This window comes from Macaca mulatta, chromosome 17 (genome assembly GCF_049350105.2).
Source record: "Macaca mulatta isolate MMU2019108-1 chromosome 17, T2T-MMU8v2.0, whole genome shotgun sequence".
Taxonomy (NCBI): Eukaryota; Metazoa; Chordata; class Mammalia; order Primates; family Cercopithecidae; genus Macaca; species Macaca mulatta.
The window spans coordinates 27,393,994-27,466,082 of record NC_133422.1 but is presented as its reverse complement, the minus strand read 5'-3'; the positions used below and the strand labels follow the sequence as shown (position 1 = coordinate 27,466,082).

The following is a 72,089-nucleotide window of genomic DNA, read 5'->3' as shown; positions in this document are numbered from 1 at the left end:
TCTAAATAAAGACCTAGTATTAAACATCAAAATAAACGTGAGCTACATATTCATGTAAGAAAGATTAATTCAAACATTCCAGTTTAAGGTGGCTGGAACTTATTCTGGCAGCTCAAGGCGCAAGGCGGGAGCCAGTGCTGGACAGGACACCATACCATTGCAGAGCGCACTCTCACACACACCCACACTCACTCGCACTGAGACAATTTATACTCACCAGTTAACCTAACATGCACCACTTTGGGATGTGGGAGGAAACTGGAGTACCCAGAGAAGACCTACGCAGACAAGGGGAGAACATGCAAACTCCACCCAATGACCCTGGCCAGGACTCCCTTTTTTTTTTTCCGCTCATCAACATTATAAAGAACAATGTCGAATGAACCAACATTATTCAAGGACATGCTGTACATCTAGAAACGGCTGGGTAGGTCAGTAACATTGGAAATTGTGTTTCAAAGTCATTGCTAGGAGATTCAAAATTTTTAACAGTCATTCCAGGAAGCCCGAGGATTTTGGGTAATGTATGACTCATGGAAGAAAGGGCCTTCCATTTTTTAGCTAAGGTTTGATTCTTTGAGAGATAACAAGTTAATTGGTAGCAACTCATCTTAAGAACATCATTTTAAGGGGACTGCACCGACAATCGTCATCAGCACTGAGTCTAGGAAGTTTCTGCCTGTTACCTTGTGTTTTCATGTGGAGTTGATTGTTTTCTGTTGATCTGAACCTTTTTTTTTTTTTTTGAGACGGAGTTTCGCTCTAGTTGCACAAGCTGGAGTGCAGTGGTGCAATCTCGGCTCACTGCAACCTCCGCCTTCTGGGATTCTCCTGCCGCAGCCTCGCAAGTAGCTGGGATTACAGGCACATGGCACCATGCCCAGCTAATGTTTTGTATTTTTAGTAGAAATGGGGTTTCACCGTGTTAGCCAGGCTGGTCTCAAACTCCTGACCTCAGATGATCCGCCTGCCCGGGCCTCCCAAAAAGCTGGGATTACAGGCGTGAGCCACTGCGCCCAGCCGGTCTGAATTCTTATCTGTGACTTTTCCATTCTGGTTTAAATTTTCCTTGTCTGCAATGCCCTGTGTTTGTAGATCTGTGATCAACCAGAGCCAGCCCGCCCTATCCTTCGCCAAACTCCTTGTGCCTAGAGTTGATCTATACCAGACTTTAATTGAGCAAAGGATTCACATGCATTTTTTACTTTGCAGATACAGACTTTGTGTATACTCTGATACTTAAAAAGTGGGTTACTCTCTTGTCTCTATTTATTAATTCTGATTAGAAGTTGGTGGGTAGAATGCCCTTGTGCTTGCAAGACCATAATAACCATCTTCCTGACCATGTTCTTTAAGTATCTGGGGAGGATGAGCTACATATTCAAGAATCACAACCCTCTCAGGCCTGAGCCTCATGCCTGCCTCCAAAATGAGCAGACATTATATCAAATCTGATATGTCAATATCTTTTCTTCCACTGGAAGCAATAGATTACAGAGAAAGGAATTTGAATCATAATCCCAAAAGACAAAGTCCTGAATGCCATAATCCTGAATGCTGAAATTCCTTAAAATAAAAAAATCCCTAAAATCTAAAATCCCCAAAATCACAATCACGGGGTAGGTATATCATGTTGGGTGGAACTATTACCTTACTATTATCTTTATTTGGAAATTAAATATGGTTGAAGGAGAGGCATATGGGTGCCAAGTTGACAAGGGGTAGACTGTGGACCTAATTTAGGTGTTAACTTGATAACTTGACTGGATTAAGAAATACCAAGAGACCGAGAGCTGGTAAAACATTATTTTGAGTGTGTCTGTGAGGGTGTTTCCAGGGGAGCTTAGTGTGTGAATCTGAGTGGATTTAGTGGTGAAGATGTGCCCTCAACATTGGCAAGCAGCATCCAATTGCCTGGGGCCCAGAGAGAACAAATATAGAAGGCAAACTGGTCTCCCTCTTGAGAGCGGGGATGGATTTTTCTTGTTGCCTTGGACATCAGAATGGCAGGTTTGCTGACTTTTGGACTCCACGACTTACACCAATGGCCCACCAGGTTCTGGGGCTTTCAGCCTTAGACTGAGAATTAACCATCAGCTTCCCTGGTCCTGAGGCCTTTGGACTTGGACTGACCATGCTGCTGGCATTCCAGGGTCTCCATCTTGCAGACAGCCTGTTGTGGGACTTCTCAGCCACCATAATTGTGTGAGCCAATTCCTCTAATACATCCTCTCTCATATAGCCATATACATATCTTATTGGTTGTGTCTCCCTGGAGAACGCTGACTACTACAGATTTGGTACTGGGGAGCCGAATATCATCCTTTCTAACTGTATTCCTTACAACACAACGGAAGAGATCTGTGAAATTGTCCCCTCACAAAAATGCTGTGATACGTGTACTTACCAATGGTAAAGATGAAAGTTTAAAAGCTAAGCATTATTGGTACTGCAAAAGCAGAAAATCACTTAATTGCAATGTCCAGGCAGGAACTAGACTTTAAATGGATATCATATACCTACAAAATTCGTGAACCATAACCACTCTCCAAATACAAGTGCGGTAACTGTTTCGCAGATCACAGAAGTTAAAATGCAGGAGAAAACACAAGGAATCTCTCCTGCCAAATTATCCAATCTTGTACAACTTTTGCACCTTCACACAAAGCACCATGCTTACCTTAAACAATGCCCTTCATCAGCAAATAAAAAGAATTTGACAAGCTCAGTGACTTTCAGAATTAAAGACACTTGCTGATATTGAGGTTCTTCCAGTGTTAAAAATCACATTAAATGTTGAACTATTGATTAGGGATTTGACTGCCAAATAAAATAGATTTATATTTACCATTAAATCTAACATAGAAAAACTAGCACATGCTTCACTTTGGCTAATGGACCGCACTTTCAAAACTGTTTCTTATTAACTACATACAACTCATGCCCCTGTGGAATCTGAAAATTCTAGAACTTGTTTGCTCATTTATGTATTAATGACTGGAAAAAGTGAAACACTTCATAAATACTTATTTGAAGATTTAGTGTAGAAGAAAATAGATTTTAATTGAATGCCCAAACCATAATGACAGATTTGGAATTAGGTAAAACCAAGGTTTCTAAAAGCAAATTTTGAGGTGTGGCCAACAAAGTTTCTTTCTTACATTCAACCCAATGTGTTTGCGTTTGAAAAATTCAGATGAGTGGATTGGTCATGCAATACAGCAATGACGAAAACTTCAGTTTAAAAATGTGTCACTTGCCTGCATTGGCATTCCCTCTAGCTGATGACATGCCAGGAGCTTTCAATAAATTAAAGCAGTGTGTGCCTGAAAAAGTCGTCAAAGTTACTGACTGGTCCAAAAATAATTATGTGCATGGTAGAATAAGAAGACACTTACACGACGGTGTTGCTGTTCAAGCACTAATATTATTTCTCCTGAATTTGTGGTATGTATATGTGTGCATGTGAAATGGATTTCCATGTGCGCAAAACAACAAAGAAGCATGGCACAGAAAATGCAAAAATTTTATAGGGAATGTTTATGTCCACGTATACTGAATCCTAGCAGAATTTCAAAAACAGTAGCGCCAAATAGAAAATCAATGTGAAAGAGAGCCATGCTTTAAAAGAAAAAAAAAAAGCAGCTATTCATAGAGACCCAAGATTTCAAAATGATCATGAAAGTTGGCCAGCTCTTAGAAATTAGCTCTGGTGCAATTGCTCATACTCTATCCCTGTAATAAACTTTTTCATATGTTGAGTTTTCTTATTATTTGTGTTTTGGGATTTTTTTTTTAATTTGTTCCCACTATTTTAAATTGTCAGCATTGGTTTTGACAACTTGCTATGCTTTGAATCATTTCCAATACCTGAGATATGAACTGTGTAAAGACTTTTAGAGAGTTCTAATTCATTTAATGCATTTTTTTTTTTTTTTTTTGCAAATTTGACTCCACAAGTGTTCTCACAACATTGACTTTGTGTGCAAACATTGTACTTTGTATGTACATTTTTGTGTATGTAAAGATACTGAAACTTCCTCAATAAGGGAAAAGATGTCCTTTTGGTACATCTGCATTTGTGAAAGGTAAAATCTCTTGAGATTTTGGTTCTTTGGACGACTGCCTATGTGGTGATGACCCATCATGGATTTCGATTATCTCCTCAAAAGACTTAGGTTGTCTATCATGGTATTTCAGGTGACCACAGTTATATTAGCTATTTCTTTGTGAATATGGTGCATCTGCTCATAATTGTCAGACCTGTGCAACTGTCATTGGTATGCCTGTTTATGCTTGCAAAAATATGTTACTATTACTTATTTTAACGTGTAGAGTGGCCTATGAAGTATTCTGTCATGTTTTTATGTTTCTCAAATAAATCCCCTTTGAAAAATGTAAACAAACAACTTTTAAATAATTTTAAAGTTATTTTTTCCAGAATTATATTTTTGGGATTTTGCTCTTTCAGGATTTCAACATTTGGGATTATGGACTCCATAATCCCAGGATTGTTATTTTTGGGGATTATGATCAACTCCCCCAGAGAAAGATAGCCAAGTTTATGATTCCCCTTTCAACCAATACTCCCAGGCAGATAAGACTTGCAACTTCCTTTAGGGCAGAGTTTAGTGTTGTAATCTGCACACATGGGTGCTCACTATGTTACTAATCAACTACTAGGAAATTTGATTTTCTGGGTCATGTTGTAGAAAGCATTTCACTATAATGAAAATGTTGACTTCCAAAAAATAGAATTACACTAGATACTTGACAAAATTATTTGTTGGGCTGGTTATAGTGGCTCATGCCTGTAATCCAAGCACTTTGGGAGGCTGAGGTGGGAGATCTCTTGAGACTAGGAGTTTGAAACCAGCCTGGGCAACATAATGTAGGCAAGACCTCATTGTTACAAAAAATAAAAACATATTTTTTTAAAAAATTTAAATATTTGGCCAGGCACAGTGGCTCACACCTGTAATCCCAGCACTTTGGGAGGTCGAGGCGAGTGGATCACAAGATCAGGGGTTCGAGACCAGCCTGGCCAATATGGTGAAACCTCATCTCTACTAAAAATACAAAAATTAGCCAGGCGTGGTGGCAGGCACCTGTAGTCCCAGCTACTTGGGAGGCTGAGGCAGGATAATTGCTTGAACCTGGGAGGCGGAGGTTGCGGTGAGCCAAGATCATGCCACTGCACTCCATCCTGGGTGACAGAGAGACTCTGTCTCAAAAAAAAAAATTTAAAATTTAAAAATTATGTTAGAATGAATCAATGAGAAGCAGCTACCGTTTCTATTTTGCGTCTCTACTATTCCAACCCATTCAGACCCCAAAACATGCAGATTTTTTTAAAAGGCAGTCCCTTTCTCATAGTGTTGTCTCCAAGAGGCCTTTTACTTGTAAATCAGTCTGTATTTCAATATACTCTTTGCCATTTTTTCCTCCATTGTGATTCAGCCCTATCACATTTAAGGGATCCCTACATTAGGTAATTTGAACTTTGAATATTAAAATAAGGTAATAAATTTTGATTCTGTCTACTGAAGGCACAAGGCCCAGCTCACTTTCTTAACATGGCAACATCACTAGCACCAAATCTGAGGTGTACATTACTTGCTTTCTTGTGGCCATTCCCACTCCCAGATGAAATTCTGAAACTACAATTAAAGGGAAAAAAAAAAAAAAAAAGGCAAGTTTGATTTTGTTTATCAGTTGCCCCTGAAGTCTATATAACAGAGCCAATTTTTAAAAAGGAGGCTACATAGAACCATGTTAAATTTACTGAACAAAATTCATTCAGTAAATATTTGGTACCTAATACGTGCCAGGTGCTTTACTAGGTGCTGAGGATGTAACATGAACAAAAATAACAAAGTCTCTTGTTTTTAAGGAATTTACGTTTTGAGAGACAAATAAACAAATACAAACATAAATATATAATATATCAGATGGTGATAAGTACTATGGAGAAAAATAAGGCAGTGTGGTCATGGCCAGGAAGGCCCCTAAGAGGGCAGAATGGAAAAGTCTTAGAGCACAGGCACAGATAAGGAGCAATGCTCACAGCCACAAGGATACCCAGGCAAAAGCCTTCTTGACCGGCTCATTGGGCAGCAAAATTATGGGGTTAAAGGAAGGGAAGCGGTGCCCACGGTTCTGTGTTTCTCTGCCCTAGTGGACATCTCACTCCACATGGGCTATGGAAACGACCACCTTCTGGAGGAGCCTCTGTGAGAAAGGAAAGGAAGACAAGGGAAAGCTTGTCTCCAATTACTCTCTCATTTATTCTTTGCATTGCTTATTAGCTGTTTTAGGAATCTTGAGCCAAGTCCTAGTCATTATTTTTGCCCATCCTCGAACTTGAAGCAGTCTTCATGGTCTGGCCTGCATTGTGCTAACTTGTATTGTTAAGAATACACTAAACAGACATTGCCAGCATTGAAGGTGGAGGTGGGACTCACTATAGAAAAGGTGATCAGGCAAGACCTATCTAACGAAGTGACATTCCAGCAGACTTCACAGGAGGAAGGCAGTGAGCCTTGGGATACATGTGAGGGAAGGAGGGTGTGGAATTCCTGGCCCAGAAACAGCAAGTGCAAAGGCTCTGAAGCAGAATTGCCCCTGGTCCATTCAAAGGAAAGTGAGGCAGCTGTGTGGCTGTAGAGTGAGAAAGGGGGAGAGTTATAGGAGGCGATGTAAGGAGAGCTTTGGAGGCCTAGATTACCTACAGGTAGGGCATTGTTCGGCTTTTATTCTGAATAAAATGTTGGGATTTGAGCAGGGGAGTGACATGATGTGGCTTAGATTTAGAAAAGATCGCTCTAGCTACTGTTTAGAAGAGGCTCTAGGGGCCAAGTATGGAAGCAGGAAGATCAGTTGTGAGGCCATTGCACCAATCCAAGCAAGAGATGATAGCAGCTTTGATTAGTATGTTAGCAGTAGAGACAGTGAGAAGTGGCTGAATTTTGGATAATCTGTATCTTGAAGGTAGAGCACACCAGATTTGCTGATGGATTTGATGTGAGGTTTATGAAAAAGAGAGGAATCAAGAATGACTTCATATTTTTAGCCTGTGCAACTGGAAAGAAAAGGAGCTGAGGAAACCATGGGAGGAAAATCAAGTTTGCCTTTGAACACAGTGTATCTGATAATGCCTACTGGACAAGCAAAATGGGAATTTGGAAAAGACAGTAACGTATGCCTTAAGGGGAATTTATATGAGAAGGTACCCAAGTTACACTAGTTTACTTGAAGGGATACATTACATATTTGGTTAGACCTTCCATTCTAAAACAATGAGAAACTGAAATTTATAAATGGTTCTTAGTGTTTGTTATGACTGTAACGCTAATACTTGGACTCCTGCATTGTCATGTATTTATTATTTATATTTTACCAATCTACCCTCAAAAAGATACGTTTACAATAAAGATGATTTTGCAATGAAATCATTAAATACTTTTTAAAACATGAGCTGTCTACAAAGACTTGTACATGCATGTTCATAGCAACTTTATTCATATTTCCCAACTTGGAAACAATCAAAATACTTACACTGAAAAAAATGATAAATTGTGGTATATACAAAAAATGGAATACTGGCAGGGGACAGTGGCTCACACTTGTAATCCTAGCACTTTGGGAGGCCGAGGAGGGTGGATTGCTTTGAGCCCAGGAGTTCAAGACCAGCCTGGACAACATGGCAAAACCCTGTCTCTACTAAAAAAAATACAAAAACTAGCTAGGTATGGTGGCATACGCCTGTAGAGTCTTAGCTACTTGGGAGGCTGAGGTTAGAGGATGGCTTGAGCCCGGGAGACAGAAATTGCAGTGAGCCGAGACGATGCCACTGCACTCCAGCCTGAGTTGACAGAGTCAGACTCTGTCTCAAAAAAAATAAAAAATAAATTTGAAAAGCACGCGCACACATACACACACACACACAGAAAAGAAATGACTACACAGCAACTGAAAATAAACAACTGCTGAGTCATGCAACATGGACAAATGTCAAAACATTATATTGAGTTTTAAAAGCCAAACAAAAAGATTATATATGTACGATTCCATTCAAATAAAGTTCAAGAATAGCCAAAAACTAAACTATGGTCATAGAAATGAAAAAGTAGTTTTAGCAGAGGGAAGAAATACTTGCTGGAAAGGGGCACAATGGTATTTTCTGGGGCAGTGAAAACGTTTTGATGATCGTTAACATGGACATACAAAAGTGTCAAAACTCGCTGAGTTGAACACTTAAGATACATGCATTTCGTTGCATGTAAACGATCTATAAAACTCACAACAAAATATGAGCAAACTGAAGGGTTACTTCAAGCCCTACCAAAGGCTGATACACAGAAAAACCTAGGCTGAAAGTAATTAACCTAAGCAATGAGCTTGGCTCTGAGTTTCCCAGTAACGAAGGCAAAAGGGAAGCAAATAAATTATTTCGATGTCCTACCTAATATTAACATGTATCGTAAGTGAAAAAAACTTTCCTAACACAATTTTTAAATACTGAGATAAGAAGTACTAGATATTACATAATGCTTTTTATAGGACTTTTACAAAAGCTGAAGAAACATTTCTGGCTCATTTTTATTTCTATCAATCCTCAACAAAAGTCAAGAGAATAATATTATGCCATGGTTCTACAAAGACATTTCTATCGGGAGCTGAAGGAAGGCATTCATAGTAGTTTTTTAGAGTATCAACTAGCTGCAGGGCTAGAATCTAGGGACTCATTCCAGAGACATGAAGGATTCTCACATTTCACAGGCTCATCTTCCTGAATGCCTCAGCAGTGTTTTTGACAGAACTTGGGTATCAGATAATTAGGGGTTAAATAAAGTGTAATGTTCCCTGGAGTTGATTAAAACTAGGTAAGTTTTAGCTGTTAAACTAGTATTTGGCTAATTATGTGTTTTAAGAAATGTTCTAAGAAGTTGCCGTATTCATACTCAAATGGAAAACTATTCCTGCATCTTAGTCTGAAGGCTTAATGGATATATTTATCCCTGGCATTCTGAAAGCTCTTCTCTCTCCTTTCATGCTTCACAGCAGGGGCATAATTGGCAAATCAGGAAGGGCAGTAATTTGTTGTGCAGGACTCCTGGACTTGTAAGACATTTAGCAACCTGCCTGGCTTCACCTACTAAATACAAATGGCATCCTCTAGTTCTGTGACAATCAAAAATTGCCCTTACATTTTAAAATGTAGTGCCAATCCCTTTTGATAATCACTGGGCCTTAAAAGAATGTTGGTATGTTTTAAATGTGGAAAACCATCTGGCCTAAAATACTATCCTGGAAGAAGGTGGCATTATGGAAGAAGACATAATCTTGGCTTGAAACATTTGTGGATATATATATAATTCTGTCATATAAAAATCTTAATATGGCCCCCACAGAACATTTTACTTAAAATGAGGCTCTAACTTTGAACAACAAGCCTGCCAAGATGAAATAGCCTCTAAGTATAACCCTTACCAGCTGAACGAGTTAATCCATGAAATGTAGCTCATTCATTCAACAAACATTGTCCATCTGAATAATGAAGATTGTCTGCCCCCGCAAAAAACCCCTTTGGTTTTAGTGAAGTAGATACCGTATTTTCTTTTTTTCTAGCTATAGTTACCAAGATGTTTATTCCTTCCTTCAATGTCAAGAATATCTATTATGTGCCAAATACTGAGGACACAGTATTAGCATTTTGCTAATAGGCGAGAGGAGGACTGCATGAAGACAGGTGATAAAGTATCATGACAGGTATGAGAAACAGAGCTATGGTGGCATCTCAGGAAACTTTTAATCTGACGATCTGAAAGATGAGGAGGAGTTAACTTTTCTTTGTGGAGGGCAGGGGGTGGAGTAGGGACAGAGACAACTGTTTCAGGCAGGGCTGTAAGCTTATATGAGGCCAAAACTGAAAGATTAGGATGCAAATAGAGAAATGGTGCGAGAAGTCTAGTGAGGGCAGGATTTTAGGGCTTGAAAAAAGGATTTTCTCTTAAGTGCAGCAGGACACCATCACTGAATCTTACAGAAGACATAATTAGATTTATATTCAAGGCAACTCACTCAGATCCATGGGGATGAGATCTGAGGAGAAAGCCAGACAACTGGTTGGGAAATATAGTACCCAGAATAAAAATGACAGTGGGCAAGACTAGAGTGGTACAGGAAGGAATCATTCATTCATTCATTCAATAAATAAGAGCTCCAACTACATGTCAGGTGCCCTACTAAGGTATTGAGCAGTCTAGTGGGGGAAATACATTAACCAAACAAGCAACAATGACAAAACATAAAATATTATATTCAAGTCACAAAAAAGAGACAGATGATGCTATGAGACTGAGAAACAAGAAAAGCCTTTCCTAATGGTTCAGGAAAGGTTTCTCTTGAGGAAGGGTCACTTGAACTAAATTCTGAAGGTTGAGAGGAAGCTAACTGAAGGGTGTGGGAGGAACAGATGGAAATAATCTTCAGGAAGTAAGAATAGCATTTACTAAGAAACAGTAAGGCAGGCAATGTGGTAGGACACTAGGAGCAAAGAGGGGTGTGATTAAGATGAAGCTGGAGAGTGGGTTGGGACTGGACTGTACAGCATTAAGTATTTTGGTCTTTATCCTAAGAACCAGGGGAAGCCAGGAAAGTGTTTTAAGCTGGGGTGTGAAACCATCAAATTCGTGTTTTGGAAAGACTGTTGTGGCTCACGGGTGGGTGTGGGGAAGCAGGGAGAACCACTAGAGCAGAAGAACAGCAGGAAGCTATTGGGAGGTGGAGGACATGGTGACTGTGAAGACTTGGGGTTTCTGGCTTGGGTTTCTTAAATACACTCCATTTGTGATGGGGGTAAGACCACATCATTTGAAAAGAAGGTGTCTGCATCTTCTTAGTCACTAGGGCAAGAACTAGGTCATTGTGTATCACACATTATTGTATTGCACATTAAACTGTTGGGGAATGGGACTGAGGAAGGAGGATGGTAGAATGGGGGGAACATTTACATTTTACCTTCAACATTTCTATATTATTTGATTTTTTTACAATGAAAATATAAACTAAAATGCAAGCTTAAAAATCAGATATAGAAGTCCCATCAAATTATTGTAAGTGGGAGAAAGCTAGATTATCTTGTTTTATACCACTTAGGTCTCAATTTTGACCCCTAAAGAACCCACTCCCACTCATCCTGCTTCTCAGAACCAATCTGCAATAGGTGGCTGGAAGATTAAGTGTGGAATCTACAATCCATACCTGTGTGCTAACAGGAAATAATTTATGGCCTCAAAATTCACTAAATAGTTCAAAAAAAATATTAAATTGTTCTTAAGTTTTTCAGTAAAAGCCTAAAATGATCAATAGATAGCTGAGACTAAATCATGCTTCTTCCTCAAAAAAGCACTAGCCACAAAGACTCAGAAAGCAGCAAGCTAGCAATAACTTTGGACAAGATATTCAACAAACTGATGGCTGTATAGCTTTGTGGAGATGAAGAAATGTTCTTTTTCTAAATAGATACACATGAAGTCCTTAGTCTCGAAGAGTTAAACCTAAGTCTCAAAGAGTTAAACATGCAAAGATTAGTGTCCAATAGAGTAAGATTTATATAACTCTGGGCAACAAACTCTTTGCTAGGTGGAAGAGAAGATGTCTAGTAAACTATTAAATGTGCACTTAGCAGAATCTTAGAGATTCTGCCAACATTAATTCATAACCACATTCAAACATAGAATCTAGACCTTTTCCATTCAATAATCCATGTCTTTTCATTTGCATTATTAATCAGCCTTTAAGTTTTACACTCCTCCTTCTACTATTCAAGATAAACAACATTTAGAACACTGTGTACGTTTTTTTTTCTTGCTTCTAATATGGATGTGGAGTCTAAAAAGGGATATAGGAAAAGCAGAAATGAAAAATTACACATTACAAAACAAGATCAGTGTTTGCTTGCTAACATACAGCAGTGATAGGTTTCAAAAAAGGCATTGTCAACAACTGTAAAGAGCTGTACGAAGCACTTTCATGCCTATTATTTTAATTCTCAGCCACCTTTCGAGCCAGACTCTCACTCCTGCGTCACAGATGAGCAATCACGGCCAGAATCCTAACAACTTGTCAAGATTTACATAGTCTCATCTTGACTTCTGTACTGTTTTTTTAAACCAATGCAATAGGGGCAGAATGTGTTGCAAAGCAGCAAACTAGAGCTATCTTAGATAAATAAATAAATAAATACACGCACGCACACACACACACACACACACACACACACACACACGCACGATGGGCTGCATTATGGAACTTGCTATGGTCTGAATGTTTGTGTCCCCCCAAATTCATGTTGAAATCCTTACCCCCCGGCCGGGCGCGGTGGCTCAAGCCTGTAATCCCAGCACTTTGGGAAGCCGGGGCGGGTGGATCACGAGGTCAGGAGATCGAGACTATCCTGGCTAACATGGTGAAACCCCGTCTCTACTAAAAATACAAAAAACTAGCCGGGCGTGGTGGCGGGCGCCTGTAGTCTCAGCTACTTGGGAGGCTGGGGCGGGAGAATGGCGTGAACCCGGGAGGCGGAGCTTGCAGTGAGCCGAGATCACGCCACTGCACTCCAGCCTGGGAGACACAGCGAGACTCCGTCTCAAAAAAAAAAAAAAAAAAAAAGAAATCCTTACCCCCAAGGTGATAGTATTAGGAAATGGGGCCTTTGAGAGGTGTTAGGTCATCAGAGTGGAACCCCCATGAATGGGATCAGTGTCTTTATATGAGGAACCCAGAGAAATCTGTGATATAAGGTCACAGAGAGAAGACAGCTGTCTGTGAGGAAGGAGGACCTCATCAGACACTGAATCTGCAGGTGACTTGATCTTGAACTTGCCAGCTTCCAGAACTGAGAGAAATAAGCTTTTGTTGTTTGAAGTCACTCAGTCTATGGTATTTTCTTATAGGAGCCCAAATGGACTAGACAGAACTCAAGAACAGGGAAGGATAGCCAAGTCTCCCTGGAACCCACTGAGAGACCAGGCAGTCCTCTCTGCATATCTGATTTTCTTTGTCATCTTCTCATCCACATCCTTTGCCCTGTTTTTTCCATGCCACACCAAGACCACAGTTTCCAGCATGGCACAAGAGTTCAAACGGCACATTATCCATTCAGCCCTAGAATGAATAATGAACCTGAAACCTCAGTTGGAGTTCCAAAATTCCTGGGACATGACTAAGCTTGGGTGAGAGGGGTACTCTACTCAATTGACTCTAAAGGAACTTATCAGAATACTAATGGAAATGAAGTAAAATCATGGGTATCATGTTAGATCAATGTGGCCAAATCAATGATTGCAAATGTTGTGAAGAATTATCAAAGGTTTTACTAAGATGATTATACAAAAACCTTTAAAAATTCAAATGAAACAATTATATTTAGTAAAGTATAAGTCTGGGTCCCTGGGAGTCTGGAGGCTGCCTGCCACACTGGACTGTGATGAAGGCATATTCCTACTGCATGAAGCCAGTGAGATGTTGGGATTATTATTGCAGTTCAGCTACCCTAATACCGCATTACTACTATAATCACAGGGAAAACAAACTAATAAGCTCCTTCCAAAATGTAAAGCTTCAATAGTGGCCCATGGTCTACTGAATGAAGTCCTTAAGATGACATATACGGTCTTCCATGACCTAATCCCATGCACTTCACATTCTGAAAGTCTCACTGACTCTCCTAAATGTTTTCCAAAGAACCTACACCTGTTCTCCTTCATACTACTGATCCCAATGTATTGTAACTAGTTGGTTGCTGTCCGTCTCTTTTCCTAGATTGTGAGTCTCCACGATGGCAGTGGCTTTTTTTCTTCTTTGCAGATGTATCTTCAACATAATATCGTATGTTGGGCATATAAAAGATGCTCAATGAGCAATGTGCTCCTAAATGTTCACAGCTACCTGAAAATTCATGTAATTTTAGAGCCTGGAAAGTAGGAAAAACCAATTCTCATTTTATTGAAACATATTATCTTCTAAAATTGTTAATTCCTGAATATCCAACTCACTGGCTTAAAGCTCTGACAATATTACTGAAATGAAACGAAGAGCCATGAGTAAATAATATCCTTTTGAATTAGAATAGGTTTCTAGACCAAATCCTTTAAGAGTCTGAAGCTTTAAAAACTCTGACCTCCTAAAGTCAGAATTGACATTTTTTGTCTTAGGAATTTGAGGTGAAATGAATCATAGATATTTTAAATGGGGGTGGATTCTGAATTATTTCAGAGAGGAAGCAAACTTAGAAGTATAAGAATCATCATTATTAACTCAAAATGTTCCATTTCTGAGGCAGGCACTCTCAGAGAAGCACAAGTTCTTTTATGTTCCTTGGAAACGTTAGGCTTTGATAGCCCTTCCATGAAAAATAAAAGCATTTTATATTAAACAACATCATTCAAGGTTGAGGCTTAAATGTTATTTTAATAGTATCCACAAAGAATCTGGTTTAGTTATTAAAAGGACTTATTTTTATTTAAAGAAAAATCTATGATTTTACTCATTGTATATATATATATAAGTGAATTTTTAAAAAATAGTTTCTTCCTTTATGTGGATTCTCTTAAGATATGAAGAACCAAACTATTCTTTGGTTTTATTATATGGGAAAAACAACACGCAGTCTAGTTAAACAACTTTGTGATATTTATATTCCATTGCACAGATATGGGTTATACAAATTAGTAACACAAGTTATTTCTTAAATTCCAAACATTTTCTAAAATATTATTACAGCAGATGCCTAGGATATTAAAACATAAAGGTGGAAATCATTCTCTAAATAGTTAAATATGATACTGAAAATACTGCACATTTTAATTAGAGGAAAATTAAAATGTGTGCTCAAATGCTCTAACAAACTAGGTAGCAGGGCAACTAACAACTACAAATAAGTCACTGTGGTCCATTTTTACGTATGCATATATATGATTATTCTCTAGATAATCCGTCTTCTTGAAAATGCTAATAAAACATAAAAATCCAGATAAATGATTTAAAGAAATTGTAATTCTTCCTACTACCTAAGGTGACATGTACTATTATCTATGACTTCATACAGTTACTAATTCAAATATAGAAGACACCACACTTGGAAAGAAAAAAATTTTAAGGTAATGGTTTTAATTGAATTAATGAGATGAAAAGATAGTAAAGCCCTGTTTGCTACTTACATGAAAGAAGATTTTAAAAAATAATCACTGCACAAAATGTAAAGGGTGGGATTATGCTGTGGTATTAATTTTCCTCAATAATGTTTTTCTCAACTGTTCAAGAACAAATTAAAGTTTCCACGGCAAATTTGTTTTCAAAATGCCGAATTGCGAAACAATTGCTGGCTTCACGTTTCTGAATACCTGTTGGAGAGGGAAAAAGTTTTTTAAAATTTTGATTCTTTAGTCATAAACATTCACATATTTTTTATAGTTATTATTTAGATGTATAGAAGTATTTCACTCTATACTCTACAAAAACTTCTACAGTTTGAATCTGTTTATGCTGAAGAAAAATAATTTTTCTCCCTTTTCTGAACTATTAATATATTGACAGATCACAGCAACATTAATAATGCTACACAGATTGCTTACAAATTCATGAACTTGAAGGTATTAAAAATGTTCCGTATCTTGACTATGGTGGTGCTTGCAAGACCATGTGTATCTTTGTGGAAACTCAGAATTGCACACTAAAAAGGGTAAATTTCATGGCATGTGTAAGGCTGACTTAAAAAAAAATTATGAACCAAGAGCATTTTTAAATGTAAGAAATCAACACAGCAGTAAAAAAGAATGAAATCATGTCCTTTGCAGCAATATGGATGCAGCTGGAGACCATTATCATAAATGAATTAACCCAGAAACAGAAAGCCAAATACCTACCTTACACTGCTCTCACTTATTAGTAGGAGGTAAACACTGGGTACTCACTGACATAAAGATGGGAACAATACATACAGGGGACTATAAGGAAGGGAGGGAGGGAGGGAGGAGGTAAGGGTTGAAAAACTACCTATTGGGGAATGCTTTTACACTGTTGGTGGGAGTGTAAATTAGTTCAACCATTGTGGAAGACAGTGTGGCGATTCCTCAAGGATCTAGAACTAGAAATACCATTTGACCTAACAATCCCGTTACTGGGCATATACCCAAAGGATTATAAATCATGCTATGATAAAGACACATACACATGTATGTTTACTGCAGCACTATTCATAGCAAAGACTTGGAACCAACCCAAATGTCCATCAATGATAGACTGGATTAAGAAAATGTGGCACCTATACTCCATGGAATTCTATGCAGCCATAAAAAAGGATGAGTTCATGTCCTTTGCAGGGACATGGATGAAGCTGGAAATCATTATTCTCAGCAAACTATCACAAGATCAGAAAACCAAACACCGCATGTTCTCACTCATAAGTGGGAGGTGAACAATAAGAATACATGGACACAGGGAGGGGAACATCACACACTGGGGCCTGTCGGGAGGTGGGGGCCTTGGGGAGGGATAACATTAGGAGAAATACCTAATTTGGTGACAGGTTGATGGGTGCGGCAAACCAACATGGCACCTGAATACCTATGCAACAAACCTGCATATTGTACACATGTAACCCAGAACTTGATAATAATAAAAAAAAAAAAAAAAAAGAGAAACTACCTATTGGGTACTATGCTCACTACCTGAGTGATGGGATCATTTGTACCCCAAACCACCCATCAGATAATATAATACACCCTTTGAAACAAACCTGCACATGTACCCCCTGAATCTAAAATAAAAGTTGGGGGAAAAAAAAAAAAACATGCAATCAAGCTGGTTTCAGATGACTCAACAGCCAGAGATGAGAGAACAGTATTATTTAAAATGCTAGCAAAAAGCCAGGAAAGCACTTTTACTGGGTGACACAATTCCAAAGAAATCACACCACAGTGTATCTGAATGGCACTTCTTACTTTACACAGCTGCCACATGTACTTTATTTTCACAATGAGCTTAAAAGGAAATGGGGAGATACTGTAATCCTTATATTTCAGGTGAGAAAATAAAGGTTAAATGATTTGGCAAAGCTACAACATTAGTTGTATCAATGCTCTTAATTCTTCACCCAAATTCCTTTCCAACTACCCTGACAGTGATTATTCCCAATATGATCCAAAAGGCAAACGGCCTGCTTAGAATCCAGATCTCTGAAAACACAGCTGAAGACCTGGTCCCAAGAGACCCTCTGGATAATAAAAACCCTTTCAGTATGGCTGAACCACAGTGGTTAGGATGTGAAGTTGGATAGGGTGACTAACGAGATGGAAAATGAGGTACCAGCATCTCAAGGCAATGACATTTCACATTGACCTTTTCTCTCCATCTGAAAAGGGCGGACTTATAAATAGAATTAAGATAATTCTATAGAAACCTGGGACTATTATATAACGACACAATATTATCTCACTCATGGCAAGTATATTGGTAACAATGACTAGGCTTCACCTAAATCTAGTTTAACGCAATGAACTTTTCTGCCCAACACTTCAACATTTAAAAAGTATTACCTTTAATAGTTTCTCTGCGTTGCAGTTTGTAAGTTTCCTTGTCATGACACAGTCGATAAATAAAGAAACCCAGGTGATCAATGTTTTCAATGCGATCAGTAATAACCATGTGCTCATGAATCAGATACGACTGAGGCAAATAGGTTCCAGCCTACATTCAGAAAAGAATACATGACATGACTATCTCAGAACATCTACTGAGTAGACTAGAGTAACAAGACAAAATTCTTACACATTATGGTATGGAACAGGTTGCCAAACTACTACCCACCATCTGTTTGTTTGTTTTATGTTCTATGTTGTCCAGGCTGGTCTCAAATTCCTGGCCTCAAGCGAATCTCCCACCTAGGCCTCCCGAAGTCCTGGGATTACAGGCATGAGCCTCCACCCCCGGCTTATTTTTATAAGTAGAGTTTTTTTTGGAATATAGTCATGTTCATTTGTTTTACATATTGTCTATGGCAACAGAATTAAGTAGTTGGCCAGTATTTACTCTCTGGCTCTTTAGGAAAACTTAAAACATTATTTGAGAAATTGTATTTCAATTTCAAGATATAAAACATTAAAAACAAAAACCATGAGTATTCGTTCATCCTTGTAAAATTCTTAACTACAGTCTGATAAAATGAGCTCCTACAGGGCTAATTTCTCAACAGGGTATTCCAAAACACTATAAGGGCATCATTCATCAAAAATAGTCAACATTCTTATACCTTGATGTTAATAAGTAACTCCAGTAGGTTTCTGGGTGGCATAACAATGGAAGTGTTCAGAGGGATCACATAGCACTTATCCAGGTTAAGATCTAAATAGGCTGTAAGTTTCTGGGAAGAAAAAGATACAGTGTAGTCACAGTAATAGCAAAACAGGCAGCAACTGGATTTTTAAGAATAATTTGTATCATTAAAATGAATTGGCTTTAGAATGTATAAATCACTTGCATTTCAACAAATTCAGAATTTGGCTGGATAAAGTTGGAAGTGGGAATGGGAGAGGAAAAAATATTGCTACCAGTAAATAAAATGCTCATCAAGAGTGTATTTCTATAATAAATAATACATATTCAAATTAACTGCAAATACTTATATAATTAAGCAATTTAACTTTCTCACTTATAAGCTCAAATGCCCTCTAAGGCTATCTGTCCATTGTGCATAAAGATTAAGTTTTCTTGTATGTATCTTCAATACTACTACCATCGTTAGAACATCGGAGAAACAGTCATTTAAATGATTTTGTGTTCTATGGTTCAAATGAGAAATGCTGGTTGAGAAAGACTGTCTCATAGGATGGTTTTTAAGAATAAGTTAAACCAAACAATGTCAACATTTTGATTCCTAAGAGCTCGGTGTTAGCTATTATTATTTACTATTTGCTTTGGATGTTTATTTCCTTGAAATAAGTAAATTTTCAAACTGGTTTCTAAACATCCATCAGACGTATCAGGCACGAAATGTTTGCAAAGCTAACTTCAGTAATATATTGGAGTGTTCAAAATGGCAAGCTTATACAGAGAGACACAAAAATCACAGGTGATACATGAACTTCTGAATCTCTGAATCCTGATTTGAAAAAACAAAAAATTATTGGGACAAAAATTGGGGAAATTTAAACACAAATATAAATTGTAAACATATTAAATACAGTAGTCTCTCTTATCTGAGGTTGTGCTTCCTGAGTTTCAGTTACCTTCAGTTAACTACAGTCCACAAATACCTAGGTAAGTACAGTATAGTAAAATATTTTGAGAAACCACCTTCACATACCTTTTATTATAGTATTTTAACTGTTTTATTAATTATTGTTAATCTATTACTGTGGCTAATTTGTAAATAAAATTTTAACATATGTATATATGTACACTAATACGGAAAAACATAGTATATATACGGTTTGGTACTATCTGCGGTTTCAGACATCCACTGGGGGGTCTTAGCTTGTATCCCCCACAGATAAGGCGGGACTACTGTCCTACAAGATCATGTTAATTTTCTTAGATGTGATAATGATGTGGTTATGTAGGAGGACATCTCATTCTTGAGAGATAACAGCATAGGTACTTACATCAAATGACAGAAAAAGAGATGAAGCAAATATGACAATATCTGGAACAAAGTGGAGGATTTTGGATATTCAACTTTTCTGCATTACATAAAAATGCTCAAAAGCTGGGGGGAAATGTAGAACGAGAACTTAAAAACAGATTAACAAAATTATTGATTTTGAAAATGCTACCAAAAAACAGGGACATAAATTACCTCTTATCTAAGAAAATGTGGGAACATATAAAAAATATTAGTTTGTAGCAAAGGAGGAACAGTCATGAGGTGGGCTTTAAGGGAAAGGAAAGACAAGATATGAGAAGGCTGGGTCACCAGGGTCTGCTTCAGACAAAGCAGAGCCCACCAAATGTTGACAGTTTATTAAACTGAACTCTAAATATAATAAACTAGCAAATATTGAAATTAAAACTACAAAAAGCATAAACTACAGAACCTGCACTCTTTCTACAATTCTGGACACTTGGCTCACCTTGTTAAAGTCATGAACAATGTTGGCAGGATCACTATCTGCAAACTCTGGAACAGGCACACTGATAAATTCAACTTCTTCTTCTTCAAAGATTTTAATATTCTCTTCAATTGTCTGGTAGAGAGCAGCTGGGGCATCTGCAGAGGGCTCATTTAAGATGACATCATCTTTGATGTACTTTATTCCACAGTAGTACACGTCATCTGGCTATAGAGTTTAAAGACTCATTTCAGCAATTCAGCATGAGACAGGTTTTTAAATAAGCATTACTTAAGCTGCCACCTCTATCTAAATAGCATTTTGCTTGCAAACTCTTGCTTTTAGATGACAAGTCAGACAGTTTAATTACAGAGTTAGCATATTCTTTAAGATCAGGTTTTGAAGCACTGTAAAAGAACAGCTTCAAAAGAAGAAAGGCAGCTGGTTTTCCCTTTACTTTTCGTGGTAGGTGAAAATAGAACATAAAAATAATCAGCTATCCAGTAACAAATAAATATAAAGAAACAACAGACCTAACTCTACTTGTAAGCAGTTTTTATAAAAGAATATATTCCAAAACTAGTTAAGTTTTTCTGAAAGAATATATTAAAAAGTTTTGATATGGTCTACTAATTAAATGACTTTTTTCTTATTAGCCAAAAAAGGGATAACTTTTCTGAAATTTCTATATGCATATAAGTAGTTCTAATTTTCCCTTTACATCACAATTCAGGGGAAAATACTGGATTACAGCAAATCTTTATACTACTGTCTCCCTTTTACAAAAAGAAAAAACAGTATATGAGGTCGGGTGCAGTAACTCATGCCTGTAATCCTAATACTTTGGGGGTGGAGGCCTGAGACAGATGAACTGCTTGAGCCCAGGAGTTCAAAACCAGCCTAGGCAACATGGTGAGACCGTGTCTCCACAAAAAATGAAAAAATTAGCTGGGCATGGGACCACACACCTGTAGTCCTAGCTACTACTGGGGAGGCTGAGGCAGGAGAATTGCTTGAGCCCAAGAGGTTGAGGCTGCAGTGAGCTGTGATTGCACCACCGCACTCCAGCCCGGGTGACAGAGTGAGATCCCATCTCAAAAAAAACCAAACACACAGTACATGTACACACACACACACACACACACACACACACACACACACACGCTACACACACAATAAAGACTAAGGGTATATAAAATGTGAATGCACCGGGCCAGGCGTAGTGGCTTACGCCTGTAATCCTAGCACTTTGGGAGGCCAAGGTGGGTGGATCACCTGAGGTCAGGAGTTCGAGACCAGCCCGGCCAACATAGTGAAACCCTGTCTTTACTAAAAGTACAAAAATTAGCCAGGTGTGGTGGCAGGCACTTGTAATCTCAGCTACTTGGGAGGCTGAGGCAGGAGAACTACTTGAACCCGGGAGGTGGAGGGTGCAGTGAGCCGAGATCACGCCATTGCACTCCAGCCTGGGCAACAAGAGCGAAACTCCGTTAAAAACAAAAACAAACAAACAAACAAAAAAAAACAGTTAATGCACCAAATGTTATCTCCGGAAAATGGAATTGCAATGATTTTTTCTATACTATATGTATTTCTTGTAAAAAAAAACGGTATTAAAAAAGATGACTAGTATTTTGGTAATGTCTATCAATATGTGATTGATCATCTTGAACAACACAGAAAATGAGCATGAAATTGAGAATGTTTCAAAATTAGTTATTTAAATTATTTTAATAAGTCTCGTCAGCTTTCTCCAAATTTTGAAACAGCTGAAGTAGTCATAAAACCTTGAAAGTAATTTCCTCTTCAAAACTCCTAAAAAAACTTCTGAATTATTGCCAAGAGAAATATATCACAAAATAGACTGTAAATTATAATTAATCAGAAGGAAAACCTTTGTCTTAACCCACTGGGATTACTATTAATCCTATGTTATTTCAATATCACCGCTGAAGTCACCCAGTTCTTTAGTGAAACCAGTGACTGGAAAAGAAGCAGAGACATGGTCTTACTGTACTCTGGGCCCAAGGGTACAGTAGGACCAAGGGGAGTCCAAGCTGACTATCAAGTTATGGCCTATCAATATGACAACATTTGTGGCTGATGTATTTATTCAACTGGCAATTCATAATACTATTCCTCTCAACCCTTATTTATAGTAGGAAAATAAAGGTTAGTAAAATCACCCAATGACCTAAATAAATCCTTTAGTCAGCAACATTTCAAGTTACTCTGCTTTTAGTGACTGTGTGTGATGGGCTCAGCAAACATATCATGGAGAGATGTTTAAACACAGCTTTAAAATAGAACTACCACTCTGGCTGAAGGTCACAGATAAAAAGTACAAGCTTACAGCAAGTTGTAAACAATTTTGTAACGCACATCAGGAGAGGCAAAAAAAAAAAATCAGAGACACAAAATAATTTTTCCACTTACTTGAAGTGCAAAATATTTGTACAAGTATGCTCCTCCTAGAATAACACCTGCAAGCATAAATGCCAGTCCAAAGCACATGCACCAACACCAGGCTCTTCTTTGGCCAACTGGTACCACATCATCTGGGTCCTAAAATATGAAAAAGACAGTTAAGTATCTTATCTCCAGACAGAACAACAGAAGGCTCAGGATCGGAAAAACCTCATGGATTATCATTTTAATAAATGAAGACATAAAGACCAAAGGAGTTGTGCCTCTCATCAAAATCAACCCAGGAATGATTAAATGGTAGCTCCAGGGCTCATCTTAATGGTTCTTGGACTGGGACATTGGTCTCTAGGAGAGTTGTCTACTTCTAATCTCAACACCCCACCTGCTAACCCTGACTCAAGCAATGATACACTCCATAATTTTTATTTTGCATGCACAACTTTTGGTGATATCTTCTAAAATTTAATAATTTAGAAGAGGTTATGCTACAACTTAGTCATATAATATGATGATGAGCCTTGTAAATTATAAATCCAGGGCATCTCTCTATCTGATCGTTTATGAAATTATGTGTTAGGCCTGCTACAGATGGTTTATATTTCATACCAGGTATAAAACTATTCTAAACCATCCACAAGAAAAAATTACAGGAAAATAAGGAACAGAACAAACAATGATACTAAAATTATTTAAACAATTAGAATTTCAAAAAATAGGATAAAATTCTATACATAAAAATACATAATCCTATTATCCCACTGCTCTACTCTAAACCATGGTCTGATAAAATTCTTCACTTTCTTTTAAAGATAGAAGCAGTAGAAAAAAATGAGAAAATATTCAATGATAAAAACTTACTTATAAATTCAAGAAACAAAACCAGCACAAGATTTTATAGAATTTTCATTTTTATCCACTTAAAACAATTTAGTATTAGAACATTATTTGGGGTCATGACATTCATAATTCCTAGATACTCCTCCCTCCCTGTGCCCTTATAACCTGATCCCTCTATTCTGTCACTTTAGAATTATAGCAAATTTCTGATTTGTACCCAAGTTCACGTGCAAAGAGCTAAGAAAACAAAGATACCTAAATAAGTAGTCACTCAATAAATAGTAAAGACTGCAAAAATTCATAGTATACATGAACAGCCTCTTGAAGTACATGACTCTGTCCTTTACTTGGAAAACCCAATATGGGGTAGGCTTAAGGGAGAAAGTAGACTTCACCTAAACCTATCTAATAGGATAAAAAATTAGGAAGAAAAACTATGAATGATGCACAAGAACAGGATGGGTTACTGGAACAGCCCTCCACAACCCTTTTTGGCACCAGGGACCAGTTTCGTAGAAGACAATTTTTCCACAGACAGATTGAGGGGGGTTGGGATATGGTTTTGGGGTGAAGCTGTTCCACCTCAGAAGATCATCAGGCATTAGATTCTCATAAGAAGCGCACAACCTAGATCCCTAACACGTACAGTTTACAATAGGGTTCGCACTCCTAAGAGAATCTAACGTCCCCGCTGATCTGAGAGGAGGTGGAGCTCAGGCAGCAATGCTAACTGTGCAGCCAAGTTCCTAGCCAAGACCAGTTCCGGTACTGGTCTGTGGCCTGGTGGTTGGGGACCCCTGTATTAGAACACAGATTTGGTTGAAGCAAGAATTCAGTTAGGAATGAAACCTAACATTATATGTTTTTAATTCTAAGATGAAGAACTTTAACATGATACCGCTGAGAAAGGTCTAATCCCAGATGCTGAAGCAACCAACAACAATGTGATGTGATATAGTGTGTTCTTAGGTTGAGATTTCAAACATAGAATTTAACAGCGAACAACAAATACTGTTTATTCTAAGAATCAGTCCATTGCTATGAGAATGTCATGGTTTCTGTAGCACATGTCAATATACTATGTGTGTAAGACAATGAGTGTATTGCAAGGAATTAAAGTATGTAATAAGTCTGAAGAATTTATCAAGCCATGTAAGATATCCCAGCTGTGAAAAGAAAGTTACAAGAATTCCATGGAGTCATAAGGTATTACAAAACTTTAATGATAAAGTATACATCTTTTGCTTGAGCCCTTGTCTGACATAAGTATCTAAGGAGGTAAGAAATTGTTCCTAACATAATTAATTTTAGGGTGGAGGGAGAGTGGGGGGAATGAAAATGACAGATGGAAATAGTTATTCCAACATTTGGTATCAGCTGCTGAGACAGCCAAATGTGCGCACACACCCACCCCATTTGGCAGGCTTTCTCTTCCAACAGTACATAAATGAATAGCCAAACAGCACAGGCAGACATCTGTAAAAGAATATGCAGCCCCAACTGGCAAATTGATGACAAATTTCAAGGCATTGTAATATATCATTTTTAACTGTTCAACAATCATTTTGAGAATAAATTATAAATGTCTACTATGTGCCAAGAGCTGTGCTAGGCACTGGAAATAGATGCTCTGCCAAGAAAGAGACCAGTTGGATCAGTCTGGAAAATAGACAAATATACAAAAAGAAATAAATATGATACGAGCTCTAATAGGAAAATGCACAGAGAGCACGTAAGAGGGGATGAGTTTCAGGAAGACTTCCCAAGGGAGAAAATACTTCAGTGGAATGTTAAAGGACAAATACTCATTACCTCAGCAGAAGACAGAGTTAAAGGAAATTATATATATGGCAGAGATTTTTCAAAAATTATGGAGCTAAAATGCATGACATTTCCAAGAGCCACACGTGCTTTGGCTGGACTGCCCAATATGGTGGAAAGGGGTATGAGAAATGATGGACAAGAAACTGGGGCAGGTCACAAAAGACCTTTATAAACCATGCTAGAGTTGACTTCTCGTGTTCATTCGAAACTCACTTCTCAGCACTATTACAGTTTTTTAAAAATTCAATTTCTTAAGGAATTTCACTTACAAAACACTTCACTTATCCACAGGTCAATTTATTCAGCACCTCAATAACGTGAAACGTGGCTTAAGAATCAGGAAATAAACAAGAGTGTTTGATGAGCCAGATTATAGACCCCAAACCTATGCACCACCATCATGTACTTCATAGAAGAGCTGTTAAATCTGCAAAGTCTATCTAATCTTTTCTCTCTAAATTCCTAGTGATCACTTTTCTTTCATTAGAATAATTCACATAAAGATCCTCTCTCTACTAGGCTATAAGATCTTTTGAGTATCTATTCATATTCATTTTGCATTACAGGCAGCTCCAAGCCAAGCTTGGGCTTGGCATTAGATGGCACTTATATATTTGATGAGTGAATAAAACTTAGATCAATTTTCTTTCTTTTTTTTTTTTTTTGAGACAGAGTCTCTCTCGCTCTGTTGCCCAGGCTGGAGTGCAGTGGCGCGATCTCGGCTCACTGCAAGCTCTGTCTCCTGGGTTCGCACCATTCTCCTGCCTCTGCCTCCCGAGTAGCCTGGACTACAGGCACCTGCCACCACGCCTGGCTAACTTTTTGTATTTTTAGTAGAGACAAGGTTTCACCGTGTCAGCCAGGATGGTCTCGATCTCCTGACCTCATGATTCACCCACCTCGGCTTCCCAAAGTGCTGGGATTACAGGCGTGAGCCACCATGCCTGGCCAGCTTAGATATATTTTTTAAAAAGCGTGATTATTTAATTCTTTATGATTCATAAAAGTTATATCAGCAGCCAGCATGATAATGAGGGAAGGGAGAGATGCAACATAATTCATAACGTAAAACAAACTGTGGCTATTTAGCAAGAGAGGTAGCCTAGTTCAGCATTTATTAATGCCTGCTATTTGCAATATACTGTGCTAGATCCTGTGGGAAATTCAAATGTGATTAAGACATGGCTTAAACCTTGAGCAATTTATAGTCAAGAATTAACACCATGTATGATAGATAAATGATGTTCCATAATACAATCTGAGTCATGGAGAAGGGATTAAAGTATGCTCAAGATTAAAAAGTTTTTAATCTAAGAGATTTATTAAAAATGTTTTTAGAGTGATTAAATTTTAACACTTCAAAGAGTAAGCTTTACTTAAAGAAAAAGCCACGTAAGATTTAAGAAGAAAAACCCCGTGCCTATCTCAAAATATACAGAAAACGTATTTGACAAAATTCAACTTCCATTAAAAAAAAAAATCTTTGCAAACTAGCAAAGGCCAAAATTCTTTAACATCAGTAAGGCTAACAATCAAAAGCCTATAGAAAGCCTCATTCTTAATGGTGAAACTTTATACTTCACCATACCCTTTTAATTGAGGAATACAGGAATGCCCACTAAAATTGACTGTTTCCATTGAACACTGTACTAGAGATCCTACAGCAAGTACACAAACGATAACAAGATTAGGTATTAGAAAAAAGAAAACAAAACTGTTATTTGTAAATAATTTGTCTATGTAGAAAATCTGAGTCAAATTATTCAAACTAGAGGGTGGCAAGATTTTTAAATATCAATAATCAAAAATCAACTGAGTCAAACATTTGTACATGAATGTTTACAGCATCATTATTTATATACTAGCCCCAAACCAGAAACAACCCAAATATCCATCAACTGATGAATGAATGAATTGTGGTATATTCATACCATGAAATAGAAAGCAACAAAAAGGAACAAAATAACACACACCATCAGGACTGAATCTCAAAAACATGCTAAGTGAAAGAAGTCTAGCACAAAAGATAACTCACTGTATGATTACATCTTTATCAAATTCTAGAAAAGGCAAAACCGTAATGACAAAAGCAGCTTACTGGCTGGGGAAGGGGAGACTGACTACAAACAGGCGTGAAGAAACTTATTAGGGTGATGGAAATGTTTCGTATCTTGACTGTTGGGGTGGATATACGACCTTATACAATTACCATAAATTCAATCAAACTGTACACATAAAATGCATGAGTTTTATTCCATGTAAATTATATTTTAATACAGAGGGCGGAGAGGAAATCAACTGAGTTCCTATCTACCAGGCAATAAAAGAATATCTAACACCAAGTGCTAGAAAAAGTGTGTAACAAAGGGAACCTGGGAACTTCCACTCGACAAAAATTTAGGTATAATTGCTTTGGAGAACAATTTGGCAGTATCTAATAAACACACACCAAGCTTGTCCAACCCGTGGCCCATAGGCTGCGTATGGCCCAGGACAGCTTTGAATGTGGCCCAACAGAAATTCATAAACTTTCTTAAATCATTATGATTTTTTTTTGTGATTTTTTTTCCAGCTCATCAACAATTGTTAGTGTTAGCGTATTTTATGTGTGGCTCAAAACAATTCTTCTTCCAGTGTGGCCCAGGAAAGCCAAAAGATTGGACACCCCTGACATACATTTATCTTATGACCTGGCGATTCCATTCCTAGGTATAAATCCTGGATAAACTTTTGAATATGTAAGGAAATATGTCCAAGAATATACACTACATTGTCAGCAACAACAAAAAAAATTGAAATAAATTATTATAGATTCATATAATACTGCTAAAAAGATTCAACTAGTGAACAGGCCCAGTGGCTCATGGCTATACTCTCAGCACTTTAGGAGGCAGAGGCAGGAGGATTGCTTGAGCCCAGGAGTTCGAGACCAGTCTGGGCAACATAGCAAGACCCTATCTCTATTAAAAAATAAAAATTAAAAAAAAAAAAAACACAAATGTACTAGCACTGCTGATTTTTAGATAAGCGTAAGAAACGTAATTGCTGACCCCCCAGAAAAGGCAGGTTGCACAATATATAACACCACATATTTAAGTGTTTTGTAAGTATGTGATATTTAAGACTTTCAAAACGTGCAAAATATACTTCAGGTTCTCTGTATTTTGTGTGCTTGAAATATTTCATAATTTAAAAAAAGAAAAAGAAAAACCACTAACAAGAGCTTCTTCACCGGGGTATATAACTTTCCCTGGCCTAATTTAAAACAAGTCACCGAGACATTTCCTCCCTTCTACTGCAGTAAAACTGGTGCACCTTGCATGGTGCTTAAAAGGTAACAGAACTCCCACAGGTGCTGCACAATTATTATCTAATTAATCTTCCTAAACCTCAAGTTTTTTAGCCCAGTTTATAAATGAAGACACTGCAGCACACACTGGCCTATAACCACCTTGCAACAGTAGATACAGAAAGACCTGGCTTTCAGAAGCACTCTCACTCTGGCACAGCACTAATTTCTAGTTCAAATAAATCTCAGCATTAGATGATAAAATAAAATTACTTAAGAAGTTATATCTTAAACAAAATGAAGGACAAATTCTTTTCTGGTCCTTCAATTAGTTAAGAATTAGGTCACCTCAATCAGTTCCCTAAGAGGCTTTAGTAAATGTGCTTCAATTATAAACTTAAATAAAAATGTATATTTTTTCACGTCATTTTAATTCTGTTCTCAAACTAACAAATCACTTCGCATTCTTAGGCACCTCTATTTGAACCTTTTTTACAGGTTGACTGAAGCTTTTAAGAGACATTTTTCAAAGTGCTCAGATATAATATTTTACATTTCTATATCAAATACAACAACAGTGCTTTAGGAACCAGGATACTAAAGAGGAAAACATCTCTTAGGGTTAAAAATTGTATTATCAAAAAATACATATACAGAAAAGAACCAATACTATTTATTCAAAAAACATAGAGACAGAAAAAATCCAACACAATATATTCAACTCAAAATATACTGAACATTCAGAAACAGATTTAGTTACTTAGAAACATGCTGGGTAACACAGGTAAATATGGGGGTGCATAGGCCAGCTGCCCACAGATGTGTTGTTTGGCTGGCATAATGCTTTCCAAAACAGAAAAACAGCTGGGACATTAAAACAATTTAGTGAGTCACACTTTTAAAAACTAGATTTCCCGGCTGGGTGCAGTGGCTCATGCCTGTAATCCCAGCACTCTGGGAGGCTGAGGTGGGTGGATCACAAGGTCAGGAGATCGAGACTATCCTGGCCAACATGGTGAAACCCCATCTCGAATAAAAATACACAAATTAGCTGGGTGTGGTGGCTTGTGCCTGTAATCCCAGCTACTCAGGAGGCTGAGGCACAAGAATCGCTTGAACCCAGGAGGTGGAGGTTGCAGTGAGCTGAGATGGCGCCACTGAACTCCAGCCTGGTGACAAAGTAAGACTCCATCTCAAACAAAACAAAAAAACTACATTTCCCATTAATGTTCTAGTATTTTCAACTCCTCTCATCTTTTTTTCTCCCTAGTTGGAGACCAAATATACCTAGTTCTTTTCTACCATGTTGCTAGGTTTTGAACTCTGATCTTCACTTCCAGCTATGACTGGGTATACTGCCTTCTGGGATCCTATTTATATTAAATAATCAATCTAAACTACTTTTCCATATAAAGGGTTTTGAGTTCTGGGTTTTGTAGACTGGGACATATTCACTTGGTTTCTACATTAGGTTTCTTTCCTCAGTATGAAAGCATCAAAAGGACATGATGTGGTGATCCGCTAATTATTAACTGCATTGATTACCAAATATATCTGCTATATGTAAAACACAAAATCTCTGGCTGAAAAGTTAACAATCCATGAGGACATCGAACATTTGTTTGCATTTTTTCTTATTCATTTAAATCAGTATCTGAATTTTGCTTCTTAATTTGCCTTTTGAAATGAGATTGCTACTGTCTCAACTGCAGTGAGGAAGTCCACTATAAACGTTACGTTTGACACATAAAAAAGAAGCAGTTTTCTAAGTGTCTGGCATTACACAGAAAGTTGCTCTCTATATTTGTAAGTACTATGATATATTTCACAAAGGCCTCTGACCTTTTGTCAATTATTGGATTTCATTTAGTTAAGATAAATTAGTATTTAGAGTCAAAATTGGGAATTATACCAACATGTTATGATTAATGACATTAAGGCATTATTCTGTACTGGAATTCAAATGGGAAAGGTTTGAAAAGGAGAACTTAATCTCAAACGACAAGGTCTACAAAACAGATTTCTCATTAATATACTTTTTTGTTAAAAAATCCTGCAACATAAAAGCAGCAATACAGAAAGAAAAAACAATAAAATTTAAAGCCATTGCATAATAATGTAACTACTGTGAGAAATCTATGAAACTTGAACCAAACTATTAGCATCATATAAAACTAGCACAGTCTTAGGTTAAATAAAAATAGGTTGGAACTGGGAAAAAAAAAAAAGGGCAGACTATCAATGCAATGCATCTAGAGTTGGATCATAACTTAATCACTTTTGTATCAGACAAGCAGGGTAGGCAAAGTAGAATATTAACATATATGAATAATAAGTTTAAAATCTCCTATTCTTTTTTCTATATAGTTTAAAAAATTAATATCATTTCTTTTTTTTTTTTTTGAGAGGGAGTCTCGCTCTGTCGCCTAGGCTGGAGTGCAGTGGCGCGATCTCCATTCACTGCAAGCTCCGCCTCCCGGGTTCACGCCATTCTCCTGCCTCAGCCTCTCGTGTAGCTGGGACTACAGGCGCCTGCCACCACACCCGGCTAATTTTTGTATTTTTAGTAGAGACGGGGTTTCACCGTGTTAGCCAGGATGGTCTCGATCTCCTGACCTCGTAATCCGCCCGTCTCGGCCTCCCAAAGTGCTGGGATTACAGGCATGAACCATCGCGCCCGGACATGACTATCATTTCTATACAGTGTTTATTCAATCTACGCTGAACAGAACTGTATCTTTTTTTTTTTTTTTTTTTTTTGGAGATGGAGTCTCACCCTCACCAAGGCTGGAGTGCAGTGGCGCCATCTCAGCTCACTGCAACCTCTGCGTCCCAGGTTCAAGCAATTTTCCTGCCTCAGCCTTCGAGCAGCTGGGATTATAGGCTCATGCCACCAGAGCCGGCTAACTTTTGTCTTTTCAGTAGAGACAGGATCTCACCATGTTGGCCAGGCTGGTCTTGAACTCTTGACCTCAATTGATCCGCTCACCTTGGCCTCCCAAATTGCTGGGATTACAGGCACGAGCCACTGTACCTGGCCTTGTATCCGTTTTATAAAGTGAAATTTTAGCAGAATTTCAAATTCATATTGGTGAGTAAAAGGCATCAGGATGGCAAAAAGAAAGCCTAGACTAGCACAAACAGGCAAATGTTCGTAACCAACAGCATTATACACAAATGTTATTTATTGTTAATAATATCCTTTACCAGAGATAAATTGGTGAAGACAGATTTTCTCTACCACTGGCTGAATGAAACTAGAGTCCACATTGTTACCAGTATCAACTAACTGTTTCCCTAAAAATTTTAAGCATAATACTAATGCTCTAATTTTATATAATTCATTCTAAAATTCAGTGTCAAGATTAAAGAAAAAAAAGAACAAACCTGTTCTAGATTCACTTTTATACAAATGCTGGCTTTTAATGCCTTTCAACAATATAATTATCACACATTCATATTCAAATATGGGTAATTTCATTTAAAATGCGTAACTTTTGGTAAGAAAATTCCAAATATATTCATCTGAAAGTATAACATAATTTAAATGAGGACAGTTAAGAGAAAATTTCTGTCCAAGTTTGGAATTTTAAATGTTAAACAAGATGACTACTAGAAAAAATAATTATAGTTCTTGAGATCAGGAATATTTGTCTCTCTACATGTGAGAAGTGCTTAGACCCTATGAGCCCTACTGCCTAGCACTGAATGCATGTGCAGTAAAAACTCAGTGGTAATATTGAATGTTGCTCCCTATTCCACCACTCTCCTGGCTCTTGGATCCAGGGGTGTGATTTTCTTCTAAGAATAAATATAGGCATTTAAATAGGTTGTGACTAATTTGGTTTTCATAACTGGTTGGTCTTTCCTAGCTACACAATGTTTCTTGAAAGCTGGAGTACTCAGCAATTTTAAAATTCCAGTTATAGTACCTGGCTAGCCAGTAGATGCTTCTGAATATGTGATCGATACAGTTCTCAGGAACAGATCCCCTATGGAAGTACCATGAAAGTAGTTTAATCCAATACATCATTTACAGATAAATACGAGGCCCAGAGAAGTAAAATTATTTATGTAATATCACGGAGCTAATAAGGTCTGAATATTATCTTGACTCCATGTGCTGCTTAAGGAAGCTGACTTAAAACAGCTTAGGCAAATTAACTCTGATAACAAATGAAGTACAGACACCATGTCACACTTGGATAATACTCCTTTCTAACGAGAAACCACATAGCCTGATTTTTAAAATTATTTTTCTTAAATATATATTTTTTAATTTTTTTTTTTTTTTTTTTTTGAGACAGGGTCTTGCTCTGTCACTCCAGCTACAGTCTAATAATGCAATCATGGCTCAATGCAGCCTCAACCTCCTGGGCTCAAGTGATCCTCCTACCTCAGCCTCCCGAGTAGCTGGGACTACCGATGTGTACCACCACGCCTGGCTAATTTTTTAATTTTTTTGTGTAGGTGGCAGTCTCACTATGTTGCCCAGGCTGGTCTTAAGCAATTCTCCTGCCTCAAAGTGCTGGAATTATAGATGTGAGCCACCATGCCCGACCCACAGCGTGAATCTCTACTGTTGTAAAAGGTTTACTTAAATTGACCCATACTAATAAGCCCTACATGTGTGAACTATTACAAAGGCAGTAATACTACTTTTAATATGTTGTCAAAATTAATAGGGCTTTTCTCTGTTGCTCATCAAATTACAAAGGATGGTAGCAAAAAGTATTGAAATCATATACATGTGAGCTTAAAACAATAAAGGAAAATAACTAAAGCACACCAGCACATATGCATTTCAACATAAATGAAAAAGGCAAAATATTAATTACAAAAGTGAAACTTAATAATGCCACAAAGCAAAACTACCAAGTTGGTAATGAGTTGCCTCTAAAATTCCTCATGAAGGAGACAATCTTGGAACTTTGAAGAAGACGATCAGAAGATGCCTCATCAATCTTTCTAGACCATCCTGTCTGATCTTAAATTAATGCTAATAGTAATTCAGATGGTTTCCATTATTATTCATTATTAATTATCATTAAGTCAATTTTTAATGTAAAAGGAAATATTCTAACAAATCTTTAAAAAGCTATCAAGATAGCTGAGTTGAATTTCTAATATTGATTTCCAGTTAAATGTTTGTTTACTTCCTCCTGAAAGCTCAATAAAGTGATAGTAAAGGGGTAAAACAAATAAACCTTAAGCCACAAAGAATGAAAATGAATGACAGCAGACAAGTCACGTCAATAAAAATGTTGAAAGCTGAAAGCATAAAAAAAAAAGGTATAAGCAGAAAATCTCCAGCCTGTAGACAACCAAAGGGGGAAAAAAAGTCATGTACAAACAAGGAATCAGAATGGCATCACATTAGAAGATAATGGAGCAATGCCATCAAAATGCTGAGAGAAAAATGAATGCTAACCTAGAATTTTACACCCAGATAAATTATCAAATATGAGGATGGAATAATGATTCTCAGACACGCAAGATTTTTTAAAAATTTATCTTTTTCTTCAGATTTATAAAACTGCAGATCTAGCATGTGATGAAGATAAAGGCAATTCTTCCAAGATGATTACGACTCTCAAGACATTTGTATGGCAACACACCTAGAGTGCAAACAGTCTGGACTAGAAAACTAATGAATGACAGGCAAGAAATCATTTAAAAAAAAAAGAAGAAGAAGAAAGAAAGAAACTTGGTGAGTTACCTGGTGAGTCTGAAGATACAGAAAGACAACTATATTGCTGTCAGAATCTGAGAAATGAAGGAGCAGTAAGTATACAGAAAATTAAGGAACCCTCTCTCCTGCCCCAAAAAGCATGATCAAATCCAAGGAAAATAAAAAGTTGTTATACAAGAAAGGAAGTAAAATAAAAGTATACAACAATATTCAAATGTAAATAATGTTTATGTCAATTATAATAAAAAGCACTAAATATTAACCTAACCAGAAATTGCTATAACAGGAGAACAGATTATGTGTGCACTGTGTAAATACACAGGAAAAGCTAAATATTCACCTTCCATGTAGCTATTATCAATAGGTATTATCTAAAACTGCAAAAAATAAAACAAATGAAAACAAACCATGAAACAGCAGCATAAGCAAGTATTTAGAGTACACATTCTCCAAATGTGGTCCAGGAATACCTTTCAAGGGATCCACAAGGTCAAACTTTTTTCATAATAAAACTAAGACTGTGTTAGTTTAATAAACTAAATAATAAAACTGTCATTTTCACTTTCATTCTCTTGCAATGTTTACATACAATAAAAATTGTACAGTGCAATTTTCCAGAAGCTAACCACCACATTACAACAGACTGAATGAAGAAGCTGATAGGAGAATCCGGCTATCTTCTATTAAGCTATTCAGTAAAGGGCACTGCCAAATGTAAAACGTTACTGTTAGTCTTCTTAAATCTTTTTGGTTGTTTGGAAATATATATAACCTACACAAAGCAAAAGCTCTTTGGGATCCTGAACAATTTTTAAGAGTATAAAGGGGTTCTCAGAGCAAAATGTTTAACAACCACTGATTTAGAGAAATAAGGAATTAAGAGAGAAACATGGAGGGCCAGGTGCTGTAGTTCAGCCTGTAAGCCCAGCACTTTGCGAGGCTGAGGTAGGCGGATCGCTTGAGGTCAGGAGTTCGAGACCAGCCTGGTCAACATGGTGAAACCCCGTCTCTACTAAAAATACAAAAATTAGCTGGGAGTGGTGGCAGGCGCCAGTAATCCCAGCTATTTGGGAGGCTGAGGCAGGGGAATCACTTGAACCTGGGAGGCGGAGGTTGCAGTGAGCTGAGATCATGCCATTGCACTCGAGCCTGGGTGACAGAGCGAGACTCCGTTGCCCGCCACACCACCCCCATAGAGGCAAAACATGAAAAACATGGAGTTAAGATCACCATGTATGGTTGGGCAAGTTGTTTCCAGTACAAGGACCCCAGGCAAAGGGGATCAGTAGGTCTAGAATCCAGTTGATGCTCTATTCTCCAAAACATCAGAGAGGGGATCTTTTTCTAAATTGCACAAAGGCAGAAGAGGGTCTAGTGGTCACCATGGTAATAAAGACCAGAAGAAGGTAAGGAGTGAATGTGATTGCTCTGAATTAATCTATGGGGAGAGAAATTAGAATAGTGGTTACCTCTAAGGAGAACAAATTGTAAAAGGACATGAGATAACTTTCTGAGTTGTTGACAATGTTCCAGCTTGACTGGGAGTTAGAGCCCAGGTATATACACTTAAAATTATCTAACTATACACTCATGATCTGTGCATTTTACTGTATACAATGATGCTACAATTTTTTTAAAGTGTGTTCCTCTGACATAGGGCAGGACTATGTATTTGCATATTAAAATTCAGTATTACTTTGGTAAAACTCAAATTCTATTAACACCTATTATGCGATGAATAAATAACATTTTTAAATGAAAATGGGTACAACTACTGAATCCTAAAGGTTTTTATGTTGCAGGAATTAATCTTTACCAGAATGCCTTGTTGTGAAAAAAGTACCAACAATATTGTTATTGACATGTGAGGTAGGGACAAGCAGTAACAGTAATACAAGAAATAATATTCCAAAACAAGAATGATGAGGAGAGAAAACTGGGACTTTAATAACGGTAGCTGATCAAGAGGTCAGGAGGTCGAGACCAACCTGGCCAACATGGTGAAACCCCATCTCTACCAAAAATACAAACAATTAGCCGGGCATGGTGGCGGGCGCCTGTAATCCCAGCTACTTGGGGGGCTGAGGCAGTAGAATCGCTTGAACCCGGGAGACAGAGGTTGCAGTGAGCCAAGATCGCATCACTGCACTCCTGCCTGGGTGACAGGGCGAGACTCCTTCTCAAAAAACGAAAATAAATAAAAATAACAGTAGCTGAAATCTACTGATTTTTAACTCTGTTCCAGGCATTGTGCTATTATTGTCACAGATTATTATTTTCCCCATTTTGCTGATGAAAAAACTGAGACACAGAGAACTGAAGTAACTTACCCAAGGTATCACAGTAAATGGTAGAGACAAAATTTAAACCTTTCGAAAAACGACTGTATAACCTGAATTCTGCCAGTGCTACTGCTTCCCGAATAGCAGCAGCCCCTCCCCACCAATTCGGTGAGGGTACTGTGCAAAAAGGAGATATTTTTCCCAACCATTAAAAAATATAAAAATCATTCTTACCCCATGGGCTACAGAAAAACAGCAGGCAGGCAGTATTTGAAGATACAGGCTATAATTTGCCAGTCCTGCGTTCCACTTTAAAGGAGGTTATAAAATAGTGGCCCATGGCTTAAGTGTTTTTGGCTAAAATTCTAGTATGAATTAAAATAGTACTGATTTTTAGCTTGCCTTTGAAAATTGGAGGATCAAGCAACACTGGACTAATGTTTTAAAAATGAAAACCAAGAATATTCTTTTGTTTTCTGAGACAGAGTCTTGCTCTGTCACCCAAGCTGGAGTGCAGTGGCGCAATCTCAGCTCACTGAAACCTCCACCTCGCAGGTTCACGCGATTCTCCTATTTCAGCCTCCCAAAAAACTGGGATTACAGGTGTGTGCCACCACGCCTGGCTAAATGCTTTTGTATTTTTAGTAGAAACAGAGTTTCACTATGTTGGCCAGGCTTATCTTGAACTCCTGACATCAGGTGATCAACCGGCCTCAGTCTCCCAAAGGGCTGGGATTACAGGCATGAGTCACCACATCTGGCAGGAAAACCAAGAATATTCTTACTTGTTTCATATGCAAAAAGCCCAGCTTCAACAATTCATCTGCTTCAGTCCAGGAGACACAGAATTTGCCTTCTCTGCTTGACATGACTAGCACTGCCCTAGGTAAAACTGACATGAAATTTTATGTCCCAGTATTAAAATAAAAGCAAGGAAAAAATGAATTGGATAGAGTTATATAAAATGAAAAACTGCAAACTGATAATGCAAAGTTAAATAGACTAGCTCTCAAAAATAATTTTCCCCAGCATAAAAACGGGTCTGCTTTTGGATATTGCAGAGATTCAAGTGATTTAATTAACAACGCATCTTTTTAAATTTTTATATAAAATAATCTAAAACATTATAATCATATATAAGCAGAGAAAATAGTTAAGACTTAAGCTTTATCCTTAACTCATTCTGAAAACAAACAACTTTTAAAAATAATTTGAGCCTTGGCTGCTCTGCCTATGCAGTGCCATTCTTTTACTCCTTTACTTTCTGAATAAACTTGCTCTCACTAAAAAAAGTAATAATAATTTGAGCCTTAAACTTAAACATTCAAATAAATACAAAAATCCACCAATCTGGTTTTTTAAAGTATGAAATTCAACTATGCCAAAAACAATTTATGCAAATATTTCAAAATTTCAAAGTATAATATCCAACACCATACTTAGTATCACTTTCCCAAATAAATGTCCAGGACATTTAACTTAGAAGTGGTATTATATATAAGCTGCGCAAATTTTATTTCTCTTTTGTCGTATTTATAGTAGCTCAACATCATAAAACTATTGCTGGTAACTTATCAGTACTGAAAAATAAAACATTAAGTGAAAAATCAGAATATCTCTCTACCATAAAAACAAGGGTAATTTTCTCATCTCTACAACTCAAGATTCAAACTTTTCTGTTTAAGAATAAAAAGTCTATGTTCATTCTTACCTGATTTTTCCCCAAGTACAATTATAGAAATATTGCAAAAAGTTCTTTTTTTCCTCTAATAAAAGAGCTTAAAGAATGCACAATAATTTAAAATAATCTTGTTCATTCAATTGCTGGTAACACTTATAAAATGAGGTCATATTGTAGATATCCTTAAAGCTATTAAAAATATGTGTTGTAAGTACTAATTAAAAGGGATAACCACAATTAAGTGGAGATTTTTCAAAAATGATGTCTAGTGTTATGTCTGTAATTTCCAATTTTCAACTTTCAGCTGTCTACTTTGTAAAAGACCTTCACTGTGAAGCACAGCTCCAGTGTTAATATTTTGTGCATCATTTAGGCAAAAATCACCTCATTCAGAAATTCAGAATTCTCAAATCCTTTAACACGTTGCAGTAACAGTCTAAAGTCCTTCATTTCTTTTGCTTTAGTCTTTAAGCTCTAATAAAATGCCACATTTGCCAAAAAAGTAAGAGGATGATTTCACTGGTAGCCCAAAAAGATTTTTTTTTCTGGATCTTCCTTTATTGATACTGACATACAAAGCAGTTCAAGAAGCTTTAGTTAAAAGAGTAATTCAGAAAGTAGTATTTCCTTTTGGAAAAAGAATGTGGCTTTTGAATAAACACTCCAGACATTTAAGTTATGGTATGATAAAACTAAGAGAAATAAAATCTCCCCCAATGACTACTAAGTACATTTTTCTATGTACATTTACATGCAAGTCAAGATTCGGTAATGCATAATAAACACCTTGTAAGTCAAATTCTAAATTAATTTAAATAGGTCTGTACCATAAATGTATTTGAGATATTTCTGCTTAAAAAATACTTCCAGTCACATAAACCTTTTATATGTCAGAGTTGAATTCCATGAGGTCATTTGGGCTTATTACGCCAAGTATATTATACGCATTTCTGTCTAGTTGGGAAGACTACAATCCTGTGCAATATGCAACCTTGCACACTCAATATGCAACAGCAGTGTCCTATCAGGGATGTACACAGGAGGTCCTGCCAAGGCATTGGGGATGCACCTAGGCAATTCGTTTATTTCCCAGCATTAAACCCTCACTTCAGATATTAATACCCTCATGGAGAATCAAAATGTAAAGTAAAAGTTTCACTGGCTAATATTTGCAAACACGGAATTACATAACTAGGTAATAAGATGCACTTTGGTTAAAGAGAACCAAGCTCTCAATCCCTTGAGAGCATTGTATCAACATTACAGTAAATGGCCGGCCATGCATTTTATGTCTCTTCTCCTCACTGCCCCAAAAACACACAAACAAAACCACCACCACAAACAAAAAGCTTAATTATCAAAATCTTCAGTCTTGATTGGGTGAATAGGGAAAACCAGAAAGGATAAAGAACCAGGGTCTAAATAGCTATTTGTCATAGGTAACTCAGAACTTATACTGGGCTAGTCAGCCTTCACTTTCTCTCATGTGCTCATCCTGCCACTATTTTCTTTCCTATATCAGCACTTTACTTTTCTCTCTCCTTTTAAAGAACATCTACAAAGTGGGGTAGATAGAAAGCAACACTATTTGTCAGCAAAACAACCTGCAGGGATACATATGAAGCAAGCTTAACCTATTCTGCAGCCTGATACTGGAAAAGGCGTTTCATAAGCAGGCACTGCAACAAAGAGGTGCTGACAACTTCACTGTTCACTGTGAGGTAAACAGAAGTGACAATGTGCTTTATTACCTAATACCTCTACCCATCTCCTTTCTCTTTGACCCACTGCTACTTGGTATGAGGGAAGAATGTAACATGTAAAACACCAAAAGGAAGAAAGGGAATAGTCTGGTTAGAGTGAGGAGGTAGTTGTTATTTTTCACAACTAAAACAATTTAATTTCTGCCAAATATAATTATGTAATCCTAGTATCTTCATAGATTTTTGAAACTGGAAGAATCCTTACAGGCCATCTGGTCCTACCCTCTCATCTTACAGACAGAAAACCTAAAAATTTAAGCCCAAGATCAAACAGTTATGTAATGACAGAACTGGGTCTTCTGATACAGTACATCAAGTATTTTGGTATTTGCAAATATACAACAATTTCCCAAGGTTCAAAGTATTGACACAAAAATAAATGAATTGTTGCCTATAGCATAAAACATATATAATTTCAAATTCACTTTTGCTACCCAAAATACATCCCATCTTTGCTGTCTATAGCTCTAAGAGCTTTATGCCTACTAGGAGAGGAGAGGAGGAAGGTGAAAACACTTAAGGGAAAAATGCAGGAAAAGAATAAACAGCAAGCTAGTTGAGGTAAAACAATCAACAGAAATAGCTGTTAGGATTAAGAGCTACTGAAAAGATAAGACTGAGAAATGGGGTAATGGAACTGTTTCCGGAGAGTTCTCACCCTGCAGGAGAAAAAAACAGCAAGACAGAAGCAATGCAAAAGTACTGGAATGCATGTTATATAAGCCAGCTGATTAGAGTGATCAGAATTCTTGTGGCATAAGGTAACAGAATCTGCATTTTAAAACCAGAACTCCAGAGGATACCAGAGCAGGTGGTCCCTAAGAGCACATTTTGGAAAACACTGGTCTGTGGGATATTGTGATCTAGGAGGGTTAAAGACAAGAAAAACTCCTGTTCAGGAGTTCTGGGCCATTAACTAGCTTGGTTTGATTCTTTCAACCAACCAGGCAAAGGAAATGCCCTCAGCAAAACACATTAAGGCTGATTGTGTTCCCAGTCCAGGCAGTCAGACAAGGTGGCTGCCACAGAGTCACCCGCAAGGAGCCAGAGAACATTATGTAATCACTGCCCAAGCTCTGAAATGAAGAGATCAGAACTTCTTTCACAAAAGTCTGTCATTAAGGTTTTCCTTTTCCCATTAAGCGACTGACTGATTAAAGGATTCTACTTTCAATGTAGAGAAATATTTTGTCATCCCCTAAAGAAGTTTTTCAGCTTATAGCTGGAAAGAGAATTAGTCATTTTGTATCTACCAACTCATCCGTTACTGCTGCGTGGTTTACAAAGATGACTCTGGCCCTCACTCTTTAGTCCCAGCAGTATTTTTCTTTGGATATGGAGGATCTGAGAAAATAAAAAATGGAAAACAAAGCACGGAGCTACCAATAATTACTTATAGCTGCAATAACCACAAAATTTAAATATGGTGAACTCGTGAGCAATTTTGAGAATGTGGCAGAGTCACTATTTCAGAAATGACAAAAATTGTCAGAAGTCAGATTTAATGGTGCTCAGCAAATGTAATTCTGATGTTTGTCCAGAGTTTCAAATCTCCACTACAGCGGAACAGAGAAAAGCTGTCTGAAGTGACGTCATCCAATGCTTGCTCACTCTCTCTCTTTCTAAATGGGAGCAGTTATATTTGTTAATAGGATTTTTAAATGTATAAATATATGTGATAGCATTAAGACTACACATATTTGAGATTGTTGTGACTGGGTACTTGACTCTCAATTTATTTTAGATACAATAAATGTATAAACAAAGAGCTAACATAATAATTTGCTACTGGAATTTTCATCTGTGCATTCCAAACGTTTTCTTTAAAGACCAAGATTGTTTGCAATGGCTTCAGGAAAACAATGCCAATACGGAAAACCAAAACCTTTAATCCTTTTAGGGAATCAGTTCACTGTTCCTATTTCAAGGCAAGGCAAGTCATTTAGAAATCAACCCCTGACGTGTTTGTTTTTATCAGAGCATTTCGAGAAAGTAAGATTACCATTATAAAGACAGATTATATTCAGAATATAATAAATTATAATATGTCTAGATTACCATTATATTGTGAATTTTTTACAATATTATTAGTGGCCTATTTTTCAGTAATAATTTTTATTCATCCATATTAAAACTCCTATTATTTATACGTGGCACACAAATTTTTTTTAAGTTAAAACTAAATTTACCCTACTGATAATAGGTCTTGAAAAATGCTAACGACAACAAAAAAGATAAGCAACATAACTTTACAGTTAATTTCTAATTTTTGCAGCCTAAAAAGGATCTGGGTAAGAGGCTGTGGGCTTTAACTTATGAGACAATTACACTCATATTTAAGTAAATATGATCGTAACCTACTAAAAGTCAACACAATAACAGCCCCACTTCATGAATTTTCCTAGGATTAAAGGGAGATTTTGTAAAACGAAGGAGAATTGTATTAGTGACCCGGGGGCAAATTTCTTATGTTTAGTTTCACGCAGCAGGAGTCCTCACAAAGACGCTGATATAATTTAAATGCCAACTATTCGCTTTTCACTAACATCCACATAGTCATTACTGGCCTTTACCACTAATGGCAAGAGACAGCCCAAACCTACTTCGGGCGGAGTGTCCCTTCGTCCCCTCTCCAGGTGAAGTTCACCTGCCACTACCGAAGGGCCGTGGAAAAAGGAGGTAAAGAAACACTTTTAAAATTAAGACGCTTACAGTTGCTGGACTTAGTCCAAGTGCTGTTCAAGCCTAGAAACGAAAGTAGGAAACAACAGAGGTTTAGGCTTGTAATGATGTCAGCCATTTTAGGTACATTATTTATACTGGGAAGGAAGTGCCAAACTCGGTTGTTGTTGTTGTGCCTGTCGCTGACGGTCCCCAGATCGAACGAGCCCAGTCCTGGCGGCACGCACGCTCCCCGGACTGCACAAACGACCGGGACCTCGGCACAATTAGCCAATCGTTCCCTCTCCAGATCTCCCAAGCCCCCGACCCCGCGTCAGGCAGCGCTTCCAGCACACGCAGTTCCTTACAAAGGAGCTGCGGCCCCACAGGAAACGGGAACGCCGGGCTCTCTCGGACACTTGTCCCCGCGGCGCCAGCCCAGCGCCCGCCACCTCGGGGCGCACTGCCGCTCCAGCCCGCGCAGCCCTCCCCGGCCGGGCCCAGCACCCGCTTCCCCGACCTCCCCGGCCTCGGACCTTGCAGTCCACAGCGACGGCGTCGGGGGGGATGATAAGCGCCTCCTCGCCGCTCTTGGGCTCATCCTTCTTGGCTTCCTTCTGGGCCAGAGCGGAGTTGAACGTCACTTTCACCATGGCGCGGCCTGGGACGCCCTCGAAGGGCGGCGGCGGGCTCGGGGCGCGGGCTGCGGGCTCCCGGCTGCGACTGGAGCCTCTATAGCCGGGCTCCGGGCGCGGCTCCGGGCGGCTGAGGAGGTTCGGGAGGCTCCGCGGCGGCAGAGGCGGCTACTGCGGTAGGGCTCTCGCAGCCTCCCAGCTCCCGCGCGAGGGCGGAGACGGCTCGCGCACCCACTCGGAGGCGGGAGGGGGCGGGGCCAGCGGCCGGAGGCGGGGCGCTGCGCGGGACCCTGCCCTCGCCCGGCAGCTGGGCGCGGGATCCCGGCGCGCCTAGGAGAGGGATGGGCATCCATCTGGGACGCCCAGAATTTCCAGTTCTGAATTCGCTCCCAACCAGTTTACGTCCAGGCCCAGTGCTGCAGGTTTGTAGCAAAATCGAGTGAACTTTCCTGAGTTCGCTGGGTACAAGGGACTAACCTTTGCAGCACCAGACTGCCGCTTGTCTGTCCCCTGTCCCCACTGCAAGCCTTAAAGGCCATGGAATTTTTGTGCACCTATATCTTCATTTTCTCACTTATTAGGGAACAGACTCAGTGGAGCACAAAAATATTTAAAGCTCTCTGCCCTTGAGATCTGACTTTATCTTTCACGGACCTCACCCAAGGGCGTTTACCTGGCTCAGACCTGCCTGGTCTTCCTTCCCTCGCTCGGGAGGTCAGGGCCTGTTCTGCCTAGTCCCAGACCAATGTGGAGGAAGCCTCTTGGCAGATTTGTATATCAAACATCTCACACTCATAAAACGAAATGTTCCATTCTTGTGCATACTTGGAAAAAAACCACGTGCACACTTGGCTGATTTTTTACTCAAGGTAAAGTACTCGATGACGAGTCCCTTTATTTTTCTGCAAAATGAAAAAATAATTAAAGATAAAGCAAAATTGTCATGTTTTGAAGACCTTTAATTTACAACTAATGTGAGGGAGAATGCTGGCTCCCATCTTTATTGCGTTCATGACTGTCAACAGACGGCCCCATTGGACAAATGGGTGATCTTGTATCCTTCTTCCACCCCATTCTGTCCTAGTTCATCCACAGTTGTGGGTATGCTCTAGAATGTTACAGCTGTGTCAGCTCTGCCCTGGACCAACTCTGAGAAAAGTGGGTTGAGTCTGAGATCTTCCGGGATTTGGCCCTGCTCAAGGAGAGAGTTGGGTATCTCCATAGAACATCAGATCATAAGTCCCTGGGAAACAGCCCAAAATCTCCAAATCCTTCTGTTCATTTATTTCAGAAACATCCTGGGCTGAGATAGAAACCCAAGTCAGACTTTGAGTTTGCTTTGGGTATTCAGGAATTCCTGTCAAAATGAAATCTGCTCAACCGAGAGGAGGATGAGTTGGGCTCCAGTTCTGGTGAGTTTTAACAGTAGTTAACCATACTTGAAGCAACTTATTTAAACTCCCTGGGTCTCCCTTGTCCAGGCATCAGCTCTGTGAGGTTGACTCTATGGACTGGCCTTTCATAGCATCTAATGTTATCTAATTCCTCAGAATTAACGACTCCTCCCAGCTCCCTAGTTTAATAGGTTTCCTGAGATATTGCAATTGAAGACTAAGTATTTCTGGAAGCAAGAGTTGGAGGATTATAAATAATTATATGTACATCTGTCTACTTCGTTCTGTGTTAAGATGGTAGAAAAATGCTCAAGGCATTTTGCAGTAGATGGTAGAGAAGAATTTGGCTGTCATTATACTCTGGAGGGGAAAAAAAGAATTACAGAAGAAAAGAAAATTCTTCGTGAACAAGACTACTGAACAGACTAGGAAGCTGAGGCAAAGCATGAACAAATGAGGTTGACAGAACTAGAAATCCTCCCCTGCCCCAGGATTTCTATTTTGAAAGACTCATGAATAAAAGACCATTCATTATTTTGTGTACTTGCAGTGAGCAACAGTTTAAAATCAGTTGGCAACCGGTCTGGGAATAATCTCCTGGTTTTGCTTCTCCATTTTATCTCATGTGTCTACAGAACTGTGTAGTGCACAACAGCAGGGATAATAAAGACTCTGGAGCAAAACCAAACATAGCAAATACAGTCTTGTGATTTAGAAAAGGTTGCCCGTTGACCCTGAAAACTTAGGAGCAAGGGAGGAGGAGAGTCCATGACTCAACAAAAGAAAGTTAAAAACATAGTTATAAGTTACTATTAACTACCAAATGTAAAGGGAGTCTTAGAGGACCTTTGTTTTCCTTTTTCATGTTGATTTTGAGAGAGCGAGATGAATCTGATTCCAGCTCTGCATATCACAGGGAGCCATGTTTGTTTTTATGCTTACCAAAGGAGGGAGGAAAAAATGGAAGTGGGGAACTGAATTCTAAAATCTTTTATTAATAGATTTGTGTGATGTGCTTCAACAAGGATTTTTTTTTTTTTTTTTTTTTAATTTTTGGCTTCTTTACATCTCTATTCTGTCCTTTCTCAAGGAAACAATCCCTATTCAGAGAAATTTCTTGTGGTTTTACAGAATGATTGGAAACTTTTTTTTTCCCCCACAAATATAGGGTCCTTGGTGAAACAACATCACTGAATATGCCCTTTAAAATGTGCTCCTGTTGCCTCTTCTCTTAACTCAATGTGTAGTTTAGCTGGGCATCTTGTGGCTTTGTCTGAACTTTCATAAAAGAAGTGTTTCTTCTAGGTGAGAAGTGAAGGCTTTGACTTGCCTCTTCAGAGACTTAAGCACTGTTTATATTTCTTACCGACTTCCTACTTCAATATTATATGTGCTTTTCAATTTTTAAAATTTATTTTATATAAATTATTTTAATGTAATTTTAAAATAATTTATCATTATTTTCCTTGAACTGCAGATGCAATTTTTTTCTTTCTCAAATCTTGGGCTCTATAATATCCCGAGACCCTTTGGGAATTATCCTAATAACAAATGCAGCTCTCTTTTGATTTGACTGGCTGTGGCACTTGGGATTTTTGTTTTGCTTTGTGAAAAGACTGGATATGCTTTGCACTGATGAAAGAGAGAGAGAAGCCGGGCGCGGTGGCTCATGCCTATAATCCCAGAATTTTGGGAGGCCCAGGCAGGCAGATCACCTGAGGTCGGGAGTTCGAGACCAGCCTGACCAAAATGGAGAAACCCCGACTCTACTGAAAATACAAAAAATTAGCTGGGCATGGTGGCGCATGCCTGTAATTCCAGCTACTTGGGAGGCCGAGGTAGTAGAATTGTTTGAATCCGGGAGGCAGAGGTTTCAGTGAGTCCAGATTGCGCCATTGCACTCCAGCCTGGACAACAGGAGCGAAACTCCGTGCCCCTCCCTGCCAAAAAAAAAAAAAAAAAAGAGAGAGAGGGAGGAAAAAGAAGGAAAAGATGAGAAACACAAACCATAAAAAGAGTGAAATCAAAAGAAGGGGAAGACAAGCCACAGACTGGGAGAAAGTATTTGCAAAAGATGTATCTGATGAAAGACTTGAATCCAAAATACACAAATAACTCTTTAAACTCAACAATAAGAAAACAAACCACCTCATTAAAAAATAGGCCACCAAGCCAAGTGCAGTGTCACAAGCCTATAGTCCCAGCTACTCAGGAAGCTGAGGCGGGAGGATTGCTTGAGTCCAGGAATTCAAGGTTGCAGTGCATTATGACCATACCTATGAATAGTCACTGCACTCCATCCTGGGCAACATAATGAGACCCTGTCTCTATTTTTAAAAATTATTTTTCTTTACAGGGTGTAGTGGTGCATTCTATAGTCCCAGCTACTTGGGAGGCTGAAGCAAGAAAATCATTTGAGCACAGGAGTCCCTAAAAATAAACAAACAAATAAATAAATACAAATCAAAATTAAATAAAACAAATAATCCAGTTCCCTAGTTGCAATAACCACATTTTTTAAAAAAGGGCAAGCAATCTGAAGAGACCCCTTACCAAAGAACATACACAGATGGCAATTAAGCATATGAAAAGATACTCCACATCTATCTTTACGTGTATCATTAGGGAATTGCAAATTAAAACTACAATGAAATACCCTGAGCACCTATTAAAATGGCCAAAATTGGCAACAGCAACCACACCAATTATTGATGAGGATGCTGGGCAAAGGGAACGCTCATTCATCACTGATGGAAATGGAAAATGGTACAGCCGCAATTTCTTACAAAACTAAACACACTCTTATCATACAATCCAACAATTATACTCCTTGGTATTTACCCCAAGGAGCTGAAAACTTATGTCCACCAAAAAGCCCTGTGTATGTATGTTTACAGCTGCTTTATTCATAATTACCAAAATGTTAAAGCAACCAAGATATCCTTCAGTAGATGAATGGATAAACTGTCGTACATCCAGATAATGAAATATTATTCAGCACTGAAAAGAAATGAACCATCAAACCATAAAGACATGGAGGAAATGTAAAGACATATTATTAAATCAAAGAAGCCAGTCTGAAAAGGCTACCGACTGTATAATTCCAGCTATATGACATTTTGGAAAAGGCGTAACTATAGAAACAGTAGAAAGATCACTGGTTACCACTGATCAGTAAAACGATCAGAGTTAGTGGCAAGGGAGGAAGGGATGAATAGGAGGAGCAGAGAGGATTTTTAGGACAGTGAAACTGCTCTGCATGATACTACAATGGTGATACATGCCATTATCCATTCGTCAAAATCCATAGAATGTATCAATGTAGGTTCATTGATTTAACAAGTGTATGAGCCTGGTGGGAGCTATAGACAGTCGGGGAGGTTGTATGTGTGTGGAGACGGGGTATATGGAAACTCTCTGTACTTTCTTGCTCAAGTTTGCTGGGACCCTAAAAGTGCTCAAAACATAATGTTAATTAAAATGAAAGAGAGAGAAATGGTACAAAGGTTGGTGGTCGAATGGATAGAACCCTCTCAGAAGACCCAGACCCTTGTCTTGTCTGAACCTCACCATTCTTCATATTTTCATTGGTAATACTCTGCAAATAAACCAACTGTTTAAAGCATGATATTAGAGTCTACAAAAAGCTGGAGCAGCCTGGTAAGGTTTCACAGAGGAGACAAAATTTTAGTTGGAGAAATGGAAAGGGTTTATGTGAAGGCAAAGGAAAAGGAAGAAGAGCCTGAGTGGAGGGAAGAGCATGAAGAAGAGAACTGAGACCAGGAAAGAGGACTGAGGCAAGAGGAGAGAAGCACCACTCAGGCTGAGAGTGTATGCTGAGTAATTGTGGGGAACACAGCTGGATGGGCGATGGAGCCATAAAGCTGCATGTCCTGTTATAATTAGTAATATGGACTTTATCCTCAAAGGGACTGTGGAAAGTTTCTGCAAATATCAGTTGTTGTTTTTTATTTTATTTGTTTATGTTTTGAGACGGAGTCTCGCTCTGTGGCCCAGGCTGGAGTATAGTGGTGTGATCTCAGTTCACTGCAGCCTCAGCCTCCCCGCTAGCTGGGATTACAGGTGCACGCTACCATGCCAGCTCATTTTTGTATTTTCAGTAGAGATGAGGTTTCATCATATTGGCCAGGCCAGTCTCAAACTCCTGACCTCAAGTGATCTGCCCACCTCTGCCTCCCAAAGTGCTGGGATTACAGACAGTCGTGAGCCACTGCACCCAGCCATGCAAATATCAGTTTTTAAAATAAAAGGCTGCTCTATAAAGATTGATCTGGCTTTCTGAGTGAACAGGAAAAGAGGAAACACCAGAAGCAGAAAGAGAAGTTCAAATAGCTTCTCTCCTTTTTTATGGGGATAAATGAGATAAGATTCTAATGCCTTTTATTTATGTTGGAAGAAAGAATACCAAATAAATCTGGCATTACTAGTAACAATGTCTAATAAACAGTACTTGTGTTTATAAGTCAAGTGACGTAAAAGACATATGCACCAAGGCTGGCAGAACAGTGTAAAGGTCTGTCCTCCTTTGATTGAACCTTACCAAGTGTCCTACTGGGCTTCATCCAGGAAGGCTTTGAACTTCCAGGCGAATAGCATAAAGGCAGTGATGTTGTCATAGCCATTGTTTTGACAACATGGATTGTAGGAGGAGACACTAATATTTATCATGATTGCATTTATGTGTGTGTGTATGTGTGTGTATATATATATACACACACACACACACATTGCGTATATAATAAATATGTGGCAGGGGTGTGTGTGCGTGCGTGTGTGTGTGAGTGTGTGTGATCTAAACTCCTCTATATGTTTCTTAAGGCCCTCCATTACCTGCCTGGTGACATCGCCCCAAGCCAACCTTATATCTCTCATGTACTCTCTCCACTCTGTTCTGTTCAGCGTTTAGTGTAGGAATCTGCCTTGCTTATTATCTTTATCAAAATCATTGCTCTAATTAAGATCGAGAAAGCATGTAGCAAATTTTGTTGTAACAAAAGAGGAATATGAAGTTAGTATGAAGAAATTTCTTTCAGTGGGTTTCTTAGATGCTTGACCACATTTCCAAAGTACCATTTTCTTTTTTCTCCATTTTTCTAAAATGAGATAAACCTGACACATATATAGTAGGACACGTAAAGTTTCCCGAAGGCAGACTCCATCTAATCTTGATTTTTAAAGATGTATCAATTACCCCAAGATCTAATTTAAATTCCTCATGTGATCCCTAAATATTTTTCTTTCTTTTTTCTTTCTTTCTTTTTTAACCTTTTCCCCAGAGCTGGGACAAAAGCAATGGTAACTTTATGTGAGTTGTTATGAATTTTTTAACATTATGGCACTTTAATGAAAAAAGTAAAAGTTGTCACTTAACCTAGACTCTGAAAATACCTTTTAAACTGTGGATGCTTTCATAAGTGGAACATATGAAAATATACATTTATTTCCTGGAGATATTTGATAAATCTAATTGTTAACTAACTTTAAAAAATTTGCCCAGAACAAGGACTTCATGTCTAAAACACCAAAAGCAATGGCAACAAAAGCCAAAATTGACAAATGGGATCTAATTAAACTAGAGAGCTTTTGCACAGCAAAAGAAACTACCATCAGAGCGAACAGGCAACCTACAGAACGGGAGAAAATTTTTGCAATCTACTCATCTGACAAAGGCTAATATCCAGAACCTACAAAGAACTCAAACAAATTTACAAGAAAAAAACAAACAACCCCATCAAAAAGTGGGCAAGGGATATGAACAGACATTTCTCAAAAGAAGACATGCATACAGCCAACAGACACATGAAAAAATGCTGGCCATCAGAGAAATGCAAATCAAAACCACAATGAGATACCATTCACACGGGTTAGAATGGCAATCATTAAAAAGTCAGGAAACAACAGGTGCTGGAGAGGATGTGGAGAAATAGGAACACTTTTACACTGTTGGTGGGATTGTAAACTAGTTCAACCATTATGGAAAACAGTATGGCGATTCCTCGAGGATCTAGAACTAGAAGTACCATATGACCCAGCCATCCCATTACTGGGTATATATACCCAAATGATTATAAATCATGCTGCTATAAAGACACATGCACACGTATGTTCATTGCGGCACTATTCACAATAGCAAAGACTTGGAATCAACCCAAATGTCCATCAGTGACAGACTGGATTAAGAAAATGTGGCACATATACACCATGGAATTCTATGCAGCCATAAAAAAGGATGAGTTTGTGTCCTTTGTAGGGACATGGATGCAGCTGGAAACCATCATTCTCAGCAAACTATCACAAGAACAGAAAACCAAACACCACATGTTCTCACTCATAGGTGGGAATTGAACAATGAGATCACTTGGACTCGGGAAGGGGAACATCACACACCGGGGCCTGTTATGGGGAGGGGGGAGGGAGGAGAGATTGCCTTGGGAGTTATACCGGATATAAAGGACGAGTTGATGGGTGCTGACGAGTTGATGGGTGCAGCACACCAACATGGCACAAGTATACATATGTAACAAACCTGCACATTAAGCACATGTACCCTAGAATTTAAAGTATAATTAAAAAAAAAATTTGCCCAGAAACTTTATGAGAAAGACTGAGATAGACTAACCATGGTTATATGATATACCACATCTCTAAATATTTTTGTATATTATATCTTAGACAGTTGGCACTCCATATCTATGTATTCTGTATCTGTGGGTTTTGCGTCCATAGATTCAACCAATGGGTCAAAAATATTTGAAAAAAAAAAAAAGGATGGTTGTGCCTGTACTGAACATGTTTACACACCTTTTTTCTTGTCACGGTTTTCTAAACAATGCAGTGTAATAATTTATGTAACAGTTACATTGTATTTTGTATTATAAGTAATCTAGAGATAATTTAAAATATATGGGAGGATGTGCGTAGGTTATATGCAAATACTATACCATTTTATATAAGGGAATTGAGCATCTGTGGATTTTGGTATCTGAGGGGAGTCCTGGAACCAGTCCCTCATGGATACTGAGGGATGACTGTATTTTGTAAATACTTATTATATCTAAGGCATATGTGCAGTTTAAATCTAAGTCAAAGTAAGAAAAAAAAGTGCTGGGCAGGAAATCAAAAAACAAACTTGCCTGGCATGGGAAACTCAAATTTCTGAAAACCGTATATTTGACGTCTCATCTTCTCAGATGTAATAGCCAGAAGACTTTGCCTTGTGTTCAAACAATGTTCTAGCTAATAGAATCAAAGAACTGGAAAAAACAAAACAAAACAAACAAAAAACATTTAAGATAACTTCTGAAAGTTCTTTTTCTGCCTAGTCCAAGGACAGACTGCAACCCAGTCTAATGGGAAGGTCGTGCTTATTTAGACAGACTTAGTTTTTTTTGTGTTTTTTTTTTTTTTTTTTTTTGAGCCACAACAAAATTATTTTTCTTACGATCATTTAACAAAAATACCCAAAAAATCAAGGAAAACTTGAACTATTTTTATCTCCAGAAGAGCTGTGGTCAATGGCAGCTATAGGTGGTCAGACGAAAGCGATCTTTCCAACTTGGGACCCCAAGACACATTGCATCTGGCAATAGTTATTAAGCAAGAAAAACATTCATAAAGCAACATAATTAATGGGACTGAAACAGTAAGACATTTATCCTACATTTAGTCTTCCTGGCTACTGGGTGGTATGCAACCTAGCCATAGATACTTTGAGGAGACTGTTTTCTATTAACTCTGGGATCATTTCCTAGTCTAGCATGATAGACTATGCCTAGCTAAACCCATCCCCCATATTCCCAGCCTTTAGTAGACACATAGACCAGGAAAGTCCTCACAATGAGTTATTGACAAACCCTTAGAAGCGACTGGGACAGTGAGTCCAGACTCCTTGAATCATTTCCTAGGGTATGCGGGGGTAGTGTCTGTACTTGAAAGGTGCGTCTCTCAAACTTGGTGAAAACTGCAAGCTCTTTGGGTTGATGCAATGAATTTGTTCTCCTGGGTTCTGCCCCAATACTTTAAAATTTCTAAAGATTTCTTTTGATGTTGAAGAAAAGACTATTAAACAAATGTGTCCCCTTAGCGAAGTAATAGCCCTAAAGCAAATTGGGAGGTTATAACCAAAGGAGCTCCAGGTGGGATGAAAGTATATGAAATGAACTGTGCTGGGTGACCCATGCCTGGAACAAAATGAGGCCTGAAAGAAGTATGTTTGAGACCCTTCCCATTACAGATGGCTTCCTTCAGTACACTTCAATTCAAAGGGGGTTATTTTATTCCCAAATCTGCCTGGGTTCCAGGCCAATTTAAACAACTTGTGAAAGAACATGAGAAATGCATGGGCCGGGAGTGGTGGCTCACACCTGTAATCCCAGCACTTTGGGAGGCCGAGATGGGCAGATCACGAGGTCAGGAGCTGTAAACCAGCTTAGCCAATATGGTGAAACCCTGTCTCTACTAAAAATACCAAAATTAGCTGGGCGTGGTGGCACACACCTGTAGTCAAAGCTACTTGGGAGGCTGAGACAGCAGAATCACTTGAACCTGGGAGCTGAGACTGCACCAGCAGTGAGCTGAGACTGCGCCACTGCGCTCCAGCCTGGTCGACAGAGCGAGACTCCATCTCAAAAAGAAAAGAATATGAGAAATGCAAACAAGTCCACCAAAACAAGAGAAATCTACTTGGATTTTTACTTTGTTTGTTTGTTTGTTTTAGATGGAGTCTTGCTCTTGTTGCCCAGGATGGACTATAGTGGCACTATCTCGGCTCACTGCAACCTCTGCCGCCTGGGTTCAAGTGATTCTCCTGCCTCAGCCTCCCAAATAGCTGGGACTACAGGTGTGCACCACTACACCCGGCTAATTTTTTGTATTTTCAGTAGAGACAGGGTTTCGCCATGTTGGTCAGGCTGGCCTTGAACTCCTGACCTCAGGTGATCCACCCACCTTGGCCTTCCAAAGTGCTGGGAAGATTTTTACTTTGAATCTGGTATAATCAACTTCCTTGTGCTTGGAATCATTGAATTACAGTGAGAACTTATACCCAAGAGAAATTTGTACTTTGAGTCAGAAAGTATCTAAAAAAACTGTTTCTGTATAATCTTTCACCTACTTTTCCTCTGGCTTATTGTCAGAAAAGGGAGGAAAGGTTTGATTTACTACAATTCCAGAGAACAAAGATATAAATATTTACATAAAAACTCCTTTTTGAATTTTTAAAGTTTTCTTTAGAGGATGTTTTAGACAGATAAAAATAAGAACAGTGTCAAGATATACCTTTGGAAGACCAAGGGAAATTCAGCATGTTAAGCATGCTATATTATGTGTAATATAGTATATTATATAAATATAGCATATTTATGTGTAGGGAGAAACATGGAAGTTTCTCCTTAGAATATTCTTGGGTTTGGTTGATCACACAGCATAAAAGGCCTGTAAATTCCATCTTAGAGAAAGCGCATGACCTAAAGCAGAAATAGTGTGTTTAACCGCCATTTGCTTTAACAGACCACACACGGAGGGGAAAAAAGTATAAAAGAGAATCTGATCAGATACTAAAAGATATACTAAGGAAGTAGTCTGCTTTTGGTTTCACCAGTGAAAACAGCAAACGAATAGAAAATAGTCAGTACCTCCTTTCCCTTTCTAAACGCTTTGGGGGCCATTTTTTAGGCATAGAAAGATTAGAGGAACAAACACAATTAAGACATTCCCTAAGACAATAAAATTACATGGAACTGCAAATAAACCTCTACTCAACAGACAAGAAACAAAAATTGCTAGTGGTTCAAGAAATACCCATACAGTCAGGAACTTTTTCAAGCAGTCTAGTCTCAGTTAAAGTCCAGTGAGTTACTAAATGAGGGGAACAATACCTCGGTGTAGCTGTGCGCTATTAGCTTTTGTCCCACTTGACTCTTTTAATGCCTTTGTCTTTAGTACTGTGGGTCATACTATTGATGGAGCCTGCTGTTTCATATATATCTTAACTAGTTTTTCCTTTTTTTGGCTTGATCCCTTTTTAAACTTTGATATTCATCTCTTTCTGAAAGTGAAACTAATTATGTTTTGCAAGGAAAAAGGATACTCTTGGAGGCATAATAAAGCGTTGCGTTATAGTCATTACCAAGAAATTGCATAACTATCATTCTGAGATACCAGTGTTAGTTTTGTTGTTTTTTGTTTTTTGTTTTGAGGCTGATGGAGCCTTACTCTATTGCCCAGGCTGGAGTATGATGGCGTGATCTTGGCTCACTGCAACCTCCGCCCCCCGGGTTTAAGCAATTCTCCTGCCTCAGCCTCCCAAGTAGCTGTGATCACAGGCACTCACGACCACGCCTGGCTAATTTCTGTATTTTTAGCAGAGACGGGGTTTCACCATATTGGCCAGGCTCAGACTCCTGACCTCAGGTGATCCGCCCACCTCTGCTTCCCAAAGTGCTGGGATTACAGGCATGAGCCACCACGCCGGGCCCCTAGCGTTAGTTTTATGAAGAATTGGACTGTGTATAACAGAAACAAACACATATATACTGCAAACAAAGAGTCTTAATGGCATTTAATCAAAAGCAATTCAATTCAGTGTTTAAAAATTTTTTGCCACATTACCTATGCACTTTATAAAAATCACATTCATCATTATGGAGATGAAAAAGGTTCCTTGTTAATGGCAAGTGAGTGGGTGGTTGCAGAAGACTGTGCAAAGATACAGACATAAAGGAAGAGAGAAATTGGGCAGAGAGGGCGTGGGGTATGGGAAGTAGAAGAAAGGACACATGTCATTAAGAACAAGTCGTTCTGTGAAACAGGAATGTGAACTAATAAATCCTGTTGTCTAATGGAATGCACCCAAGAAGAAAATAAACAGTTCAGTTGGTTGAAGACAGATTTCTAAGAAGTTTTTCTTATAGAGTACCCAAGGGAAAGCCGGTATTTCAGAAATTCTGGTGTCCATGACCAAATGGTATTTTCAAACAACTGTGGAGAGAAGTCAAGATGCATACACTTGGAGTCATTAAATAATGAGGAAGACAAGGTAGTGAGAAATCATTGCTAAACTGCAGTTCACCCCGTGCCTGCCAACAGATACAGAGCAGACAAGGTTGTGTTCCTGAGGTGACGCTGCTCTCATTGAGGGCACCACTAAGCCAAACGAAGAACATTACTTATATATAGCAGGCTCTCCCTCAGGGAGGAACCCGAGGAAAGTCACAAAAAAAGTAGAGGAAGCCAAAAGAGTGTTTTTAGTCTCACACATCCTGTACTTTTTTTTTCAACTGCTATTTTGAAAGATAAACATTACATTTGTGGTTGAGTTGTCTTCCAGGTTAGAGAAAACAAAACAATATGGTTGTGAAAGAAGAGGCCTGTGATGGAGCTAATGACCTTGGAAAGGCAGACTGCTTTCCTGGCTTTCAAAACAAAACAAAACAAAGAAACCATTTTTAAAAAGTGGTTGAAAAAGAGTAAAGCCCTTGCATCTATCTCCAGTGCCCCTAGGCCCTCAGCTGGTTCTAGAGTGACCTGGACACAAAGATGCTCTGTCCAGGTGTGAGCAGAGGAATGGCACACCATCCCTGTATAGCCACATTCCATCTTCAGCTTTCATTCAACTGGCATTTTATAGGCAGGAAGTTGTGTTCAACTCAGGTTTTATTGAAACTAGGGCATTTCTATATTCTTCTTAATTTGGAAATGAAAGCAAATTTTATTTAGGAAGCTAGCAGAGTTTTCTTGTGGGTTTGAAGGCAATCTCACTTTACCAATGGGTCAATTCCACAGATCCTTTGGTTTCCTATTAGACACCGAAAGTGCCTCCTACTTACTATATCCAAAACCCTGCTGTCATCACACAGGGCACCACTAAAGCCTGTAGTCACCTAAGAGATCAAAGAATTTGAGAAGAAGAAACCAACCTATATGGCATTAGTAGAGCAGTGGGTGGAAATGCCTGTTGGTTTAGATATTATTGAGCCTCCTTGAGAAATTACTCAATATGACGATAACATGTGTTGAAAGGTGTTGCAGAGTGGCTTCCTTTATGCAGTCTACAGTGGGATTGACTTGTAATGGTGCCATTAGGTTGGAATTGGAAGACAGACAGGGCTCTAGAAGACCCCAGATGCTTGATTCTTAAACCTCCCCAAAATAAAATATATTGTTGATTGGCATTGTGTTAGGATTCCTGTGGCTGCTCTAACAAATTATCACAAATTTTGTGGCTTAAAACAACTGAAATGTATTCTCTCACAGGTCTGGAGGCAAGAAGTCCTAAATCAGCGTCACCAGGCTGAAATCAAGGTACTGGCAGAGCTGTGCTCCCTCCAGATGCTCCAGGGCAGAATCTGTTTTCTGCCTTTTCCAGTTTCTGACATTCTTTGGTTTGTGGCTTTATCACTTCATTCACTCCATCTTCAAGTTTTTCTCTGCTCCTTCACATCGTCCTCTCTCTCTCTCTATGTCTCTCTCTCTCTCTCTCTTTCTATGTGTGTGTGTGTGTGTGTGTGTGTGTGTGTGTGTACGCGCGTGCGCACATGTGCGTGAGTGTGTGTATGTGTGTGTGAGAGAGAGAGAGAGAGATCTCCCTCTGCTTCTCTCTTATAAGGACACTTATAATGACATTTACGGCTCACTGGATAATCCAGGATAATCTCCCCATCTCAAGATTCTTAATCACATCTGCAAAGACCCTTCTTCTACATAAGGTAATGTTTATAGTTTCTAGGGATTAGAACCTTGTATCTTTGGGATCATCATTCAGCCTACTATAGGCATGCACTCTGTTCTCTCTCACACACATAGTAACACTCAATATATATACTATTCTAGGAGTCGTCACTGGACAACTTGGAGAACACTAACTGATAAGTGCTTACTGAGCACCTGCTCTGTGCTGAGCTCTGTCCAAGTTGCAGCAGCAAAACAAAAGAAGTATGAAACACAACCTCTGCCTTGAAGTAAAAGACAAATATGGTTGGAAGACAAGACTCATACACAAGTGACATAAATAGAAACACTGCAAGACAGAAGATAGTCATATAGTATAGATTATAAATGCTGTGAGAGTTCAAATAAAGGAGATCTTTATTTAAAAAGTAAAGAAAATATTAGCAATTTTAAAGCCTGCAGTTGTTCAGAGACAGTCTACATTTTTCACTACTTGGGGAGTTCCATATAAAATTACTTGTAACACCTACAAGGTCCAAGTGAATAAAACACTGGATGATTAAATAACTTTAATGGCATTATAGACTTTTGCAAAAGCTTGAAGCAGTATCTTATATCCAACTGGTCATCTTTGTTATTAATTATAATCGGATGTTGATGATACTCTGTACTGAAGTACAAATTGGTTTGTAGAAGATGAATTTCTTTTCTTTTTTTTTTTTTTTTTTTTTTTGAGATAGGGCCCAGGCTGGAGTGCTGTGGTGCTATCACAGCTCACTGAAGTCATGACCTCCCAGCCACAGGTGATCTTCCTACCTCAGCCTCGTGAGTAGCTGGGACTACAGGCACATGCCACCATGCCCAGATAATTTTTTGTAATTTTTTTTTGTAGAGACAGGGTTTTGCCATGTTGTCCAGGCTGGTCTTGAGCTCCTGGGCTCAATCTATCCACCCACCTTGGCCTCCCAGAGTGATAGGCTTAAAGGCACAAACCACCACACCCAGCCAGAATCAGAACTATCGATAAAACAGGGCATATTACCAGAAACAAAATGTGTATGCTTGAAAGTGTTCAGTGGGCATTGTGGTGGATGTTCAAACATTCATTCCAGTACAATTATATTGCCAGGTATTTGTTTCTGTGTCGGGTACCTAAAAGGAGGAGATAATCCCTTCTTCCCCTAGACTTTGCCATATCTGGATATGATGCTTGGGATTACTTAGCCACTTTGCTACCAATATTTGCAAATCTAAGAGCTGAATAGAACTTGGTGTATGATGGCATTACTGAAAGGATATATTGACCAACTGCAGATCTTGCCCTGTTCAGACCTCTTATTAAGTGAGTTAAGACAATTCTTTCTTCTTTAAATCAGTCTTTATTTGGTTTCCTAATATTGTACTATACAGAATCTTGACTGATACAAGGTATAAAAATAAAGAAACCCTATATGTCTTCATGCAATTTTAAAAAGAGAAAGCAACAAAATACAGAATGTATATGAAAATATGTAACTGCTAGGAATGGCTAACACTTAAATGGGATTTATTTGGGATTTGTTATAGGCTGGACATTGGACTAAATTCTTTATATATACTAACTAATTTAATCTTTACAATACTTCTAATTAGGTGGTTACCATTATCATCCCTGTTTAGGAGATGACAAAGTGTCTGTTGTTAATTTGCTAGTAATTGGCAGAGCCAGGATTAGACCCCAGGCAGTCAAATTCCAGACTCTAATTGCAGGCACTATAATTCCAGTGCTGGAATACATTATGCTAGACTGCCTCTTGCTTCTCTTTATTCCTCTCTGATTTTTTTTTTTTTAAGTGGCTATTGGGCCAGGCACTGTGGCTCATGCCTGTAATTCCAGCACTTTGGGAGGCTGAGGTGGGCGGATCACAAAGTCACAAATTTGAGACCAGCCTGGCCAATATGGTGAAACCCTGTCTCTACTAAAAATGCAAAAATTAGCCGAGCATGGTGGTGCTTGCCTATAGTCCCAGCTACTTGGGAGGCTGAGGCAGAAGAAATGCTTGAACCCAGGAGGCGGAGGTTGCAGTGAGCTGAGATCACACCACTGCACTCCAGCCTGGGCAACAGAGTGAGAGTCCATCTCAAAAAAAAAAAAAAAAAAGGCTGATTCAAATAATTAAACAAATATATGTCAACATCCCAAATTGCACTCAATATGTGGTTAAAAGACATATATATATACTGTATCAGTTATCTGTTGCTGAGTGTATTAATCTGTTCTCACACTGCTAATATTATACTACACAGAATCTTGAGACTAGGTAATTTATAATGGAAAGAGGTTTAATTGACTCACAGCTCAGCATGGCTGAGGAGGCCCCACGAAACTTACAATCATGGCAGAAGTGGAAGCAAACACATCCTTCTTCACATGGTGGCAGGAAAGAGAAGTGTCAAGCAAAAGGGGAAAAGCCTCTTATAAAACCACCAGATCTCATGAGAACTCACTCACTATCACAAGAACAGCATGGAGGTAACTGCCCCCGTGATTCAATTACCTCCCACCGTGTCCCTCCCATGACACATGGGGATTTTGGGAACTACAATTCAAGATGAGATTTGGGTGGGGACACAGCCAGACCATATAATTCCATCCCTGCCCAAATCTCATTTCCTCACATTTCAAAACATAATCATACCTTTCCAACAGTCCCCAAACTCTCAACTTATTCCAGCATTAACCCAAAAGTACATGTCCAAGGTCTCATCTGAGACAAGGCAAGTCCCTTCTTCCTATCAGCCTGGAAAATCAAAAGCAAGTTATTTATTTTCTAGATACAGTGGGGGTACAGGCATTGGGCAAACACACCCACTCCAAATGGGAGAAATTGACCAAAACAAAGGGGCCACAGACCCCATGCAAGTCCAAAATCCAATAGTATTTAAACCCTATAATGTACCTTCAGCCCTGCCAAATGCTGGTTCAAAATGTTTAATTCTTTTTGAGGTTTTTAAGTTAGCATTTTTTTTTTTTTACATTGTGACTGCATTTTTCCCACTTCACAGCTGAGTTCCTATCTGTATTGTCTCATGTATGAAAGTGTCATTAAAACTTAACCAGTCATTAAACCTTAAAGTTCCAAAATGATCTTCTTTGACTCCATGTCTCACATCCAGGTCACGCTGATGCAAGAAGTGGGCTCCCATGGCCTTGAGTAGCTTCTCCCCTGTGGCTTTGCAGGGTACAGCCCCCCACCTGGCTGCTTTCACAGGCTGACGTTGAGTGTCAGAAGCTTTTCTAGGTGCATGATGCAAGCTGTCGGTGGATCTACCATTCTTGAGTCTGGAGGACAGTGGCCCTCTTCTCACAGCTCCACTGGCCAGTGTCCCAGTGGGGACTCTCTGTGGGGGCTCTGACCCCACATTTCCCTTCTGCACTGCCCTAGCAGAGGTTATCCATGAGGGCTCTGTCCCTGCAGCAAACTTCTACCTGGATATCCAGGCATTTCCATACATCCTCTGAAATCTAGGCAGAGGTTCCCAAACCTCAATTCTTGACTTCTGTGCACCTGCAGGCTCAACACCACCTGGAAGCTGCCAAGGCCTGGGACTTGCAGCCTCTGAAGCAACACTCTGAGCTGTACCTTGGTCCCTTTTAGCCCCAGCTGGAGTGGCTGGGATGCAGGGCACCAAGTCCTGAGGTTGCACACAGCAGGGAGGCCCTGGATCGGCCCAGGAAACCATTTTTCCCTCTTAGGCCTCTGTAGCTGTGATGGGAGGCGCTGCCATGAAGGTCTCTGACATTTCCCCATTGTCTTGCTGATTAGCATTTGACTCCTTGTTACTTATGCAAATTTCTGCAACTGGCTTGAATTTCTCCCCAGAAAATGTATTTTTCTTCTGCATTGTCAGGCTGCAAATTTTCCAAACTTTTATGCTTGGTCATCTCTTAAATGCTTTGCTGCTTAGAAATTTCTTCCACCAGATACTTTAAATAATCTCTCTCAAGTTCGAAGTTCCACAGATCTCTAGGGCAGGGGCAAAATGCTGCCAGTCTCTTTGCTAAAGCATACCAAGAGTCACCTTTGTTCCAATTCCTAGGAAGTTCCTCATCTCCATCTGAGACCACCTCAGCCTGGACTTCATTGTCCATATCTCTGTCAGCATGTTGGTCAAAACCAGCAAGTGTCTAGGAAGTTCCAAACTTATCACAGCATCCTGTCTTCTGAGCCCTCCAAGTCTCTAGGAAGTTCCAAACTTTCCCACATTTTCCTGTCTTCTTCTGAGCCCTCCAAACTGTTATAGCCACTGCCTGTTACCCAGTTCCAAAGTTGCTTCCACATTTTTGGATATCTTTACAGCAGCACTCCACTCTCTATGGTACCAATCTACTGTATTAGTCTGTTCTCACACTGCTAAGAAAGACATACCTGAGGCTGGGCATGGTCACTCACACCTGTAATCCCAAAACTTTGGGAGGCTGAGACAGGTGGATCACCTGAGGTCAGGAGTTTGAGACCAGCCTGGTCAACATAGCAAAACCTTGTCTCTACTAAAAATACAAAAATTAGCCATGCATAGTGGTGCACGCCTGAAATGCCAGCTCTCAGGAGGCTGAGGCAGGAGAATCACTTGAACCTGGGAGGTGGAGGTTGCAGTGAGCTGAGATCACACCACTGCACTCCAGCCTGGGCAACAAAGCAAGACTCCATCTCAAAAAAAAATAAAAAATAAGAATAAATAAAGACATATCTGAGACTGGTAATTTATATAAAGAAAAGAGGTTTAATTGACTCACAGTTCCACAGGAATGGGGAGGCCTCAGGAAACTTACAATCATGGTGGAAGGGAAACAAACACATCCTTCTTCATTTCACATGGTTGCAGGAAGGAGAAATGCCAAGCAAAAGGAGAAGAGCCCCTTATAAAACCATCAGATCTTGTGAGAACTCAGTATCACAAGAGCAGCATGGAGGTAACCACCCCCATGATTCAATTACCTCCCACCAGGTCCCTCCTACAACGTAGGGATTATGGGAACTACAATTCAAGATGAGATTTGGGTGAGGACACATCTGAACCATGTCACTGAGTAACAAACCAGCCCCAAATTCTGTGGTTTACAACAAAGACAGTAATTTATTTATCTTTCCCATAAATCTTTAATTTGGGCAAGGCTCAGCAAGGATGCCTTATCCCACAGCATCATCGGGGTGGCTAGCTTGGGCACTGAAGAATATCCCTTCAAGATGACTCACCCACGTGGCTAGCAAGTTGCTGCTGGTTGCTTACCCAGCACAGCCTAGGCTGGAAGCTGGGACCCTCAGTTATGCTTCACTTAGGCCTCCTTACTGGCTTCTTAGGCTTCCTTACAGAACGGTAGCCCAGTTCCGGTATTAAAAGAACCCAAGCACGAGTTGTTTTGCATTTTATAACCTAGCCTTAGAGGTCACACAGTGTCATTTCTGTCAGTCACAGGCCAGACCAAATAAAGGAGAACATAGATCTTACTTCTGAATGAGAGGAGTGTCAAAGAAGAGCATGTGGGTTGTTTGGTTGCTGCAGACAGATTGGAAGAATGTACTCTGCCACAAACACTTTTATACATGAGACAATACAGATAGGAAGTCAAATGTGCGGTGGGAAAATGCAGTAACAGTGTAAAAAATGCTAAATTAAAAATCTCCAAAAGAATTAAAAATTTTGAACAGTGTTTGGCAGGGCTGAAGGTACATTATAAATTGGTTTAAGTTTTTTTTAACACTACTTGATAGTATTCATACTCCGAAATAATATAAAAATATGGAAGCATTCTAAATACTAATAAGAAGTCAGTAAATATGGTGATTCCATATTGTTTAATAATTATATGGATAGTAAAAATGGCAACTTTGTAAACTTTTAGATATAAGTAAATACATACACTAACAAAACAACACAAAAATAGTATGCATGAAGTACTAGAATTGTGCAACAGGTATACATATATAATGACAGATTAGAAGTGAATAGAGAACAATAGAAATATAATTGAATGGTCATTATGTTCTTTTTTCTATGAACTTGCTTAAATTTATGGTACTAATAAATAATTTTAATATACTATATAAATTAAATGTATCACAAGCTCTAACAATCATAAATACAATACATTAAAGAAGGAACTCACAAAAGATACAGCAATCCCACTACTGGGTGTATATACAAAGGAAATGAAATCACTATGTTGAAGAGATATCTGCACTCCATTGTTTATTGCACATATAGCCAATATATGAAATATATATATTACCAAAGATATGGAATAATAATATATTAATATATATCATAATAATAGCCAAGATATGGAATCAATGTAAGTGTCCATCAATGGATGAATGGATAAATAAAATGTGGTATATATACACATTTTATATATATGGAGTACTATTACACCATAAAAGAGAACATAGCCAGGTGCAGTGGCTCATGCCTATAATCCCTTTTGGAGGCCAAGGCAGTCGGGCAGATCACTTGATCAGCCTGGGAAACATAGCAAAACCCCATCTCTACAAAAAAATTAGCTGAGTGTGGTGGCATGTGCCTGTAGTCTCAGCTGCTTGGGAGGCTGAAGCAGGAGAATGACTTGAGCTCGGGAGTTTGAGGCTGCAATGAGCCAGGATCATGTCACTACACTCCAGCCTGGTTGACAGAGTGAAACACTGTCGCAAAAACAAATAAATAAATATAAAAAATAAAAGAGAACAAAATCCTGTCATTTGCAGCAACATGGATAGGACTAGAGGTCATTATGTTAAGCAAAATAAGCCAGATACAGAAAGACCACATGAAATCTCTCATATGTGGAATCTAAAAAAGCTGACCTCATAGAAGAGAATAGAATGGTGTTTACCAGAGCTTGAGCGGTTAGGGGACAAGGGGACTGGGAGATGTTGGTCAAAGAATATATAATTACAGCTATATAGGAGGAATTTCAAAATGTCCAGAATAGGCAAATTGTTCAGAGCTGGAGGGGTAGAGGGGAAAGGATGGGTTTTGGAGGGTGGAGAGAAATGGAGAATGAGTACTAATTGTTATTAAATTTCTTTTTTGGAGGATGAACATGTTCTCAAATGATAGTGGTGATGGTTTCACAACTCTGTGAACATACTAAAAACTACTGGATTTTATACTTTAAGTGAGTGAATTGTATGATATGTGAATTATAACTCAAAGCTGTTAAAAAAAAAACTCAAAAAATAGAACCACATACTTTATCATGTATAGGCTAGTAGATACCATTGATTAACAACATGGAATATTTAGTTAAGAATAATGTGCTTGCCTTTTAGAATTTAGAAGAATCACTGAGCTCTAAAGTGGAGGCTTCTGGTACAACTTAAAGTAATGGTCTGTAAAGCTAAAGTTAAATCTTGCCCACTATTCTCTGCATGCTTTTTTTTTTGCTTTTTTTGTTTGTTTGTTTGTTTGTTTTTGAGATGGTGTCTTGCTCTGTCTCCCAGGCTGGAGTGCAGTGGCGCGATCTCGGCTCACTGCAAGCTCTGCCTCCCATGTTCACGCCATTCTCCTGCCTCAGCCTCCCAAGTAGCTGGGACTACAGGCGCCAGCCACCACGCCCAGCTAATTTTTTAAAAAATATTTTTAGTAGAGACAGGGTTTCACCGTGTTAGCAAGGATGGTCTCGATCTCCTGACCTCGTGATCCACCCGCCTTGGCCTCCCAAAGTGCTGGCATTACAGGCATGAGCCACCGCGCCCAGCCTCTGCATGCTTTTTGTTATCATGGTAGAACTATCTTTCTAGGAAATTAAATTGGAATGGAGGACTGTGCAGTGGGTCTCTCTGCCACTTACTCCAATGCCTTAAGTTTGCAAAAAGTTATAAAGAGAGAGAAGAATTCATACTATTACTTGAAAATAATAAAATGTACTATCAGTATATCTAAATTTTTTTTAAATTCCAGAAATATTGAAAGCATATATTATCAGATTAACAAAGCAAACCTCAGTTTAAAATGTAATGTAAAGCCGAGTGCAGATTATAACAAATGTACCACACTGATGCTGGATGTCGATGGTGGTGGAGGCTGTGTGTGGGAGTGGGTGGATTATGTACTTTCAGCTCCGTTTTGCTTTGAACCTAAAACTGCCCTAAAAAAAAAAAGTCTATTAATTTAAAAATCAAAACAACAAAAAACCTAGTGTACCAGAGACTTTACAGGTAGGAGTTGTTGCAAGAATGTTCACATGTTCTAAGCTTTGGATTTCGCTTATGTTCTAGGCGTTGGATAAAGGAAGAGGAGAGTTCTGTGGTCAACTGCTTTGGAAGCAGAAGGCAAAAATAACATTTACTGGTAGGACAGTTAATGCAGAAAAACAGGGACATTCTTCAGAGCATGATTTTTAGCTGGTGGTGATATTACCCCCACCAGGGCAAAACTTAGGTCTTGGGTGGGAAATTTCGGGGAAAGAAAACAAAAAAAGCCTAAATACTGCTATAGTCTGTGGTTCTAACGGCCACAGACGTACGCAGAGATGTAGCCTCTCTGTAGTACTAACATTGCATGAAGGAGAGGTGGTGATTAGGGAAAAAGTGTCTACAAGGTTTCCTTAGGAGGGTGATAATGAAAAAAAGATTGAGAAGCATTGCTCCAGAACATAGTAACCCAGAAAAGGAGTGGAAAAGGGATAGGCTGCTAGTTTTGGCATCTGTGGTCTGGCTCATCCACAAGCAGGGCTGTGCAATCACGAAGACCAGCAGCAAGCCAAGAATCACCAGACTTTTAAGGAAAACCAGCACTGTGAAAGACAGGCAGCAAACCCAATAAATATAAGTGTGAATGCCCAAGGAAACAGTTAATAGAGCAAACAAGATTTTAAGTTGGACTGTAATTAAAAACCTTAGAGCTATGAAAGGATACTGCAACCACAATAGCAGGCAGTTTTTAAAGAATCAGTTATTGATATTGAAAATAAAAAATATGGGCTGGGGGCTGGCAACAGTGGCTCACGCCTGTAATCCCAGCACTCTGGGAGGCCAAGGCAGGCGGATCACCTGAGGTCAGGAGTTTGAGACCAGCCTGGCCAGTATGGTGAAACTCTATCTCTACTAAAAATACGAAAATTAGCTGGGCCTGGTGGCACATGCCTGTAGTCCCAGCTACCTGGGAGGCTGAAGCAGGAGAATTGCTTGAACCCGGGAGGCAGAGGTTGCAGCGAGCCAAGATTGTACCACTGCACTCCAGCCTGGGTGACAGAGTGAGACTCCATCCCAAAAGAAAAAAATGGGCCGGGCGTGGTGGCTCACGCCTGTAATCCCAGCACTTTGGGAGGCCAAGGTGGGTGGATCACTTGAGGTCAGGAGTTCGAGACCAGCCTGGCCAACATGGCGAAACCCCGTCTTATCTAAAAATACAAAAATTAGTCAGGTGTGGTGGCGCACACCTGTAATCCCAGCTACTTAGGAAGCTGAGGCCAGAGAATCGCTAGAACCCCAGAAATGGAAGTTGCAGTGATCCGGGATCGTGCCACTGCACTCCAGCCTAGGCGACAGAGTGAGACTCTTTCTCAAAAAAAAAAAAAAAAAAGGAAAGAAAAAAAGAAAAGAAAAAATATGATCACTGAAATAAGGGGCCTACTGGATAAACTAAATAGCAAAATAAATACAGCAAAGAATAAAATAGTGAACTGTAAGAAGTGAGCACAAGAATTCAGCCGAAGTAGAGTATACCAGGCAGAGATGGAAAGTACAGCCAAAAAAGGAATAAAACAATAAGTTAATGCATTTTAATTGCACAATTGTATGTTTTTTGGGAGGTGACAGAAGAAACTTATGCCTACAGATAGATATAACAGGTAGTCTTCTAAAATGGCCCCGTTTTATTTTCCTTTTTATAGGAGGGGATCTTCCTAGGACAACTTTGTAAGATTCTTACTTCATAGAGTTATCGTGAGAATTATTATCACAAAATGAACCTCAGTTGCGCAGCTCACAAAGTAAGACACTTTCCTTTATTCTTAACTGCACTACCATTACCTTACTGTGTGACTAAGATCTTTTTTGTCATTACACAGTGAGATCTTAGCATCAATAAGCAGGTTTGAAATGATTCAGTACTTTCTCTAACTTTATTGCACAATAGTAGTGAGTAGAGCACTGAGTCAGTTGGAGAAAAAATAGCCCGTCTTACATTAAGTGAGAACCACGAATAATAGAAGCCCTCAAACTGCATATTAACTGTACTTTACAATTAGTTGCTAACTGTAATAGGAAACTAATCATCCACATGTTATAGGTTCAGGAAAATAGAAAGGCAGAGTTTGCACGATTTTTTCAATCCTGTCAAACAACAACAATAATATTGGGACATCCCATAATTCCTTTCTGCTATTCCACTGGACTTCTGCAATGCACTTGTGGCTCATGTAGACTTAACTATTCTCTGGTAAAGACAATAGCAAATATTGATTGAACACTATTGTATTTCAGGCATGTGGGTGCTTTACATGTATTAACTCAGGTAATTAATCCACAGGACATCCGTACAAGACAATTACTTTTTTCCCCATTTTACAGGTGAGAAAATTGAGGCTCAGAGATGTTCAAGCAATATGCCTAACAGCTAGTGACAGAATCCAGGGCAAACCAGGCAGTCTGGCTCCAAAGCTTACGCTCTTAACTTTGTGTGCAGTGGAGACACTTCGGGTTTATGGAATGAGACTGGAAGTACTGGGGGCTTTGAAGCGTTTCCTAGGGTGGAAGTAGAGAAATGCATTTTTCTACTGGGCAACTAAGGCATTTCAGAAAGAGTTGTTACTGGCTGGCAGTAAATGCTGATTCCATTCCCAGCAGTTTACTTGTATCTTTCTTTGTTATGCTTTCTCTTGACTTCTTTTCTTCCTTTTTTTTCTATGGCTGGAGATCAAGCCTGACTAAGGAGGAGGGTGGCCATAAGTACCAAGCTGTAGGCCCCTCGTACTGAACAGTGTGTACACATGAGAGAGCAGTTTCAAGGTACCAGGGGGAGGCACACATATGGTGATCTTTCAAATTTCAAAGTAAAATATGGGAAGCCTACTTTCATTCTTTTACCATATTGGTATTTTTCAAATTACATCTGTTATTGGTTTTGTTTTTGTCAAGATTTTCATAGAAAGACATATCTGTACTACACTAGCTTGTGACCATGTTTTTAAAAATTACAATAGTAATATATGCTCATCATAACAAAAAAATTGAAGAGTACAGATTTGCATAGAGCAAAAAAACCTTCCTTTGGGACAGAGATTTAAATGTAAATATGAACCTTAAATTACTAGAAGAAAATATTGGTGAATTTAAATAATTATTTTAGAATGAGGGAAGGACTCTAGGCATAAAATAATATCCTGTAAGAATAAAGGAAAACACCAGTACATTAAATTGCATAAACTTTCTCATGAAAAATGTACCATCAAAAACTAAAAACATAACAAAAGCAGAGGGATAAAATTTTTAACACCGTGAGAAATTGCTATTTTTAAAAACCATACAAACAGCTATTTCAAATCAACAAGAAAATTATAATTAAATAGAAAAGCAGGCAAAAGGCATGAATAGTTTAACAAAAAAAAAGCCTATAAAATGGATGTAATGGATGTATTTTTCCTATGATTACTGAAGATTTAAACTTCTTTTTTTTTTTTTTTTTTGGAGATAGAGTTTCACTCTTGTCACCCAGGCTGGAGTGCAATGGCACGATCTCAGCTCACTGCAACCTCCACCTCCCAGGCTCAAGTGATTCTCCTGCCTCAGCCTCCCAAGTAGCCGGGATTACAGGCACCTGCCACCACACCTGGCTAATTTTTGTATTATTAGTAGAGACAGGGTTTCACCATGTTGGCCAGGCTGGTCTTGAGCTCCTGACCTCATGTGACCCACCTGCCTCGGCCTCTCAAAGTGCCAGGATTACAGGTGTGAACCACCATGCCTGGCCGATTTAAACTTTTTATAGTATCCAGTGCTGGCAAGGATGTGAAGAAGTAAGTAAGCTCACATACTCTTAGTGGAAGTAGAAGTTGATATAACCTTTTGGAAAGCAATATAGCAGTACTTTTTTATTATATTTTAAGTTCTGGGGTACATGTGCACAATATGCAGGTTTGTTACATAGGTATATGTTGCGGGAAGTCAGGGACCCCAAACGGAGGGACCGGCTAGAGCCGAGGCAGAAGAACATAAATTGTGAAGATTTCCTGGACATTTATCAGTTCCCAAGATTAATACTTTTATAATTTCTTATGCCTGTCTTTACTGCAATCTCTGAACATAAATTGTGAAGATTTCATGGACATTTATCACTTCCCTAATAATACTCTTATAATTTCTTATGCCTGTCTTTACTTTAATCACTTAATCCTGTTATCTTCGTGAGCTGAGAATGTATGTCACCTCAGGATCACTATTGTACAAATTGATTGTAGAACATGTGTGTTTGAACAATGTGAAATCTGATTGTAAAACATGTGTGTTTGAACAATAAAAAATCAGTGCACCCTGAAAAGAGCAGAATAACAGCGATTTTCAGGGTAAAAGGGAAGATAAACATAAGGTCTGACTGCCTGCGGGGTCAGGCAGAATAGAGCCATATTTTTCTTCTCACAGAAAGCCTATAGACGGATGTGTGAGGAGGAGAAATATTGCTGAATTATTTTCCCAGCAAGGAATAACCCTGGGGAAGGAATGCATTCCTGGGTGTAGGTCTATAGATGGCTACTCTGGGAGTGTCTGTCTTATGCAGTTGAGATAAGGACTGAAATACGCCCTGGTCTCCTGCAGTACCCTCAGGCTTACTAGGATTGGGAAATTCCCGCCTGGTAAATTCTAGTCAGACTGGTTCTCTGCTCTTGAACCCTGTTTCCTGTTAAGATGTTTATCAAAACAATACATGCACAGCAGGACATAGACCTTCATCAGTAATTCTAATTTTGCCTTTGCCTTCTGATCTCTATGGCCCTTCGAAGCATGTGATCCTTGTGATCTACTCCCTGTTTCTACACCCCTCCCCTTTTTAAAATCCCTAATAAAAACTTGCTGGTTTTGCAGCTCGGGGTCGTCATCATGGTCCTACCAATATGTGATGACACCCCCGGAGGCCCAGCTGTAAAATTTCTCTCTTTGTACTCTTTCTTTTTATTTCTCAGAGCGGCTGACACTTAGGGAAAATAGAAAGAACCTACGCTGAAATATTGGGGGCTGGTTCCCCCAATAGGTATACATGTGCCATGTTGGTTTGCTGCACCCATTAACTCATCATTTACATTAGGTATTTCTCCTAATGCTATCCCTCCCGCAACTCTCCACCCCCCAACAGGCCCCAGTGTGTGATGTTCCCCTTCCTGAGTCTGTGTGTTCTCATTGTTCAACTCCCACTTATGAGCGAGAACATACGGTGTTTTGTTTTCTGTCCTTGTGATGGTTTGCTGAGAATGATGGTTTCCAGCTTCATCCATGTTCCTGCAAAAGACACGAACTCATCTTTTTTTACAGCAGCATAGGATTCCATGGAGTATATGAGCCACATTTTCTTAATCCAGTCTATTATTGATGGACATTTCGGTTGGTTCCAAGTCTTTGCTATTGTGAAAAGTGCTGCAATAAACATACGTGTGCATATGTCTTTATAGTAGCATGATTTATAATCCTTTTGGGTATATACTCAGTAATGGGATGGCTGGGTCACATGGTATTTCTAGTTCTAGATCCTTGAAGAGTCGCCATACTGTCTTCTACAATGGTTGAACTAATTTACCATCCCACCAACAGTGTAAAAGCGTTCCTATTTCTCCACATTTTCTCCAGCATCTGTTGTTTCCTGACTTTTTAATAACGGCCATTCTAACTGGTGTGAGATGGTATCTCACTGTGGTTTTGATTTACATTTCTCTAGTGACCAGTGATGATGAGCATTTTTTCATATGTCTGTTGGCTGCATAAATGTCTTCTTTTGAGGAGTGTCTGTTCATATCCTTTGCCCACTTTTTAATGGGGTTGTTTGTTCTTTTCCTGTAAATTTAAGTTCTTTGTAGATTCTGGATATTAGCCCTTTGTCAGATGAGTAGAATGCAAAAATTTTCTCCCATTCTGTAAGTTCCCTCTTCACTCTGCTGATAGTTTCTTTTGCTATGCAGAAGCTCTGTAGTTTAATTAGATCCCATTTGTCATTGTTGCCATTGCTTTTGGTGTTTTACTCATGAAGTCTTTGCCCATGCCTATGTCCTGAATGTTATTGCCTAGGTTTTCTTCTACAGTTTTTATGGTGTTAGGTCTTACATTTAAGTCTTTAATCCATCTTGAGATAATTTTTGAATAAGATGTAGGAAAGGGATCCAGTTTTAGCTTTCTATATATGGCTAGCCAGTTTTCCCAGCACCATTTATTAAACAGGGAATCCTTTCCTCATTGCTTGTTTTTGTCAGGTTTGTCAAAGATCAGATGGTGGTAGATGTGTGATGTTATTTCTGAGGCCTCTGTTCTGTTCCATTGGTCTATATATCTGTTTTGGTAACAGTACCAAGCTGTTTTGGTTACTGTAGCCTTGTAGTATAGTTTCAAGTAAGGTAGTTTAATGCCTCCAGCTTTGTTCTGTTTGCTTAGGATTGTCTTGGCTATGCAGGCTCTTTTTTGGTTCCATATGAAATTTAAAGTAGTTTTTTCCAGTTCTGTGAAGAAAGTCATTGGTAGCTTGATGGGGATAGTATTGAATCTATAAATTACTTTGGGCAATATGGCCATTTTCACAATATTGATTCTTCCTATCTATGAGCATGGAATGTTCTTCCATTTGTTTG

General features: G+C 38.8%; 1 protein-coding gene and 1 long non-coding RNA gene across 2 annotated transcripts; one reads left to right on the top strand and one right to left on the bottom strand.

The window, feature by feature from the left end:
- Positions 1-14,503: 14,503 nt before the first annotated feature.
- Positions 14,504-43,425, bottom strand: ITM2B (integral membrane protein 2B). Its single transcript, NM_001258055.1, is given in 6 exon segments — positions 14,504-15,407; positions 17,601-17,751; positions 18,314-18,424; positions 20,133-20,339; positions 22,548-22,676; positions 43,104-43,425. Coding segments are annotated over 6 exon segments (801 nt in total). The 5' UTR covers positions 43,221-43,425; the 3' UTR covers positions 14,504-15,321.
- Positions 43,426-43,455: 30 nt separating this feature from the next.
- On the top strand, positions 43,456-57,850 carry LOC114673555 (uncharacterized). Its single transcript, XR_013407981.1, has 3 exons — positions 43,456-43,624; positions 44,494-44,614; positions 56,870-57,850. It is a non-coding gene; the product is annotated as an uncharacterized LOC114673555 (long non-coding RNA).
- The last annotated feature ends 14,239 nt before the right edge of the window (positions 57,851-72,089 follow it).